Source organism: Lithobates pipiens, unplaced genomic scaffold (assembly GCF_037356315.1).
Source record: "Lithobates pipiens isolate NorthernLeopardFrog02 unplaced genomic scaffold, aLitPip1_a1.2 Scaffold_22, whole genome shotgun sequence".
Lineage (NCBI taxonomy): Eukaryota > Metazoa > Chordata > Amphibia > Anura > Ranidae > Lithobates > Lithobates pipiens.
In genome coordinates, this window is record NW_027507784.1 from 76,018,199 (window position 1) to 76,090,287 (window position 72,089).

The following is a 72,089-nucleotide window of genomic DNA, read 5'->3' on the forward strand; positions in this document are numbered from 1 at the left end:
GTGCATATCTGCATCTGCTGCTCCTCAGCACACCTGCCTCTGCTTACCTGCATCCGCAGCAATCAAGCCTGTTCCTGTCTCTGCCAGCAGACATCATCTTCAGCCAAGTGAACCCCGCAGGCTCTAATACCTCATTGCACTCCGACGATCACTGTCCCCATTCTAGTGATACCGGGAACCAGGGCTGTACAAGAGGTCTCCCTCTGCACATCAGGCTCACATCCAAGGTATGTGTCAAGAGGAGCCATACTGTTTGTTCCTACTAAGCAGGAAAAATGATATGGCTCCTCTCCTAGTCAATCCTATCCCCATACAGTTAGAACACACTGAGCGAACACATATTTAACCCCTTGATTGCCCCTAGTGTTAACCCCTTCCTTGCCAGTGACATTTACACAGTAATCAGTGCATTTTTATAGCACTGATCGCTGTATAAATGCAAATGGTCCCAAAAAAGTGTCAAAAGTCTCCAATCTGTCTGTTGCAATGTTTCAGTACTGCTAAAAATTGCAGATCACTGCCATTACTAGTATAAAAAAAAAAAAATTAAAATGCCATAAATCTTCCCCATAGTTTGCAGATGCTATAACTTTTACGTATTGCTATTTTTTTTTTCAAAAAATATGTATAAGAATATATATTGGCCTAAAATGATGAAGAAATTATATAAAAAAAACATGGGGATATTTATTATAGCAAAAAATTAAAAAATATAGTTTTTTTTTCAAAATTGTCGCTATTTTTTTGTTTATACAGTAGTGCAAAAAAGAAAAAAACCCAGAGGTGATCAAATACCACCAAAAGAAACTCTATTTGTGCAAAAAAAAGGACGTAAATTTCGTTTGGGTACAGCGTCAAACGACCGTACAATTGTCAGTTAAAGCAACACAGTGCCAAATTGTAAAAAGTGCTCTGGTCAGGAAGGGATTAAAAATCCTGGGGGCTGAAGCAGTTAATATCAATTTAACCAGTCGAAACACATCAGGGCTCTGGACCCATGCATGGGGATAATCACTTTTTACTTTGCTGTCAATCAACTTTCAGTATTCAAGTGATACAGTATGTCTTAAGGCCCATACACACGATCAGACTTTTTGACAACAAACGTGCAAATTAGCTGTTTTGGAGCAACATCCGACCGTGTGTACGCTCCATCGGACAAACTTTTAGGGTTTTCATCGGACTTTTGTTGGCTGTGTGAACGGACAAACTTTCTGGCAACAAAAGTCAGATGGAGCAAAGTCTGATCGTGTGTACAGAAAACCATAGGACTTTTGTACAAAGTACAAACACACCTGCTCAGAACCAATGCAAAAGATCAGACAAAAATACTGAAGTTGACCAAAGGTGGCGGTAAAGAGCAGAAAAACCACGTGATTTGGTGAAAGTTGGCTGAAAAAGTCCTGCCGTGTGTATGCAATACAAGTTCTCGGGCCAACACCCTTTGTACACAAATCCACAGGAAAGTTTGTACAAAGTCCAATCGTTTGTATGAGGCTTTAGTTTGCATATGTGTTACTACTTTGTACACTGTTTTCCTGTTCACAAGGGGTTATTTTAATGTCATCTCAATAAACATTGCATTATATCTTAACTTTTTATATATTTTTATATTCATTTGGTATTGTAAAGTCATCCCCCTCTCCCCCTTTCCGTCCTTTTTGTGGGTTATAGCATGCAACATAGGGGGCTAATACCGAGCTAGATTGGGATACAGGAACACGATTGCTGTACTGGGTCAGTAACAGTTATTACATATATTTTTTTCTGCAACCTGTTTAGCCGCTTGGTTGGAATTGCCCTTAAAATCCACTAAGGTAGAACATCATTAATTTCTTTCTGACAATCAAATCCATTTTGTTAAAACCGTAACTCCAGTAGTAAAAGGTTGAGCCACCAGTCACCTTATGCATACCATAGGGTTATTAAAAGAGCTTTCAGGAGGAAGAGTGCAGGTCGACCACAGCCTGGTATCGTGCTCAAGGCGTCTTAGAACAACATATAAGTGTTTAATTATCAACAATGAAACCACATCCATTTATTGTGTGCCCTAGAATATCCCTGGTGACTTTACAATGCCATGTGGCTGAGACCATTGTAATGAAAAAAGTAAGTGAGGCAGTGTTTTGTAAAACAAACTTTAATACAGAGCTCTGCAGGGAATGTCAAGGTGCGGGCTTACTGTTTGACCTTGGACCTCCATTAAAGTACCTTCAGCTTATTTCATATCACCAGATCAGTAGGAAAAAGGAGAGAAAGAACAATGGGACACCAAGAAATGCACACGCTAACCTCCTAATCTGTGAAACTCTGTTGGGAATGTTTTAACTGTGTCTTCAGGTGTGCAAATGAAGCAGATACTTAACAAGGAAACAAACAAAAAAAGTGCATATAAACACAAGGTTCCCGTGTTAATGATCTGAGTCACCCCTTGAGTGGATTCTCAGAAAAAGCTGAACTCCTGGAAAACAGCTAAATACATAGTTAAAATGCAACTGTGAAAAGATTTCTGTCCTCTACCGCTATTACTGCTGCTGGTAGGATTAAGCTAAATTTGGTCCAAACTCAGTTTGGCAAAGCCTGTGTAGCACTAACCTCCGAAGGAGCTGCTGGTTGGATTGGGCTTACCGTTACCTTCTTCTCCTCAATTTACGTCTAGGGGTTTCCCGTGGTAGATGGCCCAGTAACTTTAGAGCCTGATGACAGATCTGCTTAAAGGGATTTTTTTTTGCAAGAACCGTAGTTAACGAACAGTCTCTTAAAATAGGATCAGAGGGTTTGGAGGCAAGTTCAGACTAAGTCCGCCATACTATCCGCCGTACTTTTGAAATAAACGGACTCGCCCACACACGCGGAGGAAAGCCCGCTCATTTTGAGCGGGTCTCCAGGTAGGCGGGGCCCGTGAAGGAGACGTCGCTGGCCCCGCCACCTGGTATGGACTTAAAGGGGAACCCCAACGGCGAAAAAAAATTGCCGTGGGGGTACCCCACAGGTCCACATCAGACCCTTGTCCGAGCACGCTACCCGGCCGGCCAAGGAAAGGGGGGGACGAGCGAGCAGGCCACGTGCCCTCAACATGGGGGGCGCCTTGGGGAAGGGGGGCCGCGCGCCCCCCACCCCAAAGCACCTTGTCCCCATGTTGATTAGGACAAGGGCCTCTTTCCAACAACCCTGGCCGTTGGTTGTCGGGGTCTGCAGGCGGGGGGCTTATCGGAATCCGGGAGCCCCCTTTAATAAGGGGGCCCCCGGATACCGGCCCCCCACCCTATGTGAATGAGTATGGGGTACAATGTACCCCTACCCATTCACCTGTGAAAAAATGTACAAAAAAAAAAACACAACACAGGGTTAAAATAGTTTATTGCACAGCTCCGGGTGTCTTCCTTCTTCGGGGGTCTTCTCGCCGGACTCCTCCGCTATCTTCTGCTAGCTCTTTTACTAGCGGAGGAGCCCGGCTTTCTTCCTCGCCGCCGGCCTCTTCTTCCGACTTCGGGGGTCTTGTCCCCCTCTTCGGTTCTTCTGCCGGGCCACCGCACCTTCTTCTAGCTCTTTTGCAGGCGGTGTCCGGTCTTCTGTCGCCGCTGTCGTCGCTGGCTTCTGTTCTTCTGTTCTTCTCTTCAGATGTTGCCTCGTCTCATCCTCCGCTCACAATGGCACGGACCCGATGCGTGACAACTTATATAGGGACATCACCGGATGATGTCCCCGCCTATTATGATGTCACAGTCCCAGCATCCTCTGGGACTGTGACACCATAATGGGCGGGGACATCATCCAGCGATGTCCCTATATAAGTCGCCGCACGTCTCATCGGAGCCATTGTGAGCGGAGGACGCGACGAGGCAACATCTGAAGAAGAAGAGAAGAACAGAAGGTGGCGACGACAGCGGCGACAGAAGACCGGGCCACGGCCTGTAAAAGAGCTAGAAGAAGGCGCGGTGGCCCGGCAGAAGAACCGAAGAGGGGGACAAGACCCCCGAAGTCGTGCCCCTGCCATGTACAGAGACTGCTGACACTTGCAGTGCCCCACCATGTACAGGGACCGCTGACACTTGTAGTGCCCCTGCCATGTACAGGGACCGGTGACACTTGTAGTTTCCCCACCATGTACTACGGCGAGGAAGAAAGCCGGGCTCCTCCGCTAGTAAAAGAGCTAGCAGAAGATAGCGGAGGAGTCCGGCGAGAAGACCCCCGAAGACGGAAGACCCCCGGAGCTGTGCAATAAACTATTTTATCTTGTGTGTTGTGTTTTTTTTTTTACTTTATTTTACAGGTGAATGGGTAGGGGTACATTGTACCCCATACTCATTCACATAGGGTGGGGGCCGGTATCCGGGGGCCCCCTTATTAAAGGGGGCTCCCGGATTCCGATAAGCCCCCCGCCCGCAGACCCCGACAACCAATGGCCAGGGTCAGGGGCGTAACTAGAAATCACAGGGCCCCATAGCAAAATGTTGTATGGGCCCCCCCCCACCAAAAAAAAATGAACTAATGCCATTAAACAACAGACTACCACACCCATGTGGCACAGTACCCAGGCAACAGCTTATATTAATTTTGAACAACAAAGTATGCAGTATACTGTATGCAGCCCCTGAAGGGAACACATTGCAGACCTCCAGGCCTTTTAACCAATTTCTGTTCTGTTATATAAAACGAAATAGTTCAACTCACCATAATGCAAAATCAGTGGGATCCCTGAGCGTGTCACTTGCCATCATCGCCTGCCACCAGATGCAGATTGTAACTTGTCAAACATTGCGGAATGTCACCTACCACATGTTGCGGATTGTCCACTTGCCACATCCCAGATTGTCACTTGCCAAGTCACCTGCCACACATTATGGATTGTCACTTGCCACGTCCTGGATTGTCACTTGCCACACATTATGGATTGTCATTTGCCACGTCCTGGATTGTCACTTGCCACGTCACTTGCCACACATTATGGATTGTCACTTGCCACGTCCTGGATTGTCACTTGCCACACATTAAGGATTGTCACTTGTCACATCACCTGCTACACATTGTGGATTATCCACTTGCCACGTCGCCTGCCACCAGATGCAGATTGTCACTTGTCACACGTTGCAGAATGTCACCTGCCACATGTTGCGGATTGTCCACTTGCCACGTCCCGGATTGTCACTTGCCACGTTACCTGCCACACATTACGGATTGTCACTTGCCACGTCCTAGATTGTCACTTGCCACGTCTCGGGTTGTCACTTGCCACGTCACCTGCCACACATTACGGATTGTCACTTGCCACCTTACCTGCCACACATTACGGAATGTCACTTGCCACGTCACGGATTTTCACTTGCCACGTCCCCTGCCACATGTTACGGATTGTCACTTGCCACATCCAGGTTGTCACTTGCCACGTCACCTGCCACACATTACAGATTGTCACTTGTCACGTCCTAGATTGCCACACATTACAGATTGTCACTTGCCACATCCTAGATTGTCACTCGCCACACATTATGGATTGTCACTTGCCACGTCCTAGATTGCCACACATTACAGATTGTCACTTGCCACATCCTAGATTGTCACTCACCACACATTATGGATTGTCACTTGCATGTCCCGGGTTGTCACTTGCCACGTCACCTGCCACACATTACGGATTGTCACTTGTCACATCACGGATTTTCACTTGCCACATCACCTGCCACATGTTACGGATTGTCATTGCCACATCCAGGTTGTCACTTGCCACGTCACCTGCCACACATTACGGATTGTCACTTGCCACGTCCTAGATTGTCACACATTACAGATTGTCACTTGCCACATCCTAGATTGTCACTTGCCACACATTATGGATTGTCACTTGTATGTCCCGGGTTGTCACTTGCCACGTCACCTGCCACACATTACGGACTGTCACTTGTCACGTCACGGATTTTCACTTGCCACGTCACCTGCCACATGTTACGGATTGTCACTTGCCACGTCCCTAGTTGTCACTTGCCACATTGCCTGCCCTACATTACGGATTGTCATTTGCCACGTCATGGATTTTCACTTGCCACGTCACCTGCCACACGTTACGGATTGTCACTTGCCACGTCCCGGGTTGTCACTTGCCACGTCGCCTGCCACACATTATGGATTGTCACTTGCCACGTCCTAGATTGCCACACATTACAGATTGTCACTTGCCACATCCTAGATTGTCACTTGCCACACATTATGGATTGTCACTTGCATGTCCCGGGTTGTCACTTGCCACATCACCTGCCACACATTACGGATTGTCACTTGTCACGTCACGGATTTTCACTTGCCACGTCACCTGCCACATGTTACGGATTGTAACTTGCCACGTCCCTGGTTGTCACTTGCCACGTTGCCTGCCACACATTATGTATTGTTATTTGCCACGTCATGGATTTTCACTTGCCACGTCATCTGCCACACGTTACGGATTGTCACTTGCCACGTCCCGGGTTGTCACTTGCCACGTCGCCTGCCACACATTATGGATTGTCACTTGCTCTGCCACTTTCCTGCTGTGTCACAGAGTCAGGCAGCAGATTATCAGTCAGGCAGCAGAGAGATAATGGCATCTCTCTGCTTCCTGGCTGCCTGCACAGTGAGGGGGGAACTGCACTGCAGGGATGAGAGGTCGGCGAGAGATGATGTCATCTCTATGCTCCCCCGCCCGTCAGCTCCCTGATTGGCCAGCCCGCTCATGCCCACTCTCTCACCCACTCTCTCACCAGCGGACCGGCCACTCTCATCTGCCTCCCACTATCACCCGCAGAGCCGCTGACCGCCCGCTCTCACCCGCGGAGCTGCCCGCGGAGCCGCGGACTACCCGCGGACTGCCCGCTTTCGCCCGCGGACCACCCGCGGAGCCGCCCGCGGACCACCCGTGGAGCCGCCCGCTATCTCCCGCGGAGCTGCCCGCTATCTCCCGCGGAGCCACAGCGCCTATCCTCACCGGGCCCCACTTGACTGCGGGCCCCATAGCGCCCGCATGTGTTGCTATGGCGGTAGTTCCGCCACTGGCCAGGGTTGTCGGGAAGAGGCCCTTGTCCTCATCAACACTTTTCAAATGAACGGACTTTTCCCGCCCAGAGAAAAGTCCGCTCATTTTGAGCACGTCTCCAGGTAGGCGCGGCCCCCCTTCCCCAAGGCACCCCCCCATATTGAGGGCACGTGGCCTGGTATGGCTCAGGAGGGGGGGCGCTCGCTCGTCCCCCCCTTTCCTGGCCAGCCGGGTAGCATGCTCGGACAAGGGTCTGATGTGGACCTGGGGGGGACCCCACGCTGATTTTTTCGGCGTTGGGGTTCCCCTTCAAGTCCATACCAGGTGGCGGGGCCAGCGATGCATCCTTCGAGGGCCCCGCCTACCTGGAGACGTGCTCAAAATGAGCGGACTTTTCTCTGGGCGGGAAAAGTTCGTTCATTTGAAAAGTACGGCGGACTGGCATACGCACGGCCGGATTGTCCGCAAAAATGCAAGTCCGGCGGGAAGATTGGAGTGCAAAACTACTTTCTAAGTCCGCCGTACTTTCGGGTCAAAAAAGTCCGCCGGAGGCTATACACGGAGGGATTGTGCAGCGGACTTGAGTTTGCCGGACTTTTCCACCCTATTGTTTGATCGGCATTAGTGTCAAAGTCAATAATGAAGAACTCTCTTACTTTGACTAAATGCAGAGAATAGCCATTCACAGCTGGATGTTCACTCAAGTTGGATAGTCCCTCTCTCACAAGGCCTAGCAGCCAATAAGGTGCTTAAATCAGGAACAAGTCTCTGCCACAGACATTGTTGTAAAACATGTAGGAATAAGTCTCTGCCACAGACATTGTTGTAGAACATGTAGGAAACTAGGACTTGTAGAACACTCATGTAATACCTGGATTTTTCAGCCGGTTTAGCGATACCCAAGAGATAGGATTCACTTAGGTCCCTCAGCCTCACCAGGCTCTTGCTAAGAAGCCAACCCGTACGTGGCCTTCTTCTGAAGAGTCCTCCCCGCCTGGATAACTACGAAGTTGCTGGGCCTCTCCACAACCGGAGATGGCACCGGTCCACCCCGGAATCCTTCCTTTAGTTTCCTTGCCTCGGGCTAGCCAGCCCCGAGACATAGCCTTCCTGGGGGCTGGTCAGGACGACCAGGACCATGGAGTCAGAACATACTTTCTGGACCGGAACCCTGAACCACGTGACATCTGCATCTTAAGTACCCTCTCCCAGAAAGTACAGCAAGAGTGACACTCCCACTGGGCGGGCTCTGAGAGAAAGTAACTTTAAAGCACCCAACCAGACTGTGGTTCCATGCCTGTCAGAAGAGACAGTGCCCCCGGTGGCCAGGCTGAACACCCTATAGTCCAGTCAGACTGATGCTGAGGTCAAAATTTGGAACAACCACACCCAAACCAAACCTAACTGCAGTTCAGGTTTAACCTTAAATTTCAAAAACATAGCGCATGCTCTTCAGGAGCCGGCGCTACACCCGTATGAAACTGTCACACGATTAGCATCCCTGATGACCCGTGCATTCCCAGCCCCGGAGCTGCAAATACACAAAGGGATACAGATGCTTGTGATGTTATTGACCTAACTTGTCCATGTTTAATCCTAGTTATTAACCTAATTAGGCAATGTGGACACTAGGGATGAGCTCCGGCGTGTTTGCACACTCCACGTGCAGAGCCCACCAGGAAGTCGGTGCATCGCAGCTCTAAACACAGGCAGTGAGACATTTCCTGATCTCTGCAGCCATGCATCGGGAAATGTCTCACTGCCTGTGATTAGAGCAGCGCTGCACCGACTTCCTGGTGGGCTCTGCACGTGGAGTGTGCGAACACACCTGAGCCCATCCTTAGTGGACACATTAGGTCAATTATATCATAGGCATCCCTGCCCCTTTGCGTATGTGCAGCTGTGGGCTGGGGAATGCCCTAACCTGAGATGATTGGGCAGGTGGGAAAGTTCTGCCAAACATGCTATGTACTGAACCCAGCTCATCCCTAGCCGTGAGACAGTAAAGCCAAGCCCCTGAGTTCCAGTGCAGTTAAAGTGGTGGTAAAGGATTTTTTTTAAAATTAAAATAACAAACATCATACTTACCTCCACTGTGCAGCTTGTTTTGCACAGAGTGGCCCCCGAACATCCTCTTCTGTGGTCCCCCAGTGGCTCTCGCGGGTCCTACCCACATCAGATAACCTCCTAGTAGAAATGCTCTCCCGGGGGGAGGGTTACCCTGCGGGCAGGCTCCCAAGTCCAGCATTTGCATCCACAGACATGAATGGCCCCGCCCCCTAGCAGCAGCGGGTGCCAATGGCTGCGCTGCTATCAATCTATCCAATAAAGCACCGGGAGGCGGTGGAGAGAGGGACAGCGCGTCCCCGCCGAAGAGATGAAGGGGCTCAGGTAAGTAAAATGGGGGGGGGGGGGGGGGCTGGGGGACTGGTGAGTGGCAGTTGTGTTTTTTTCACCTTAATGCATAGGATGCATTAAGGTGAAAAAAACATGAGGGTTTACAACCCCTTTAAAGTGTTACTAAACCCAGGAGCCTGCATTCACTATATCTGGTCTCCTACAGTACACAGAACATGGAAATGCAATCATTTTAGTAAATGTAAACTGGTAAATATCTTTTATCATCAGCAGTATATAGCAGGCTTGTGACTTCGATCTGTGTCTAGTTAAAGCTTGTAGTAAGAGTTTCCATTGTCCCATGAATGTCCTATAAGGATGCAGGACTCCTGACCCTCTGTCTGGACAGTTCTGTTTGGCCCTGTACTAATTATGCCGCGTACACACGATCAAACAATCGGGTGGAAAAGTCCGGCAAACTCAAGTCCGCCGGACAATCCCCCTGTGTGTAGCCTCCGGCATACTTTTTTGACCCGAAAGTACGGCGGACTTAGAAAGTAGTTTTGCACTCCAATCTACCCGCCGGACTCGCATTTCGGCGGACAATCCGGCCGTGCGTATGCCAGTCCGCCGTTCTTTTGAAATGAACGGACTTTTCCCGCCCTGAGAAAAGTCTGCTCATTTCAAGCGGGTCTCCAGGTAGGCGGGGCCCGCAAAGGAGACGTCGATGGCCCCGTCACCTGGTATGGACTTAAAGGGGAACCCCAACGCCGAAAAAATCGGTGTGGGGGTTCCCCCCAGGTCCACATCAGACCCTTGTCCGAGCACGCTACCCGGCCGGCCGCGCGCCCCCCCACCCCAAAGCACCTTGTCCCCATGTTGATGAGGACAAGGGCCTCTTCCCGACAACCATGGCCATTGATTGTCGGGGTCTGCGGGTGGGGGGGCTTATCGGAATCCGGGAGCCCCCTTTAATGAGGGGGCCCCCAGATACCGGCCCCCCACCCTATGTGAATGAGTATGGGGTACAATGCACCCCTACCCATTCACCTGTGAAAAAAGTACAAAAAAAACACAACACAGGGTAAAAATAGTTTATTGCACAGCTCCGGGGGTCTTCCATCTTCGGGGGTCTTCTCGCCGGACTTCTCCGCTATCTTCTGCTAGCTCTTATGCTAGCGGAGGAGCCCGGCTTTCTTCCTCCCTGGCTGCCTCTTCTTACGACTTCAGGGGTCTTGTCCCCCTCTTCGGTTCTTCTGCCGGGCCACCACGCCTGTCGTCGCCGTCACCTTCTGTTCTTCTGTTCTTCTCTTCAGATGTTGGCTCGTTGCATCCTCCGCTCACAATAGCTCCGACGCGATGCACGGCGACTTATATAGGGACATCACCGGATGATGTCCCCGCTCATTATGGTGTCACAGTCCCAGAGGATACAGAGACCGCTGACACTTGTAGTGCCCCCGCCATGTACAGGGACCGCTGGCACTTGTAGTGCCCCTGCCATGTACAGAGACTGCTGACACTTGCAGTGCCCCACCATGTACAGGGACCGCTGACACTTGTAGTGCCCCTGCCATGTACAGGGACCGGTGACACTTGTAGTTTCCCCACCATGTACTACGGCGAGGAAGAAAGCCGGGCTCCTCCGCTAGCAAAAGAGCTAGCAGAAGATAGCGGAGGAGTCCGGCGAGAAGACCCCCGAAGACGGAAGACCCCCGGAGCTGTGCAATAAACTATTTTTACCCTGTGTTGTGTTTTTTTTTGTACTTTTTTTCACAGGTGAATGGGTAGTGGTACATTGTACCCCATACTCATTCCTATAGGGTGGGGGCCGGTATCCGGGGGCCCCCTTATTAAAGGGGGCTCCCAGATTCCGATAAGCCCGCTGCCCGCAGACCCCAACAACCAACGGCCAGGGTTGTCGGTAAGAGGCCCTTGTCCTCATCAACATGGGGATAAGGTGCTTTGGGGTGGGAGGGGCGCGCGCCCCCCCTTCCCCAAGGCACCCCCCATGTTAAGGGCTCGCGGCCTGGTACGGCTCAGGAGGGGGGGCGCTCGCTCGTCCCCCCCTTTCCTGGCCGGCCAGGTAGCGTGCTCGGACAAGGGTCTGATGTGGACCTGGGGGGAACCCCCACGCCGATTTTTTCGGCGTTGGGATTCCCCTTTAAGTCCATAACAGGTGGCGGGGCCAGCGACGTCTCCTTCGCGGGCCCTGCCTACCTGGAGACCCGCTCAAAATGAGTGGACTTTCCTCTGTGTGTGTGGGTGAGTCCGTTCATTTCAAAAGTAGGGCGGATAGTACGGCGGACTTAGTACGCAGTATTAGTCCGCTGAAAAAGTGCTGTGTGTGGGCAAGTAGCCCGTTCAGAAAGTCAGACGGACAGTCTGGCAGGAAGTCCGCCAGACTAAGTCCGTCGGATAGTCGGCTACATTACATGCACTCTCCCAAGAATAAAAAACAAACTCTCTAGCAATACACACCAAACTGAGCATGTGCAGACTGAATCCACTAACTCTGTCTTATCCAGAGATGTTTTGGAGACAATACGAGAAGGGGAGGATACAGGATCAAACTGTCTTTTTACACAATGCAGAGGATTAACCCCTTGGTTTTCACAGTGAGTATAACAAGCACGTGTTACTGCATATACACAGTGATTTTACTGTTGTGGGTTTAGTTTAGTTTAGTTGTGGGTTTTAGTTTAGTAGCTTTAAAGCACTGAGATATGCCCAGATAGCAAGGATAAATTGACACAAATTTGTGGCAGTGTTGAATTGTAAGTCTGTTAACTTGCTCCACGTTTTCACTGGCAAGTTGTACACTTGCAGAGCACTTGAAGCACAAGTTCCGGTTGACACTTTTCCAATTTGTAGCAAATTTGAATAGCAAGTCTCTAGCAAGAGCAAAGTTGCAGTGGTGAGTCTACAGCAGTGTGAGCGGCCCCTTTACATGGTGGGGGCACTACAAGTGTCAGTGGCCCCTGTACATGGTGGGGAAACTACAAGTGTCAGTGGTCCCTGTACATGGCAGGGGCACTACAAGTGTCAGCGGTCCCTGTACATGGTGGGGCACTACAAGTGTCAGTGGTCTCTGTACATGGCAGGGGCACTACAAGTGCCAGCGGTCCCTGTACATGGCGGGGGCACTACAAGTGTCAGCGGTATCTGTACATGTTGGGGGCACTACAAGTGTCAGCGGGCCCTGTACATGGCGGGGAAACTACAAGTGTCAGTGGTCCCTGTACATGGCAGGGGCACTACAAGTTTCAGCAGTCCCTTTACATGGTGGGGCACTACAAGTGTCAGCGGTCTCTGTACATGGCAGGGGCACTACAAGTGCCAGCGGTCCCTGTACATGGCGGGGGCACTACAAGTGTCAGCGGTCTCTGTACATGTTGGGGGCACTACAAGTGTCAGCGGTCCCTGTACATGGCGGGGGTACTACAAGTGTCAGCGGCCCATGTACATGGTGGAGGGCAATACAGGTGTAAGCGGTCCCTGTACATGCGGGGGCACTACAAGTGTCAGCGGCCCATGTACATGGTGGGGGCAATACAGGTGTCAGCGGTCTCTGTACATGGTGGGGGCACTACAAGTGTCAGCGGCCCCTTTACATGGTGGGGGCACTACAAGTTTCAGCAGTCCCTGTACATGGCGGGGGCACTACAAGTGTCAGCGGTCCCTGTACATGGTGGGGGCAATACAGGTGTCAGCGGCCCCTGTACATGGTGGGGTACTACAAGTGTCAGTGGCCCATGTACATTGTGGGTGGCACTACAAGTGTCAGCTGCCCCTGTACATGGAGGGGACACTACAAGTGTCCTCAGTTCCTGTACATAGAGGGGGCACTACAAGTGTCAGAGGCCCCTGTACATGGAGGGGGCACTACAAGTGTCAGTGGCCCCTGTACACGGCAGGGAAACTACAAGTGTAAGCGGTCCCTGTACATGGCAGGGCCCAGGGGCACTACAAGTGTCAGCGGTCCCTGTACATGGCAGGGGCACTACAAGTGTCAGCGGCCCCTGTACATGGTGGGGAAATACAGGTATCAGCGGTCCCTGTACATGGTGGGGGCACTACAAGTGTCAGCGGCCCCTGTACATGGTGGGGAAATACAGGTATCAGCGGTCCCTGTACATGGTGGGGGCACTACAAGTGTCAGTGCCCCCTGTACATGGTGGGGACAATACAGATGTCAGCGGTCTCTGTACATGGCGGGGGCACTACAAGTGTCATCAGTTTTTTTGGGGGGTGCTGGCAGCTGGTCTTGCCTAGGGCGCAAAATAGTTTAGCACCAGCATTGAATATAAGTGCTTACACTTACCTTTAGAACCAGATTGTTGCATTCATGTATATATCTGCCTTCAGAGAAATTCAAATGAGGACACAACATATAATTTCAAGTTGCATGCACATTGTATTTTTCATTTTGAATGTGAGCTACAGCGCCACCTGCCCTGCATTTGGCAAATCTCATCATGCTTTCCCTCCGACTAGGGGACTCAGTGTTCGATCAAGAATGACTACATTCGAGAAATACATGTTACTGTTTAAAATTAAACAGTTTTTAGACAGAGTGATGACAAAATATTAATACTTTTGAAAATGAATGCTGCACTAGTAAATCAACACTGCTGCATCTGCTTTACTTACCTTGTTCCTCTGCCCCTTCCAGCTGCCTCTGCACATCACATGTCTCTGTATTCCCGGCATATGGTAAATGCTGATGAAGTCCTGGCATTACATAGTTAAAATGCCATGATGCATGTATTTAGGAAATTTGCAATATTGTCTCTCTGCATAATAAGATAGAGGTAATACAAGGAACGCTACAGATATAATGACAACCCTAATATGTACTTCTAAGGCCGCGTACACACGGGCGGACTGTTCGCCCAACTTTGTTCGTCAAACAGTTTGACAAACAGTCCGCTCAAAATTAGCATGAGCGGACTTGACCACACACGACGAACGAACAGTCCGCTGAAAACTTGCGCGATGACGTGAACGGCACGTACGACGGGACTAGAAAAACAACGTCCTATACACTGCAATGCAACCTTCGGCGTGTAAATTCTTTCTGAGCATGCGCAAGACTTAGTTTGACGAACAAGCCTACACACGAGCGGACTGTCCGCTCAAACCAAGTTTCAGCGGACAGTTTTACGGGATTTCCGAAAAACTTTGTTCGTCAGACTGTCCGCTGAAACTGTCCGCTGAAGCCCACACATGAGCGGACTGTCCGCTGAAACACTGTTCAGCGGACAAAGTTGGGCGAACAGTCCGCCCGTGTGTACGCGGCCTAAGGCCGCGTACACACGGGCGGACTGTTCGCCCAACCTTGTCCGCTGAACAGTGTTTGGGCGGACAGTCCGCTCGTGTGTGGGCTTTCAGCGGACAGTTTCAGCGGACAGTTGGACGGACAAAGTCTTTCGGAAATTCCGAAAAACTGTCCGCTGAAACTGTGTTTGAGCGAACAGTCCGCCCGTGTGTGGGCCTGTCCGCTGTACTTTCGAAATGAGCAGACTGTTCCCGCTCGGAAAGTCCGCCCATTTCGAGCGCGTGTACAGGCAGGCGGGGCCCGCGAAGGAGACGTCGCGGGCTCCGCCGCCTGGAATGGGCTTAAAGGGGAACCCCAACGCCGAAAAAAATCGGCGTGGGGGTTCCCCCCAAGTCCACACCAGACCCTTGTCCGAGCACGCTACCCGGCCGGCCAGGAAAGGGGGGCGAGCGAGCGCGCCCCCCCTCCTGAGCCGTACCAGGCCGCGTGCCCTCAACATGGGGGGTGCCTTGGGGAAGGGGGGGCCGCGCGGCCCCCCCACCCCAAAGCACCTTGTCCCCATGTTGATGAGGACAAGGGCCTCTTCCCGACAACCCTGGCCGTTGGTTGTCGGGGTCTGCGGGCGGGGGGCTTATCGGAATCCGGGAGCCCCCTTTAAGGGGGCCCCCGGATACCGGCCCCCCACCCTATGTGAATGAGTATGGGGTACAATGTACCCCTACCCATTCACCTGTGAAATAAAGTACAAATAAAAACACAACACAGGGGGAAAAAATATTTTATTGCACAGCCGGGGGTCTTCCGTCTTCGGGGGTCTTCTCGCCGGACTCCTCCGCTATGTGTGTGTAGCTCTTTTGCCAGCGGAGGAGTCCGGCTTTCTTCCTCCCCGCCGCCGGCCTCTTCTCCCGACTTCGGGGGTCTTGTCCCCCTCTTCGGTTCTTCTGCCGGGCCACCGCGCCTGGTCCGGTGGCCCGGTCTTCTGTCGCCGTCTTCCGTTCTTCGGTCGCCGCCTTCGGTTCTTCTGCCGGGCCACCGCGCCTTCTTGTAGCTCTTTTACAGGCGGTGGCCCGGTCTTCTGTCGCCGCTGTCGCCGCTGGTGGCCCGGTCTTCCGTTCGTGTTCTTCTTCTTGTTCTTCTCCAGGAGATGTTGACACGTCGCTCCCTCCGGCCGGAATGCCAGAGCCGCCCTGCGCTGTGACTTTTATAGTGACAATGGGGCGGGGTCACATGGTATATGTCACATGGGTTGGTCACATGGGTTGATGTCACATGGGGACTATGACATCGTAAGGGGGCGGGGTCACCATGTGACATCAACCCATGTGACATATACCATGTGACCCCGCCCCATTGTCACTATATAAGTCACAGCGCAGGGCGGCTCTGGCATTCCGGCCGGAGGGAGCGACGTGTCAACATCGCCTGGAGAAGAACAAGAACAAGAAGAAGAACACGAACGGAAGGCGGCGACGGCGACAGAAGACCGGGCCACCGCCTGTAAAAGAGCTACAAGAAGGCGCGGTGGCCCGGCAGAAGAACCGAAGGCGGCGACAGAAGAACGGAAGACGGCGACAGAAGACCGGGCCACCGGACCAGGCGCGGTGGCCCGGCAGAAGAACCGAAGAGGGGGACAAGACCCCCGAAGTCGGGAGAAGAGGCCGGCGGCGGGGAGGAAGAAAGCCGGACTCCTCCGCTGGCAAAAGAGCTACACACACATAGCGGAGGAGTCCGGCGAGAAGACCCCCGAAGACGGAAGACCCCCGGCTGTGCAATAAAATATTTTTTCCCCCTGTGTTGTGTTTTTATTTGTACTTTATTTCACAGGTGAATGGGTAGGGGTACATTGTACCCCATACTCATTCACATAGGGTGGGGGGCCGGTATCCGGGGGCCCCCTTAAAGGGGGCTCCCGGATTCCGATAAGCCCCCCGCCCGCAGACCCCGACAACCAACGGCCAGGGTTGTCGGGAAGAGGCCCTTGTCCTCATCAACATGGGGACAAGGTGCTTTGGGGTGGGGGGGCCGCGCGGCCCCCCCTTCCCCAAGGCACCCCCCATGTTGAGGGCACGCGGCCTGGTACGGCTCAGGAGGGGGGGCGCGCTCGCTCGCCCCCCTTTCCTGGCCGGCCGGGTAGCGTGCTCGGACAAGGGTCTGGTGTGGACTTGGGGGGAACCCCCACGCCGATTTTTTTCGGCGTTGGGGTTCCCCTTTAAGCCCATTCCAGGCGGCGGAGCCCGCGACGTCTCCTTCGCGGGCCCCGCCTGCCTGTACACGCGCTCGAAATGGGCGGATTTGCCTCCTCCTTACGTGGGCGAGTCCGTTCATTTCAAAAGTTGAGCGAACTGTTTGCCCAACCTTGTTCGTCAAACAGTCCGCTCGTGTGTGGGCAAGTCCGCTCATGCAAATTTTGAGCGGACTGTTTGACAAACTGTTTGCCGAACAAGGTTGGGCGAACAGTCCGCGCGTGTGTACGCGGCCTAACTCTTTTTCTGTCTATGTTAAGGACACAATGCAGTCCGGTTGGACATTATATTATTCGCTTGTTTTTACTTTGGGGCCTGTGTACTGATATGAGATGACCTATTTGCTGCATCAGACATGATAAAGTTTTACTAAACCCACAACAGTAAAATCAGTCTGTATATGTAGTAAAGCATGCTTCTTATACTCACTGTGGAACCTAAGGGGTTAATCCTCTGCATTGTGTAAAAAAGGCTGCTTGATCCTGTCTTCTCTGATCTACCCCTCCTTCCACTGTCCCCTAATAATTTCCTGATAACACAGAGTCTATGGAGTCAGGCTGCACATGCTCAGTTTGGTGTTTATTGCTAGAGAGGTTATTTTTTGCTTTGGAGGGTACATGTGATCAGCACAGGGGCAATCAGCACTGTCCAGATAGAGGGTCAGGGGTCTTGCAGTCTCATAGCACAGTCAGAAAACTCCTTCTACAAGCTTTAACCAGTGCTTGGCCAGACAATACTAGAAGTCACAATACTGCTATATACTGCTGATGAGAAAAGGTATTTAGCAGTTTATATTCACTAAAATAATTGCACTTCCATGTTCTGTGCACTGTGGAAGACCAGATATAGAAAGTCCCGAAGCAAGGGAACCTTAGTGCAGGGGCACATGACTGGGGGACACTGGGGATAGATGCACCAGGAAATTAGGTGCAGGAAATGCCAGTGTTAGGAGGACACAGGGCGGTGCTAGCCAGCACGTCCTGTGTCTAGTAGTGGGGGTGGGGCGGAGCCAGCCATTCAGACATGTGCAGGATGAGAGGTAACCCACAAGCAGTTGTTTTCCCTCCCACCTTTCCATTAAGCAGCTCTATGGTATGCGTGTTTGTGTTTTTTGTTTTTTCTGTTTTGTTGTTTCAGGTACTGGTGGCAGGGGTCTTTGGTTTCTGTAGGTCGGAATGGTGGTTTGTGTGTGTATATATATATATATATATATATATATATATATATATATATAAAATATATGGAGTGGGTACGGGTTGGGACCTATCTCGGTATGGGTGCCTTCCCTATCTGGAAATATGGGCTATCGGTCATCGAGCTGTATGGTGCAAGAAGGTGATAATAATTTGTCCCTGTGCTGGTGGGTTCGTGGCTAGGGGCCAGGATGCTGTGGTAGTGGTGGTCAGCCGATGACATAGCATTACCTTCTTTCAGGAACCTCAGACGTAGCCGTCAGTTAATTGGTTTGGTTATATATGTTTATATATATATATATATATATATATATATATATATATATATACAGTATATATACAAAGGTTGCTGCACTTAAAAATCATTGTTTTATTTCATCAAATTCTTGAAAAGGGGTATCTAGACATCTTTTTTCAAGAATGTGATGAAATGAAACAATGACTTTTATTTTATTATAAAAAATAAAAAGGTTATTTTTATAAAGTTATTTTGGAATTAATTTAATACAGACGATGTTATATGTTTAATTCTAATAATTTAAGTTCAATGGTAAAGAGTGGGTTAAGGGTGGTTAGTAGGTCATCTAGCAAATCAGCATTACACCAGTCAAGTGAATGTAGGCTCCTGAGTTTAGTAACACTTTAAAGTCCAACTCAAGAGGTAACATTTTATTTTGTTTTGAACAGAACGAGGAATAAGGATAACTGAGCCCCATTGTGTAGGTCAAAACTCCTCTTTAATGCAGGAGACCTATGTGTCTGGACATTTTTGGGATACCCATAGAGGTGATGTGAAATCTGTCTCAATGCATGGCATTTGAAAAGTTGATGGCTCGCGATGTGACTGGAATTACTTGTCTCCTCTGCTGAGAGACATTTTACATTTCCAAATTACAGACCTGAATTCCATCAGTTCTAAATTATAGGTGGGACATTGACAGGTACATTTAGGCAATTGATAGATCCTCACCTTCGTTTTTGCTGCTGTGTTACTTAAAACTGGAAATAGCAAAAAGGATAAATGCCCAGAGGGATTGTATGAGTGGGGTTTAGACGTAAATCAGTCAAATAGAAAAAATTGTTAAGAAAAAATATATAACCAATTTTTATTCATAAATTACAATACAACATAGTAACGAGATACTAATACATGCAGTTACTCTTCCAGAGTGTGGGAAGGGAAACTCTAGAGTATAAGAGCACCATCGGATACACTCCAAATATCCAATATATTTGAATTACTATGTTGTATTGTCATTTATGAATAAAAATTGGTTATATATTTTTTCTTAACAATTTTTTCTATTTGACTGATTTACATCTAAACCCCACCCATACAATCCCTCGGGCCTTGTAGTTTCGCAACAGCTGGAGGTGCGCTAATTGCATATCCCTGACCTATGGGAACGAGTCAGGCACTACAATAAATTAATTGATAGGTTAAAAAATGAATTGATTTTATTGGTTTAAATTTAATAGTTTAAATATAAATGGCTTTAGCTCATGCAAGAGGGTATAAAAGGTACTGTATTAACTGAAAATTTGCAGAAAACGCTACTACAAAGAAGATCGTTACCGGTAAGGATGGATTCCATGCTGCGTCAGCTGATGGAGCGGGCAGGTTCAGTGGGCGGCGAGGAATGGATGCCACAATGCCTGGCTTTACCGTCGGTTCCTACCTTACTGCCTCCGGTTACTACACAAGCCATTGCCATAGCTCCTGTTACTAATGTACCGGCTCCCGCTCTGACTGAGACTCCGTTCGGCCCCTCTGACCTTCTTCCTCTTCCGAGACAAGCTTCTTTGTCAGATTGTACTGCGTAGACTCAGTCTCCAGCTGTCATTCAAGAGCCTTTCGGCAGAGGTCATAGATTTTCGCAGAGACTGGATTCGGGCGCATGTGCAGTTGCACAGTCTGTTCCCCATCGTTCTACAAAGAGGCGGCGGGGGTTCGAATCCTGGTCTCCACCTGAACTATTAAAAAATTCTGGAGCTAAGGAGAGAGCGCATAAGAGTTCTGCTCCAGTTAAGAAATCATTTAACCATAAAAAACCTGGTCCTACTCTGCCTAAGGCTCCAGCAGGGGATGTTATTATTCCTGTGGCGCCCCCTGTCATTTCTTACAATTCAAGTACTGTAACTAGTGAAAATGTTGTTACTAGTGTTCGTGCTGTTGCCTTGGATACTCAAGCTCTGCATATGGATGCAGTGGCGTTGCCTAACAGTTTACCTACTGATGCTGCTACGTCATATAGTGCTGCGGTGTCAGGTGAGTCTGCTGCTGTTACAGTGTTATGTGACTTGGCTAAACAATTGAATGCGATTATTGATAAGCTAAAATCACCTGTTAGTAATACTTCAGTTGCATCAGTGTGGCGTGTTGAGGCTTCTCCTTCCTCGCTGTCTCAACCTGTGAATTATATTGATATGTCTGCAACTGGTGTACGTCCGTCTTTGTCTATGTTGTCTGTGAATGACTGTTCTCCACAAGTGCCTGAAAGTTGTTTGAAAGAAGCATTGTCTTGCGAGATTTCACCTTTAGGTTTTCATCTTAGTGCTGCTTGTAAAGACAAGATCTGGAGAGGTGAATATGTAGATATATTTTCCTTACTGCCTTTACCTGCAGAACATCGTTTTCATAAAAAAAGATGAGAAACTGGATGTAGTAAGGAATTCATCTGTGCCACGATCATTCAATAATTGGTTGCAGTCTTTTTGTATTTTCGCCTAGTGTTCTTGGTGAAAAATTTTCTGATCGCTGTAGTGGGCTTTTCCGCCATGTAGAGATTATTTTGGAGGCCTATAAAAAATTTCATGGACAAGCTTGGTATTATGATGTGTCGTTTAGACAGAAATTGGCGGTCCATGATTCCCTTAAATGGGGGATGAAAGATGTGGGTCTATGGTTAAATTTATTATTGCCACAACGGCAGCATTTTTCTAAACCTATTGTTACAACCCCTGTTGGGTTTCGTAAGGGTTTATGCTTTAATTTTAATGATGGCCAATGTAAATGGCCTGCCACTTGTAAATACAAACACGAGTGTGCATTTTGTTCTGGTGCTCATCCTGCTGCTCGGTGTTTTAAGAAGATGAATGTTGCTGACAACATCCCTACTAAGGAGTCCTTTCTTAAAAGCGGCGACTCCCGTGAGGTTAGAAAAAATGCTGCCGTGGCTTATTCGTTAACAGAATGTCAGCGGAGTTTCTAGTTGATGGTTTTAAGGAAGGTTTTCCTTTACCTAAATTTTCAGGTTTTGGCTGCACCATTTATGAAAATTTGTCTTCGGTTAATATTTATGAGAATGTGGTTTATGACAAATTGCTGAAAGAAGTTGATGCATATCACATGGAAGGCCCTCTTTCAGAGCCTCCGTTTGTTAATTTTCGTATTTCCCCATTAGAAGTTGTTCCAAAAAAGGAAGCTAACTCTTTTAGACTGATTCACCATCTGTCATACCCGATTGGTATGTCTTTAAATGATGATATAGATCCTGAATTTTGTTCGGTATCTTATTCTACATTTGATGATGCCTTGGACATTATTAGGTCTGTAGGTGGCTCTCCTCTTTTAGCTAAGGCTGATATAAAATCGGCTTTTAGATTATTGCCGATTCATCCAACGGCATTCAATTCGTTGGGTATTTATTTTCAAGGTCGTTTCTATTTTGATAAGTGCCTACCTATGGGCTGTTCATTATCGTGTAGGTATTTTGAATTGTTTTCTACGTTTTTAGAGTGGGTAGTTAGTTCGCAATCAGGCTCTGTGCACTTATTAGATTATTTGGATGATTTTTTTATTTGTGGGGAAGGATAATTCTTTGGATTGTTTTTATCTGTTTACTGAATTTAAGATTGTTTGCAATAATTTTGGGGTCCCACTGGCGCCTGAAAAATTAGTACCTCCCTCACATTGTTTGGAATTTTTAGGAATTACTATAGACACTAAGTGTATGGAATTTCACCTCCCTTTAGCTAAGGTTCAGAAGCTTTGTTTTTTTATTAAACTTTGTCCTTTCTAAGCGTAAAGTACGTTTGCGGACGGTTCAGTCTTTATTGGGCCTTTTGGCATTTGCTTCCAAGGTTATACCTATGGGTAGGGTTTTTTCAAAACGTTTATATAGGGCAATTGCTGGAGTTGCTTCTCCGTGGCATTTTGTACGTTTAACGGTGTCCATTAAAGAGGATTTATCTATTTGGAAGCGTTTTTTTAGGTTTGTTTAATGGGCGCTCTGTTTGGCAAACCCCTTTTTGTTCATCTTCTGCTTTGGATTTATTTACTGATGCATCTGGGGAATTTGGTTATGGTGCTTATTGGCATGGTGGGTGGTTCGGCGGAATCTTGGCCTTTGGGATGGCATGCTAAAGGATTTACAGATGTTATAGTTCTCTTGGAATTATTCCCTGTTGTGGTGGCATTGGAATTGTGGGGTGAGTTTTTTCGTAATCGTCGCATTTTGCTTCATTCAGATAATAAAGGCGTAGTCCATGCAATTAATTGTTTGGCTTCAAAGTCTTTGCCTGTCATTGCTTTGTTGCATCACTTCGTTTTTAAGTGTTTGACATTAAATATATGGTTGAAGGCTGAATATATTCCCGGTACTTTTAATAATGTGGCTGATGCATTGTCATGTTTACAGTTGGATCGGTTTCGTGCTTTGGTGCCGGAGGCGGATGTGGATTGCCCGGAATTCTTATGGGACTTGATCTGAAGTTCGTAAATTCAACTGTTCATAATTCTGTTGCTAAGAGTACGTGGGCGGGTTATGAAGCTGCGTGGTCTCTATGGATTCGTTTTTTGACCAACTCTAATAATTTGAGTGCTTTATTTTCCGAAAATTTGGTGTTGACATTTTTGGATTATTTATTATCTTGTAATTATTCCTATTCCCATGTGTATAAGACATTGTGTGGTGTTTCGTTTTTCTTGAAGTTGAGAGGTTTTCCTTCTTGTCAGAGTTTTTTTTTGGTCCAACAGGTGTTGAAAGGATATATCGCAAACATGCAGTTGTCTTGGATAATAGGCTTCCTATTACCTCTACCCTTTTGGGTCGTCTTTGTTTGGCTACGGAGTCTATTTGTTATTCTGGCTATGAATCCCTGCTGTTTAAATCTGCATTTAGTCTTTGTTTTTTTGGTGCTTTCAGGATATCTGAATTGGTGCCTCGTTCTTCGTGATGCTTCGTGATTATTATTTGAGGATTTGTTGTGGGGTCAGGATGGTTTTAGTGTTTTTCTTTGCCGTAGTAAAACGGATCAATTGGGCAGGGGTCGTTGGATCAAGATTAGTAGGATTTTTAATCCAATTATATGTGCTGTTTCATTGATGCAGCAGTTTCTGTCACTTAGGGTTTGTTCGTCTAAGCATCTGTTCTTGCATCAGTCCTCTTTACCTTTGACTGTTTTTCAGTTTCAGTCCGTGCTAAAAAAAATGTTTACATTTTCTTCAGCTCGGCCACCTTTGTATCTCATCGCATTCGTTTAGGATCGGTGTTGCTACTGAGGCGGCCAAATTGGTTTCTCTAGTACTAACATAAAACGATTGGGTAGATGGAAATCGGATTGTTATTTATCCTAATGTTTCATTTTAATTCACAGGTTGAAAATTACATGTTTGGGTGGTTGGACATTCGTTCATACATTAGTCGCACCATCGAGCATGCAGGCGGATTTACGGATCTAATTTGGGTTTTCCTTTATCTGACATTCAAGTTTGGTGGTATGGTAAAAGGGGTATGAGATGGTCCGCTTTGAGAGAAACTTTGTCTTTTTTATGCTGTTCTTGGCCCTCTCCTGACATCATTGTTTTACATCTGTCTGGCAATGATGTTAGTCGTTTAAAGACATTGATCTTATTTCTCAAATTAAACTTAATTTCGTGCATTTTCATTACATTTTTCCTGCAACCGTCTTGGTCTTTTCTGATATTGTTCCTCGATTGAATTGGCTGCTTTCGGCGGAAGTCAAGTTTTGTGATAAAATTAGGAAACAAATTAATAGAGCAATTGCGAAATGTATTCCTTCCGTGAATGGCATGTCATTTAGACATGTTGATCTGGAAGGTGACGTTCCTGGATTTTATAGGTCAGATGGTACTCATCTGTCTGATATAGCTTTGGACATATTTAATTTGGATCTGCAGACTTGCATTGAATTAGCCGCATTAAAGGTGGGGAGGTGCCAGGATCATAATTGATCCTGGCGTATGGATTGATATTGTATTTTTATAACCTGAGCTTGGATAGCTAGGTTAATATTTACATGTAATATTTTATTCTTATGTATTGTAAGGTTTTACGAATTTGGATTATTTATATATAGTATATATTATTAAAATATATATAAGTTTTATTAAGCCTATAAATAAAACTGTGACCTTATTCAATCCAAGTCAACGTGTCTTTAGTAAATTATTTAATTTAATAGCTATAATTATACAGTCCTGACTTTGTTTCCATAAAGAAAAGGGTACCTATATCCTATCAAAATGGAAAGGTTTGTATTTGAGGCCAATAGACTTTAATGGTACTGTAACAATTGAGATACACAAATATATAAAACAAATATAATTTTATTGCATTACATAGTTACATAGTAGGTGAGGTTGGAAAAAGGCACAAGTCCATCAAGTCCAAACTATGTGTGTGATTATATGTCAGTATTACATTGTATATCCCTGTATGTTGCGGTCGTTCAGGTGCTTATCTAATAGTTTTTTTAAACTAACGATGCTCCCTGCTGAGACCACTGCCTGTGGAAGGGAATTCCACATCCTTGCCACTCTTGCAGTAAAGAACCCTCTACACAGTTTAAGGTTAAACCTATTTTCTTCTAATTTTAATGAGTGGCCACGTGTCTTGTTAAATTCCCTTCCACGAAAAAGTTGTATCCCTATTGTGGGGTCACCAGTACAGTATTTGTAAATTGAAATTATATCCACTCTCAAGGGTCTCTTCTACAGAGAGAATAAGTTCAGTGCTCGCAACCTTTCTTCATAACTAATATTCTCCAAACCCTTTATTAGCTTTGTTGCCCTTCTTTGTACTCGGGAAACATTGATTTTGACATAAAAAAAATATGCTTGGTGAGACTTAACGCAGCTGTATCCAGTGTTAAACCACGTTTAGCAGCTTCTACCAGTATCAGACATTTTTACTGCTCTCTTTAACGCCGGTCCTGGGGTTTTTTTGCAGCTCAAAAACGCCTATGCCACTTACAGCTCCTAAAAGCCTGTGTGTGCATTAAGGCCTAAGAATAACTTGCAGAGGCGTTTTTAGCCTAGGTTCACACTGATAGTGGGAATGAGATCATGCGAGTTCAGACGAAATCGTACAATCTCATTCCCATATGTCAGTCCCAACTTTGGGGGTGATTTGAGAGACATCGCCATCGTACAGAAACTACTTTTGGGAATCGATGCGGTGCCGCAAAGTCTGTATTGCACCGTTTCTGACGGTGCCTTTGCCGGCAATAGCCGTCAATCAATTTGGCATGCGATTTGACATGCAATGTGAACCAGGGCTTAAGCTGTAAAAAGAAAACGTCTGATGGTGCTAAAAGGGGCTGTAAAAATACCCTGTATGCATGAGGCCTAATACAGTAATCTGTGCTAAAAATATGCACTGTCACTGTACTAATGACACTGGCTGGGAAGGGGTTAAACATCAGGGGTGATCGAAGAGTTAACTGTTTGCCTAACATTTGTTTTTTTCTAAACTGCGGGAGGTGCTTTTTCTAGGAGAAGACATAGATCCTAGTCCCTGCTTTGCAGTGACACAGGATCCATGCCTTCCCTCCTGTCAGAAAGGCAATCTACCTTGTTTACTTGTTTACAGTGGCAGGGCACTGTTCTGTGTCATTTCCTCATGACTGGTGGGTGCCGGTCCCAGATCCCTGGTACCCACTGGTCAGCTCCCGTTGTGTGTAAGCGCGAATGCACGTCCCCAACCCGGAAGTGTTGGATCACGTATATATACTAAATGTGAAACTGCTATAGGGTGGACCTGAACTTGTTAACCTTTCAGTAAATACTGCTAATACAAAACTCACTTAATCCATCAATGTTGTTATAACTAAGGCCAAGTAAGACCAAGATTGGGTGAAACGCGTAAGTGTAGATGCTTGTGCCTATAGTAATTGATGAGATTTGGATCACATGCTGGCCTTTTGGATCTTCTATAAAGGGGTCAGAGATTTATTAGCTGTGTCTCTGTTGGGGACAGAAACAGGACAGGAAAAGATGGCATATCTTTCCAATGGGGCACATACAAGAAGCAAAACATGTTTTTAGTAGTGACCACCCATTTATCAAAAGTTTACAGTTTACACAAGGTAAGATGCACTCAATTCCACCCTCTACCAAAGGTCCATATAGTCCAATCCTCACCTGAGCATCACATGGGACATAATTAATATAAACTATGAAGAGACAATCAGCACCAAAATAAAAATAATCTAGATACCAGTGTAAATACAATATACATATCTCCACAATTTGCTGTAATACTCACAGTGATTCACCACACTTAATAAAAACAATAATTTCCTTATAGTGCAGCGCTGTGTGTCTTTGAATAATTACATAAAAAAATGATTATACAATCCCTATTTTCCATACAATGATAGATATAACAGTGCAATCAGTCTATGTGAAAAAATAAAAAATTAAAACACAAAATATAAAATTAAATAAAAATTACGAAAAAACTCCTATTCTTGGTGAAGAAACAGTTCATATATCTTAATGTGTGAAACACAATCACTGCTGTGTATATCCGTCCTCTCTGGGATCAATAACTTGTGCACACCATCATCAGCCAAACTGCCTGCTCACTTCACAGATGAGTTAAACACTCAGGAAAAATCTCTCTTTAATTCCACCACGATCTCTCTGATCTACTGATGAAGCCCAATGAGAGGGTGACACACATTTAGAGGGGAGGAGCTGAGCCAGTGACTTCACGCAGTCACCGTGAGTCAATGCCCATGGTGAACAAGCTGACTTTTTTTATATATTCTGTTTTAACCTTTGGATCTTGTAAGTGTGCCTTTTATTGAGGGATTTTTAATAAAAGTACAGAGAGCACTATGGTATCTGTGTTTGTTATTACATGTCAATAATCGTATTGAGAAAAGCTTAAATTAGAAATACCATTAATATTCGTAAAAAAAAAAAGAAAATGTGAAAAAAAAATGTTTTTACTTACCAGCAACCCCTGTTGCTAGGCAGTCTTCCTAATCTGCCTCTTCCTATTCCGCTGCGCTGTTTCTTCAGTTCCTCCTCTTCGGTGAGTGCCCCCGTTGCCTTCTGTGACATGTGTGTGTCCCAGAAAACAACAGGGCCATTCACAAAATGCTGCATGACTCTCGCATGCTCAGTAGGAAACGGCAGTGAAGCCGCGAGCTCACTGGACAGATCTTTAATCACAACTGGGGTTTTTATTTTTTGCTAAACAAACGAAAAAAGATGGAAATGTAAAAAAAAAAAATCATGTTTCATAGTTTGTTATAAAATTTTGCAAACAGTTCATTTTCTCCTTCATTGATATGTGCTGATGAGGAGGCACTGATAGGTGGCACTGATAGGTGGCACTGATAGGTGGCACTGATGGGCACTGGTAGGTGACACTGATGGGCAATGGTAGGTGATACTGATGGGCAGCACTGTATATGAGGCCCTGATTGGTGACACTGATGGGTGGCACTGTGGGCACAGATGAGCTGTCCTTGATCGGGGCTGATGTCCCTCTGAGAGCTGCTATCAGCGTGAGGAGAAAAATAGCTGATTACCGACTCTGTTTACATCACATGATCAGCTGTCATTGGCCGATAAGGGGTAAAACTCCAATCTGTGATCAGCCGAGTCTCATAGACTCACTGATCGTAGAGTGTGCCGTGCGCACCCTGCAGGGGGCGCACAGGCCACTCGGGCATGGGAGGACGTCTATTGCCGTACTCCCAGCAAAGTAGGTCCGTGCTGTAGCCGTCATTCAGCTATAGCGCGGATCTGAAGCAGTTAAGCTATATGAACTGTTTCTTCACCTAGAATAGGAGTTTTTCATAATTTTTATTTCATTTTTGATTTAATTGCTTTTACACAGACTGGTTGCACTGTGATATCTATCATTGTATGGGAAAAAGGGATTGTATAATCCATTCAGAGACACAGCGCTGCACTATAAGGAAATTATCACATGGGACAGCCAACACAGGCTTTTTATTGATATTCTTTGTCTCAGATCTGCAGTAGAAATAATCCTTTTTATAGTTTGAGCTTCCCCAAAAAATACAATGCAAGAGTTAAGCTGTAATATGCGGCACTCGTGTTCTTGAAAGTGGGTAAATTACATTTGATTCCAGTCCAGTGGTCCCCTGCATTCCGTGACTTTGCATTCACTCAGCCAGTTTGGACTTTATTATTCAAAACAGAAGCAGTAAGCAAAAAAATATATATATATTTTTTAGCAGAGACGTGAGGGATTTGAGGACTAAGCCTGGCCAATCTCCATTCGTGCATATCATTCAGCCTGCCGGCGTACCTTCAGAAGGTTTAAATGAGAGAATGATAAGCCACACCATGTTCTCAAAGATTATTATCAGCATTGATGGGTCATTAATAAACATAGTGCATTAGGTTTTCTGAATGTTATCAGATCCCATCATTCCTTGTGACTAATCTGAAATAAAAGCAAAGAAAGAGAAACATTTCTATGGAGTTTCTGATGCTCCTGCCCCTGACTGTTTATCTGCAAAGAAAAATAAAGGCATTTTTTGCTTTCTTCAAGCCAGGACCCCACACCGAAATTTACCCCTACCCAATCCCCCATTTATAACAAAAAAAATCTAAAAAACTCCAGGTCCCTACCTCGATACATGTGATGAACATCACCAATCTTGTCTCCAAATATCACCCAAATTGTCCCCCCCCCCGCTCTTCTCAAGACCTCCTACTCTCAAGCTCTCTTGTCTCCTCCTCCCATGCTCATTTCCTGGATTTCTCCAGAGCCTCTCCCATCCTCTGGAACTTACTACCTCCACTGGTCCGGCTATCCCCTACTCTTGCTACCTTCAGGCGATCCCGGAAAACGTATCTCTTCAGGGAAGCCTATCATGTCTCCAACTAATCTCCTACCACTTCCATCAGCTCATGTCCGGCAGTTATAACTTTTTGTACCACCTGCCCCACCCTATTAGATTGTAAGCTCTTCTGAGCAGGGCCCTCTTAATCCTCTTGTATTTTATTGTATTGTAACTGTATTGTCTCCTTTTTATATTGTAAAGCGTTGTGTAAATTGCTGGCGCTATATAAATCCTGAATAATAATAATAATAATAATAATGAACTAGGTCCTCCTGAGTCTTCTATATTCTTAACTCCAATGTGCGGGTCTCCTTCTTCAGGTTCTTCAAGTCACTGCCAGGGGGTATGGACACTTCCAATTGGCTTTCCATCGGCAGGATCACAGCAATGGCATGATGAGGATACCATGAATATGGATGGCAACAAGACCAGTGGATGGCACACAAAGACTGCAGCGGGAGATCACCAGTCCTTAGCCCTTGTACATACGGTCGGACATTCCGACGGAAAATGTCTGTTCGGACCGTGTTGTCGGATAATCCGACCGTGTCTGGGCTCCATCGGACTGTTTCCGTCGGAATATCCGACCGACAAAGTTTAAGAGCTGGGCTATAAAATTTTACGACAACATGACAAAGTCCGATCGTTTGTAGAGAACTCTGATCGGACAAAGTGCCACGCATGCTCAGATCAAATTCCTAGACCAAAGCTATTGGCTACTAGCCTTAACGTAGTCCCGTCCTAACGAAATAACGTCATCACGTTACGAATGATCGGATTTTCCGACAACTTTGTCCTACCGTGTGTATGCAACACCAGTTTCTGACAAAATCTGACAGAATGTCCGACCATGTGTACAAGGGCTAACTCTCAGAAGAAGGCCAGCAAGGGTCACATGTTGTTGGATTCAGGAGAGTGAAAAACTGCTTTCGAGGGACATTTTTTTTTTTTAAAGCAAAGGATGGGAGCAAGATTGGGGGGTTTAAGGGATTGGAGAAGGTTAAAGTGCTTCTAAAGGCAGAAGTTTTTTTTTTACCTTTATGCATCCTCTGCATGAAGGTAGAAAACCTCCTGCATGCAGCAGCCCATGCCCTGCCCCCCCCCCCCACCAAATTCCCCTAAATACTTACCTGAGCTTGCTCTTAAACCAGGGAGCAACAGAGTTCTCTGCTCTATCTCTCCTCATTGGACAGAGAGATAGAAGTGGAAGCCATTGGCTCCTGCTACTGTCAATTGCAACCAGTGAAGAGAGATAGGGGGGCAGGGCTGAGCAATGGTCAATGGACACACAGAGACAGCTCTGGTGCGAGTTTGTGTAAGTTCTTGATTTGGGGACACTCAGCAGGGGGAGGAGCCCATTGTGCCGGCAGGGGACCCAATACCCTGCCAATACTCTGCAATACCCTGCAATACTCTGCAATACCCTGCCAATACTCTGCAATACCCTGCCAATACTCTGCAATACCCAATACCCTGCCAATACTCTAAAATACCCTGCAATACTCTGCAATATCCAATACCCTGCCAATACTCTGCAATACCCAATACCCTGCCAATAATCTGCAATACTCAATACCCTGCCAATACTCTAAAATACCCTGCAATACTCTGCAATACCCAATACCCTGCCAATACTCTGCAATACCCAATACCCTGCCAATACTCTGCAACACCCAATACCCTGCCAATACTCTGCAATACCCAATACCTTGCCAATACTCTGCAATACCCAGCAATACTCTGCAATACCCGATACCCTGCCAATACTCTGCAATACCCTGCAATACCCAATACCCTGCCAATACTCTGCAATACTCTGCAATACCCAATACCCTGCCAATACTCTGCAATACCCTGCAATACTCAGCAATACCCTGCCAATACTCTGCAATACCCAATATCCTGCCAATACTCTGCAATACCCTGCAATACTCTGCAATACCCAATACCCTACCAATACTCTGCAATACCCTGCCAATACTCTGCAATACCCTGCCAATACTCTGCAATACTCTGCAATACTCTGCAATACTCTGCAATACCCTGCAATATCCAATACCCTGCCAATACTCTGCAATACCCTGCCAATACTCTGCAATACCCAGTACCCTGCCAATACTCTGCAATACCTTGCAATACCCTGCCAATACTCTGCAATACTCTGCCAATACTCTGCAATATCCTGCCAATACTCTGCAATACACTGCCAATACTCCGCAATACCCTGCCAATACTCTGCCATTCTTTTATTTTTTTTATTTCAGGCTTCCCAGCCTAGAGGTGAGATTCGGGGTCTTATTGACCCCATATCTCACTGTAAAAGGACCTGTCATGCCTATTCCTATTACAAGAGATGTTTACATTCCTTGTAATAGGAATAAAAGTGATCAAAAAATGTATTTTTGGGGGAAAAAAATGTCAAACTAAAATAAATAAAGTAAAATGAACAATAAAAAATAAAAATAAAGCTCCCCTGTCCCCATGTGCTTGCATGCAGAAGCAAACACATCCCGCCCACATATGAAAACGGTGTTCAAACCACACATGTGAGGTATCGCTGCAAACGTTAGAGAGAGAGCAAGTATTTTGGCCCTAGACCTCCTCTGTAACTCAAAACATGTAAAAAAACAGTAAAAAGATTAAAACGTTGCCTATGGGGATTTTTAATTAGCGACGTTTGGCGTCATTCCACACGCGTGTGCAATTTTTAAGGGTGACATGTTAGGTATCTATTTACTCAGCGTAACTTCATCTTTCACATTATGCAAAAACATTGGGCTAACTTTACTGTTTTTTTTTTTAAAGTACAAAACTGTTTTTTTTCCAAAAAAAGGCGTTTGAAAAATTGCTGCGCAAATACCGTGCGTGATAAAAAGTTGCAACGACCACCATTGTATTCTCTAGGGCCTTTGCTAAAAAATATATATAATGTTTTGGGGTTCTATGTAATTTTCTAACAAATAAATGATGATTTGTACATGTAGGAGAGAAATGTCAGAATTGTCCTGGGTGCTCCAGAACGCCTGATGGTGCTCCCTGCATGTTGGGCCTCTGTATGTGGCCACACTGTGTAAAAGTCTCACACATGTGGTATCGCCATACTCAGGAGTAATAGCAAAATGTGTTTTGGGGTGTAACTTGTGGTATGCATATGCTGTGTGTGAGAAATAACCTGATAATATGACAATTTAGTGGAAAAAAAAAAAAAGGAAAAAAAAATCTTGATTTTGCTAAGAATTGTAGAAAAAAATGACAACTTCAAAAAACTCATCATGCCTCTTACTAAATACCTTGGAATGTCTTCATTTGGGGGGTATTTGTACTTTTCTGGCATGTTAGGGTCTCAAGAAATGAGATAGGCCGTCAGTCCTTCAGGTGTGATACATTTTCAGATATTGGCACCATAGCTTGTGGACTCTATAACTTTCACAAAGACCAAATAATATCCACCAATTTGTACTTATTTTTACCAAAGATTTGTAGTGGTATAAATTTTGGCCAAAATGTATGAAGAAAAATTACTAATCTGCTAAATTTTATAACAGAAACAAAGAAAAATTCATTTTTTTACAGAATTTTTGGTCTTTTTTCTTTTATAGCACAAAAAATAAAAAAACCCAGTGGTGATTAAATACCACCAAAAGAAAGCTCTATTTGTGTGAAAAAAAGAAAAAAAATTTCATATGGGTACAGTGTTGCATGACTGAGTAATTGTCATTCAAAATGTGAGAGCTCCGAAAGCTGAAAATTGGTCTGGTTATTAAAGAGGAAGTAAACCCTGATGAGTTTATTTCCTCTTTCATTCGATGCAAAGGTAAAGCATAATGGACTACTATGCATCGCATAGTAGTCCATTATGTGTCACTTACCTGACACAGGAGCCATCAATGTCACCATTGTCCCCTGTAGTCCGGCGCATCCATCTTCTCGTTGGGTCTCGCCGCTCTGCCGCTGTCATTTGGCGAAGCCGCGATGACGTCACTCCCGCGCATGCGCACGGGAGCCGCCATGCGCGGCATATTCACCGTTGATGGTGCCGCGCTCAGTGCGCCTGTGCGCCGCTGTCTACGGCGCATGCGCCGTAGACAGCGGTGCCTGTCTTTCGGCAAATATCTCCTAAACCGTGTAGGTTTAGGAGATATTTCTTGGATCTACAGGTAAGCCTTAAAGTGGTTGTAAACCCTTACAAACCACTTTGACCTACAGGTAAGCCTAGTTAAGTAATATCTCCTAAACCTATATGGTTTAGGAGATATTTGCCCGAAAACGGGCACCGCTGTCTACGGCGCATGCGCCGTAGACAGCGGCGCGCAGGCGCACTGAGCGCGGCATTTCCAAGAATGGAGCTGCCGTGCGTGTGACGTCATCGCAGCTTTGACGAATGACAGCGGCGGAGCTGTGAGACACCACCAACAAGATGGATGCGGCGGACTACAGGGGACAGCGGCGACTTCGCTGTATAGTAGTCCATTATGCTTTGCCTTTGCAGGGAATGAAAGAGGAAGTAAACCCATCAGGGTTTACTTCCTCTTTAATCTAGGCTTACATGTAGGTCAAAGTGTGTTGTAAGGGTTTACAACCACTTTAAGGGTGTTTAAGTGCCCAGTGGTCAAGTGGTTAAATAAACTTGACTCCAGATAATACATTTTAAAGTTGAACTTAAGTCCCATATAATATATGTCTAGGAGTTAGAGTTCATGTAAAGTCTCTGCCTAAAAAAACATTCCTCTGTGCCCTTAGCATGCTCTTTTTTTGTCCCCTCCATTGTGAGGACATTACCTGCTATTGTATTATTGTGTTAAAGCAGTAATAAACACAAAAGAAAACATTTATTATATTGCAGCTTACTATTTCTTAGATGTGATGGTCGCATTTGTTTCCTTTTTTAGGCTTTCTCGCATTTATTTTCATCTGGTGATCCAGCCAACAAGTGTGTTGTGTTTCAAAAGCACAAGCTCTCCAGCAGCATATATCAGTTTACATGAATGAGACAAGTCACTTCACACTGGAAGGGGTGATTAAAATGATCAGATTTTATTTATTCGTTTAAAACCTTTATCCCAAAAAGAAAAAAAAGGTTTTCTGTAAGTAATCATTAAGTGTTTGCTGGAGTTTGGCTTTAGTTTGTTAGTTAGTGTATCTAAATTTGATAATACATCTAACTAACACATATCAAATATTAAAATTTCAAAAAAGTTGCCATGCCCCTTTCTAAATACCTTGAACTTTCCAAAATAGGTACTTTTGGGGATGTTTGTACTGTCCTGGTGTATTCGGGGCCTCAAGAAATGAGAGTAAAACAGGATTTATTGTTTTTCAGATATACGTATACGATAGTTTGTGGACTGTATAACTCTCCTACAGACTAAAGAACATACACATATTTTCACCAAAGAAATGTAACAGAATACAGTTTGGCCTCAATTTATGAAGAAAGATTATTTATTTGCAAAATTTCATTAAAGAAATGAAGAAAAACTATATTTTTTCCAAATTCTTGGTCTTTTATTTATTTTTTTTAAGCAAAAAACCCAGTGGTGAATAAAGAAAAGATGAACTGCAATCTGCTCACATAATTTCTAATATATATAATATATATATATATATATATATATATATATATATATATATATAAATATATAATAATTTGCCATTCTGCAGCTTCCCTCCAACCACTTTGCATATTATTTTATATATACTGTGATTCTGTACTTGCCAAATATGGTGCAGAAATCTTCCTCCTCTGTCTGGCTGCATCCATTTTAACTGTGGGGAGCTGAAGCTGCTGCCTGTTCACTTCCTGGATTTACACAGACAAACAGAAGCACACCTCCAGCTCTGCAGCTCTCATTGGCCCTCTTTTGTCTCATCCACCCCCGCCCCCCTCCCTTCCTGGAAAACTCTCTCACGAGAGTGAGAGTGAGAACTGTGCATGATGTCACAAGCCTAGGGCTAATGACCAGACAAGAAACAGGAAGTGGGCTATATAAGGTATTTAATGGAGAAAAAAAAATGTTTTACTATCCAAAGTTAAAACAACAAGGGCAGAAGATTAAAAATTACTGAAGGTCCACTTTAAATACCACCAAAAGAAAGCTCTATTTGTGTAAAAAAAAAATAAAAAAAGTTTCATTTGGGTACAGAGTTTCATGACTGCGCAATTGTCAGCACTGAAACCTGAAAATTGGCCTGGGCAGAAAAGGGGTGAAAGTGCCCGGTATTGAAGTGGCTAATACCACTTTGAAGTGGTTAGTACCATTTGAAATAACACTGGGGTCAGTGGCGGCTGGTGGGTTCTTCTTTGGGGGGGGCAAACAAACAACCCCGCCACCTCCTTAGCGGCGCAGCAGGAATGAAACAGAACCCTCCGCGGGCGGTCCAGCACTTACCTGCTCATGTGGCAGGCTTGTGGTGTCCTCTCCTGAAGTGTGGGCAATGGCTGTGGAGACTCAGGTGTCCGCTCCTCTACAGTAGCTTTGCGCTCCAAGCCGACTCTTTTTTAAAGCCTGTTACAGCCTCTACTTCACTATGGCGGTTGATATGGTGGTTATTATCTATTTTGTGTCTTTCACTGTTGCAGACTTTTACCCTAAGCCTCTATATATGCTGCCTGGCTATACTATGTGTCACCAGCATCTACTAAGCTCCATATGGATCGGATTGTGTCCTCTATTGCAGTGGTCATCAACCCTGTCCTCAGGGCTCACTAAGGCCGCGTACACACGCGGGGACTGTTCGCTCAACTTTGTCCGTCAAACAGTTTCAGCGGACAGTCCGCTCAAAATTAGCATGGACGGACTTGCCCACACACGACGAACGAACAGTCCGCTGAAACCGTGCGCGATGACGTGAACGGCACGTACGACGGGACTAGAAAACGACGTCCTATACACTGCAATGCAACCTTCGGCGTGTAAATTCTTTCTGAGCATGCGCGAGACTTAGTTTGACGAACAAGCCTACACACGGGCGGACTGTCCGCTCAAACCAAGTTTCAGCGGACAGTTTTTCGGAATTTCCGAAAAACTTTGTTCGTCAGACTGTCCGCTGAAACTGTCCGCTGAAAGCCCACACACGAGCGGACTGTCCGCCGAAACACTGTTCAGCGGACAAAGTTGAGCGAACAGTCCCCGCGTGTGTACGCAGCCTAACAGGCCAGGTTTGTAAGTTAACTGAAATACATCACAGGTGATATGATTTGCTTCTCAGTGATTGCAGTATTCTAGTCTGCATCTCCCCAAGGTAATACATAAAACTTGGCCTGTTAGTGGGCCTTGAGGACAGGGTTTATGATCACTAGTCTATTGGCTGTCCCTATTGATGGTAAAATAGTGAATGAGACTTCTTTACTGCCCCTGCGATAAGCAACTACAATTTTTTGTTTGGTAGGTATCTGGTTCATACAACCAACAGGCTTTATTATATACATATTTATATATATATATAATACACTCAAGTTAGATGGCATTTATTATTGGTCTTTGTATTTATTTTTCTGTTATGTTAGTGCTCATCAGAACGTGCCACTTGCTGTCTACTCCATCACAGCGTGGTTGACTGTCTCCATATATTTGGATTTGTCCATGTTGCTATGACATTTGTACCTGAGGCGCAGCCTAATTGAAAGTATTTTCAAATTTTGCTCTTCCATCGTTTTTAATTATGTTTGCCTCTCTGCTTTCTGGATAGACGAGCACATGCTTTTTAAATGTGACATACAATGTAAAGTATATGTATATATGTGTTGTTTTAAATTTTTAACTCTGATATATCTAATTTCAGATAGTGAGATTTATTTTTGCTCTCTTTTGCTACATCTTTGAATCCTTTTCCGTGTCCTGAGGAAGCCTTTACGGCTATACGCGTAGACGCAACGCACAAGGGCTCAATGTACAAATTTTATCATTTTATATGATTTTTATATTGTTTTGAACACTGTTATGACGTTGTATATTCTCTAATAATCTATTTTTGCTACTTTCTTATTTGCTTCCATGCCTTAAAAGTCTGACCTTTTGATATTTCGGTATCTTCCTTGTGTTCCCTTGATATATACGGATGTGGCACTGTGGGTGCTCCTTCCTTTTCCCCATTTCTCAGCCCCTGGCTCTAATCAGGTGCTTAAAAAAAAAACACCCGCCCCGCATTGGAATCCATGGCCCAGCACCACTATGTACATCAGGGGGGCAAACACATGGATAGGGGACAGGCGCCCGTGTGCCCTCTATGGACGGGCCACCACTGACTGGGGTAAACAACACAAACACTGGAGTATACAATACAAACACTGGAGTATACAACACAAACACAAGTATTATTGGGCCCTAAGACTTTTTTTTAATCAGAAAATGTCATATAATTTATGAATTAGATATCTGCAAAATGTATCTGTTTAGTGTTTTTAAATCCTACCATAGCATGAACCTTGCCCAAGTAATTTGCCTGCTGTAATCAAAATCTGTATTTAGATGTTTTATAACTCTAAAGCACTTGATCAGCCTGTCAATGGTGGGTATTACTCAGCTGAAATATTATTATGTACAAGCTATATGTCTGTCCGCAATCTAATCATACAGCAGATGCTTTAGCAAAGCACAACAGAACAGTATATGGATGGTGGGGTATAGCAGATGTGCAACTTACTGTCTAAAAAAAACAGCATCTGGCTTAATCTCACCATTTGTGGACACACAGCACTGCCTTCCTCTCCGTAATTAATCAACAGATGTCCGTGTATTATGATGACCGAGAAATAAATGTGTCAAATTTCCAAAATTATTTTCTCCATGTCCATAGGGAATAAAGTGATTTGTTTAACTTAATCACAACAACCCCATCTTTTTCAATTTACCCATAAGCAGCTATGAATGGGTACAGGTCATAGGTGTGCGCTTCCTAAAGCTCAAACACGTGTGTGCGTGTCTACATATATATGACCCCGTAACCTTGATCTCCCTGCCAGAAAAATTGATCTCCCTGCTAGCACAGTGAAAGAGAAGTGTGTAAAAACTTCTTTAATGGCAGAGCCGGTAAGAGGATGGCAGGGTAGAGCGGGTAAGAGGATGGCAGGGGCAGAGTGGGTAAGAGGATGGCAGAGGCGGACTGACAACTCATGGGACCCCCAGGCAATAGGAGATTATGGGGCCCCCGGGCAATAGAAGATTATGGGCCCCCAGGCAATAGGAGATTATGGGGCCCCCAGGCAATAGAAGATTATGGGGCCCCCAGGCAATAGGAGATTATGGGGCCCCCCAGGCAATAGGAGATTATGGGGCCCCCAGGAAATAGGAGATTATGGGGCCCCCAGGCAATAGATTATGGGGCCACACAGTATACACACCAACACACACATACAGTATACACACACAGACACACAATATACACAAACAGAATACACACACAGAATACACATAGACACACTGTAAAAGTACTGGAGAGGCGGGGCAGCTATAATTTGGGGATTTTTTTAAAAAACACAGATTTTTACATACTGTCCCTGGTTTTATTGAGGCTGGCAACCCTGATGGTGCCCCTTTAGTGGCATGGGGCCCTCGGGCAGTGCCCGAGTGCCCGAATGGTCAGTCTACCCCTGGAGGATGGTCGTTTCCATCCTCCTGCTAGCACGCAGAGTGATAATGTGAATGTCCATGGGGTGATTAGGGTGTGCCCAGGTACATCTGGCACACCCTGTGTGCGCACCTACGGTACAGGGTCTGAACCATTCCGACATTTTTATTGCATCCTCTGATAGCAACAATCATCTTCTTTTGCTCCCACTTTCTCTTCTGTGTACCCCCAGGTTATACTTTGCTTAAAGCAAAGCAAAGCAAAAAGGGAAAGTTGCTACACTACAAGCCACATGCCATTGATGATCTGGCTTTACAACCACTTTAACTCTTCAGTGAGATGCGGAAGTTAAAGTGATTATAAAGCCTAAACATTTTTTTTCAAGAAATGAAAAAGAAAAAAAGAAAATATTTTTTTTTTCAAGAAAGAAGCAACACGATTGCTTCTTCTTATAAATCTTTACTGGGCACTAACAGCAGTGGTACATCTGAAGCACTAACATCGTAGCACTTCAGATGTAGCACTGCTGTTAGTGCCCAATAAATATTTTTTAAGAAGAAGTGATTGTGTTGCCGGAATTTCTTGAAAATTTGATGTTTATGGGACACAACAAGCCTGAGCACCGATATTCAGCTCATTACTTTTCAATCATGCGGTAGAGCTTGGATGAGTTTTTGTCTACTCTAAAAAAATTTTACCTTTATGTATTGCTTTCATGAAAGCGGTAGTAAACTGTTCCTCTTTTGAAAGCCTGCAAGACAATGGCATAATGTGCTAATATGCATCGCATACTAGCACATTATGAAATACTTACCTTAGAACAAAGCTCTCCAGCGCAGCACTGTTGCTGCTGACAGAGCATCCAACTCTAGCCGGTCTTCCTTTGTGTTTGAGCGTTCCAGCCATCTGATTGGACCAGCCGTGATGGCGTCACTCCTGCACATGCACAGGAGTCACAGCCATGGAACGGAGCTCTGAAGGGACGGCACAGGTATGCCATCCCTTGGAGCACACAATATCACCGGCTGCATGCAGTGTGAATATATCCTAAACAGTGCAAATTTAGGAAATCTTCATTATACCTACAGGTAAGCTTTATTATAGGCTTACCTGTATGTACAAGTCAAAAAGAAGACTTTACAATCACGTTAAGGTAAAAATGTTTATGCATTAGTATCCCCCTTTTAGTTATCTGAGTCCCCATTCGATGCAGCGCTGTGCACATCAGAAGCTTTCCTCCCCCCCTTTCTGGTCTCACTGGCTTTGCTGAGGCAGCTGAAGCCATTGGCTCCTGCTGCTGTCAACCAAGGCCAGTGATGTGGGAGCAAGGGGGGTGGGGGGGTGGTGGGAGGGGCAAGTGTTGCTGTCTGTGTCAATAGACACAGATAGGGGGACTTGGGAGCCAGCCCACACGCTTTCTATGGGGCTTTGAGCAGACCAGAGGAGACAGGAGAGGAGGTTCAGCAGGGGGACTCTGTAAGTATAAACCTGTTTGTTATTTTTATTTTTTTTATTATTATTTTTACAACCACTTTAAATCCAACACAATTTTATGTCAGCTATTTGCAGTACAGAGATTTTTTTTTCAGAGGACAATGGGGTTGATTTACTAAAGGCAAATAGAATGTGCGCTTTCCTGACAGACTCCATGGCAGCCTACGTATGGGTTAATCCCGCCTCTCATACCTCATAGGACCCCACTCCCATAAATCTTTGCTCCTAATCAGAGACCATGTTTCTTTGTTGTCCTCCTTAAGGACCAAAGGGGTAGTCTATGGGGCTTTGAGCAGACCAGAGGAGACAGGAGAGGAGGTTCAGCAGGGGGACCCAGGTAAGTATAAACCTGTTTGTTATTTTTATTTTTTTATTATTATTTTTACAACCACTTTAAATCCAACACAATTTTATGTCAGCTATTTGCAGTACAGAGATTTTTTTTTCAGAGGACAATGGGGTTGATTTACTAAAGGCAAATAGAATGTGCGCTTTCCTGACAGACTCCATGGCAGCCTACGTATGGATTAATCCCACCTCTCATACCTCATAGGACCCCACTCCCATAAATCTTTGCTCCTAATCAGAGACCGTGTTCCTTTTTTGTCCTCCTCCTTAAGGACCAAGGGGGTAGTTCTTACCTGAAGGAGTCGTGAATCCGGTTCTGGTTCCTGTTCGCAGTTCGCAGTTCGCACGCATGATGGAAGGTGTCTGGAGTCCAGTATCCCAGCTACTAGCAGGGAGGACATGGGGATGAAGAGCTTACTATCCAGCCACTGGCTGGCAAGCGGCAGTATGGCCATTCGTCCTAGCTACTAGCGGGAGGCCTTTCCCTTTAAATGATCCCCAAGATCGTGCCTATGGATGGGAGCCAGGTCAGATGGTCGCCGTACTGGAGTGGTATTGTATGGCAGCCTGTGTGTGTGTGTATGTTTTTTCTCTGTGTTCTGTGCCGATCGTTTGGTGGGGGATGGCGGCTGGAGCGCATATGCATTTTAGCTCGCCGCTCTGTTCCTGTATTGCACAGCTGCAAGCCTTGGTTGAGACTGAGGCTTGGTTTTGCACTTGCGCAGTACGGCTGATGTGGCGGCGACTGCACATGCGCGCGAGCGCCATGGAGACGACTCTGCCGGCGTTATGACGTCATCCAGCGGCAGTTTTAAAAACCTGTCAGATTCAGACAGGTTTGCTGCTTCACCTTAGCAAAAAAAAAGAGGAAATTCACTACTTGCTCTGTGGAATTCGGGGGTTAGGCCGCGTACACACGGGCGGATTGTCTGGCCAACTAAGTTCGTCAGACAATCCGACAGACAGTCCGTCCTACTTTTGAATGAACGGACTTGACCACACACGATGAACAGACAGTCCGCTCGAAAGCTTGCGCGATGACGTGTACGGCACGTACGACGGGACTAGAAATTCGACGTCCAATACACTGCAATGCAACCTTCGGCCGTGTAAATCCTTTCTGAGCATGCGCCATACTTAGTCCGTCGAACTAGCCTACTCACGAGCGGATTGTCCGCTGAAACCAAGTTTGGACGGACAATATTATGGAAATTCCGAAAGACTTAGTCCGCCAGACTGTCCGCTGAAAAAGTCCGCTGAAGCCCACACACGAGCGGATTGTCCGCTGAAACACGTTTCAGCGGACTAAGTTGGACGGACAATCCTCTCGTGTGTACGCGGCCTAAGAGTTTTTATGCTTAATTCTTGCTGAATTAGCTCTGTATTGACTGATTGATTCTGAACACTAGATGGTTTTGTGCCATTCATTTATCTTTTTGCTATTGACTTAGTTGCAGCTTGTCCGAATCTATTACTATGGATGTCTCTTCGCCCCCTTGTGGCCAGCCCTTGCACCGCAGGTAGGATGGAATTTTATTGTTCCTTTCTACCTGTTTGTTGGGTTGGTTTGGGGTAGTAAAACAAAAAAAAATGTTTTCCTTATAATTTATTTTAGCCTTTCTGTTCCTGGATCTTCGTTCATCAGCATGCAAAGATAATGCTCAGTCTGGGTCACGTTGTGGCCATTCAAGATCAAATTCGGGACGTCATAAGTCCTCTTCCAGACACCGCTCTGACAAGTCAAGGTCCGAGTCTCGGCACTATTCCCACCACCATTCTGGTCGCTCGGAAGGAAAATCCTGTTGGGGTTGCAGAGCTAAAGTTCCGGAAGACAAATCACAATGCGATTTATGTTTTTCTCAAGCCGCAAAAGAAAGAGATGCTAAAGACCAGCAAGTGGAGGCTTTGGTCAGAAAGGTGGTTCAAGAATCTTTGAGTAAATCAGATTCCAGGCATGTGGCCGTTCCTCCCTCTGTGCCAAACTCAGTGGTTGAGATGGAAGACCTTGAGGTGCCGGGTCCCTCCTGTGACAGTTTTTCCTTCAGTGGTTCCTCTGACAGAGAAGTTGAAGTGGATGATCCTAATGCAGGGTTTGATTTTTCCCTGGTTCCTCATCTGATCAGAGCAGTCAAAGACGCACTAAGATGGGAGGAGCTGGTAGAAGCACCCGCTAAACAGAGGAAGTACTTTAAGCATCTTAAAAAAGAGCGCTCAAATTTTCCTTTTTTTGGGGAACTAGGTGAAACCCTCTCGGATGAATGGAGTAAGGTCAAGAGGAAGAATTCTTTCATCTCCAAAGTAGCAAGAATGTACCCATTTAAGGGTGAGGAGGTGAAGCATTTGAAGTCTGCTCCTCTTATTGATGCGGCTTTGATGAGGCTGGTGAGACATGCCACGCTCCCTCTGGAAGACACCGTCTCTTTTAAGGATGGTCTTGAAAGGAAAATCGATATAGAATTGAAGCGTATCTATATTACGGCTGGGATGGCCTGTAAGCCAGCATTGGCATTGGCAGCATTAGCTAAAGCTATGGAGTGCTGGACTGATGATATGGGTGCGACTTTGAGAAGCATTTCTGAGGATGCATTCAAAAATTCTCCAATACATGAGCTGAAGATGGCGTTTCTGGGTGGGGCATCTCTGGACATTATTCGCCTAGTAGCACGTGTCATGCTGTTTTCTGTTACAGCTAAACGGGGTTATGGTTACGCCCTTGGGTGGCGGATCCGGCCTCTAAACAGGCTTGGTGCAAAATTTCCTTTGAGGGCACCTCCCTTTTTGGGAATAAGCTTGATTCAGCCATCACACGTGCTACCGGGGGAAGTCTGGGTTCTTACCTCAGGATCGCCGGCTTCTAGGTCAGAAGAGGACCCAAGCCAGACAAGATCCAGAACGTGCTAGGGATGCACGCCGTTACAGGCCGGGTCGTGAATTTAGGAAGAACTGGAGGAGAAACCAGCCCTCTGGTCAGAAGCCTTCGAAAACAACATCTTCCGGGAGTCGAGAAGCTGTTAAATCTTTTTGATATAGGACCAGTCCAGGCAGAGCAGGTAGGGGCCCATCTACTCAGTTTCTGCCATGTCTGGGCAGCCTCGATACAGGACTTTTGGGTCATCAAAACAGTTTCCCTAGGGTATGCCTGGGTGTTCAGCAGTCCACCCATACATCGCTTTGTTCCCATGAGTCTTCCTCATTCAGAAGAAAAGAGGGAAGTTCTTCTGGCTTACACGGATTCCCTTATTGCTCAAGTTGCGGCCATTTTTGTCCCAACAGAGGAAAAATTTCAAGGGATCTATTCCCCTCTTTTTATGGTCCTCAAAAAGAGCAGGTCTTGGAGACCAGTCATCGACTTGACTTACCGTATATACTCGAGTATAAGCCGAGATTTTCAGCCTCTTTTTTGAGGCTGAAAGTGCCCCCCTCGGCTTATACTCGAGTCATCGCTGTCTGCCCGCTCGATCAGCGTGTCGAGCAGACAGACAGCGGCCATTCTATAATTCAAAAGCCGCGCCTCCGGCTCCGCCTTCGCCTGTGATAGGCGGAACACTGAATTTCCCAGCAGCCTGTGTTCCGCCTATCACGGACATCGTATCATCCTCGTACTACGGACGAGGATGATACGATGTCCGTGATAGGCGGAACACAGGCTGCTGGGAAATTCAGTGTTCCGCCTATCACAGGCGAAGGCGGAGGCGCGGCTTTTGAATTTTACAATGGCCGCCGATGCGCCGACGAAGAGGGCACGGGACGGAGGCAAGGCAAGGCACGGCACGGGACGGGACGGGACGGAGGCAAGGCAAGGCACGACACGGGACGGAGGCAAGGCACGGGACGGAGGCAAGGAGGCAAGGCACGGGACGGAGGCTCGGGACAAAGGCTCGGGACACAGGTAGGCTGGACACACACACACACACACACACACACACACACACACACACACACACACACACACACACACACACACACACACACACACGGATGGATGGAGACACACACACACACAGGGATGGATGGATACACACACACAGGGATGGATGGATGGATGGAGACACACACACACAGGGATGGATGGATGGATGGATGGAGACACACACACACAGGGATGGATGGATGGATGGACACACACACACACAGGGATGGATGGACGGACACACAGGGATGGACGGACACACAGGGATGGACGGACACACAGGGATGGACGGACACACACACAGGGATGGACAGGCATGTCTCACCCTCGGCTTATACACGAGTCAATAAGTTTGCCAGTTTTTTTGGGGGTAAATTGGGGGCCTCGGCTTATATTCGGGTCGGCCTATACTCGAGTATATACGGTACCTGAATTCTTTTATAAAAAAGGAGAAATTCAAGATGGAAACATTATTGACTATACGACAGACAATACAACCAGGCAATTGGTTAGTTTCGATCTGAAAGACGCATACTTTCACGTCCCAATCGAGAAGGACTTCCAGAAATATCTCAGATTTTCAGTGGACCAAAGACATCTCCAATTCATATGTCTCCCGTTCGGGCTTACATCGCTGCGGGTGTTTTCAAAGCTCTTACTGGTGGTGGTCGTCTTGATCAGAATCAAAGGTGTCCGATTACATCATTATTTGGACAACCTATTCCTGCTGTCACAGGACAAGGAGCAGTTGCTGTCGCACCGAGATCAAGTCATCTCTACCCTGATAGGGTTCGACTGGCTGTTGAACAGGGAGAAAAGTCACCTGGAGCCAACACAGTCTCTAGTGTTTCTCGGGGGACAGTTCGACACTGTGAAGAGCACGATCTCTCTCCCTCTGGAAAAGATCTCAGTAGTCCGAGACAGAATTCATCTGGCAATGTCAGCTCCCATTCTCAGGGCTTCTCAGTGCCTCAGGATAATAGGCACCATGGTAGCCACAGCTCCTATGGTGAAGTGGGCACAATGGAGGGTGCAACCTTTTCAGAAGGGTTTCCTTCAACAGTGGAATCCGGAGTTGCAAGATCCCCTGATTCGAATAACTCCTTCTATGCGGGAAAGTCTCCCCTGGTGGTTGCAGCGGAAGAATCTTCTCAACTGCCGTTCGATAGCTCCAGTGTCTTGGATAACAGTAACAACAGATGCCAGCAACAGGTGCTGGGGCGCTCTTTGTCTGTCGGAAGTAGCCCAGGGCAGGTGGGATTTTCCACCTTAGGGGGTGGTTTCGAATGTATTGGAGCTTCGAGCTGCCTTCCAGGCCCTTTGGGCTTTCCTCCATCTGACATCAGGGGCCTCAGTCCTCATGAGGTTGGACAATATGACAGCGGTATCGTATATAAAGAGACAAGGGGGCACTCGCAGTCTCTCCCTTCTGAAGGAGTCTAATCATGTCCTGGGCCCAGGCAAACTTGATGGACCTGATGGCAGTGTATCTTCCTGGAGTTCAAAATGTCCAGGCGGATTTTCTTTCAAGAACAGCCTTAGACAACAACAAGTGGTCTCTCCACACGGAAGTTTTTGACTGGATCCTGTCATTGGGAATGGTTCCGGGGGTGGATCTGTTCTCATCCCCCTGCAATGCCAAAATGAAGAGATATTATACGAGGGGTCGTTGTCCCCAAGCCATCGGAGTAGACGCTCTCACGGATCAGTGGAGATTCCACAAGGCATGTGCCTTTCCTACAGTCCCGGTCATTCTTCGGTTTCTTTCGAGGCTCAGACAGGAAGTAGCCGAAATAGTGGCAATCATCCCATATTGGCCCAACAGGCCATGGTTTCCTTTCCTGTTACAACTGAGTTACCGGGACCCAGTTCCTCTCCCTTCCAGACCGGATCTTCTTCTACAGGGAACATCTCTTCATCCATGCCCATCTCATCTCCATCTGATGGTCTGGTGGTTAAGAGGAAGAGGCTGGAGGCGTTAGGATGCCCAAGATCAGCATTGGCTACCTTGTTAAATGCCAGAAGACAGGGTACAAATAAAGTGTACCAGAGAATCTGGTCTAAATTTATGGACTATGTCTTATCTTCTGGTGGTTCTTGTAACAACCCAAAAATAAAGGATGTTTTAGGTTTTCTCCAATCGGGTTTGGATCTGCCATTGTCTGTAAGTTCTCTGCGGGTCCAGGTTTCCACAATCTCTGCCTTTACTGGTATCTCTTGGGCAAAACATCCCCTTACCAGGCAATTCTTTAGAGGTGCATCAAGACTTATGCCAAGGTTCTCCAAATGGGATCTTCCCCTTGTTTTGTATTTCCTCTCAAGAGAATCATTTCAACAAGTGGATCAGCTATATATGAAAGACATTTCCCTTAAAACAGCGTTTTTAGTGGCCATAACATCAGCTAAGAGAGTTTAGGAGATCAGTGACTTGGGTTCTAAGGAGCCCTTCCTTACCTTCTTCCTGGATCGAGTGGTCCTGATCCCAATGTTAGGATCAAATCCTAAAGTGACATTGGTATTCCACGAGAATCAAGAGATTGTTCTTCCAACTTTTCAGTCAGTTGATTCTTCAGTGGCCCATCCTCTGGATGTTGGGGAAGTTTTGAAGTAGTACTTGGAAGTTACAGCATCTTTCAGGAAGTCAGATCAAGGGCGTATAAGGCTAAGGGGCTGGCTCCTCTGGAGGCCGTGACTGCTCATTCTACCAGAGGTGTATCAACGTCATGGGCAGCTTCCCGACACATGTCAGCAGAAGTAATCTGCAAGGCAGCTTCTTGGTCATCGATAAATACTTTCATGAGTGCTATGTATTGAGCCAGCGGCTCTTTCTTCTGTTAATTTCGGTTTAAATGTTCTATCTGTTTGAACGGTGCTAATTAAACCTTCCTTTTGTTGAACCAGCAATTTGTGCCCACCGGGTGTGTATGGCTACTTATTTACCATACGTAGGCTGCCATGGAGTCTGTCAGGAAAACTGAAAATTTATATCAAATACTTACCGTAATTTTCCTTTCCTGATGGACTCCATGGCAGCAGGAGTTCCCTCCCATTTGCTGGAGTAGGCTAAGTTACGGAACGCGATCTCTGATTAGGAGCAAAGATTTATGGGAGTGGGGTCCTATGAGGTATGAGAGGCGGGATTAACCCATATCTAGGCTGCCATTGAGTCCAATCAGGAAAGGAAAATTACAAAAAGTATTTGATATAAATTTTCCGCTTTGCACAGTGCAGTTGCTCCAGAGCTTAGTAAATGAGATTAAATTTTACTTTGCAAAGAATGTTCAATCACATGCAAGAAAAAAAATAAAAACAGCATTTTTTGCTTGCATGTGTTCAGATGATGGAAGTCAGCAGAGCTTCTGCTCAATCTGGAATAACTGCACTTGCAGAGAGCAACTGCATTTGCCATTACTAAATCAATGTCAATGGCTCGTCTAAGTTTTATCTCTGAGAAGAAAATAGACTGTGCACTGTGCAAAGCGCAGTTGCTCCCTCCAGAGCTTAGTAAATGAGCAGATCTGCTGACTTTCATCATCCAATCATGTGCATGCAAAAGTGCTGTTTTTTTTATTTCCCTTGCATGCGATTGGGTATTCTTTACAAAGTGAAGCTTTACATCATTTACTAAGCTCTGGAGCAAGTGCACAGCCTATTTGCCTTTAGTAAATCAACCCCTAACGTAGTACTTTCCTCCAGAACTTTTCTCTCCCCTCACTTAGGCCCCTTTCACACTGGGGCGGTGCGGGCGTCGGCAGCAAAGCGGCGCTATTTTTAGCGCCGCTTTACCGTCGTTTTATTGGCACTATTCGGCCGATAGCGGGGTGGTTTTAACCCCTGCTAGCGGCTGACAAAGGGTTAAAACATTCAATGTTTTCAATGGGTAGGAGCGGTGAATACACCGCTCCAAAGATGCTGCTAGCAGGACTTTTTTTTACCATCCTGCCAGCGCACCGCTCCAGTGTGAAAGCCCTCAGAGCTTTCACACTGGAGTGAAATGAGACACTTTTTTCAGGCGCTATACAGGCACTATTTTTAGCGCTGTAGCGCTTGAAAAACACCTCAGTGTGAAAGGGGCCTTACTGGTCTCATTGGCTTTGCTGGGTAAGCAGGAACCATGGAGAAATAGAGGAACTAACAGAGGATACAAACTTGGTCTAGCTAGGACTGAACTAACTAGCACTAAACAGGAAGAAAGGAGGAGAAGTTGTGGTAGCCCAAAACTGCCACTAGATGTCAGCAGCCTACAGAACAATAGTAAAAACTCATGAAGTTCAATAAAACACAAAAAAAATACACACATTTGGGCAGAACACATAGGTTTCAGGTTTGAGATAGCCGTTTAATATTTATAAAAGGTTGGATGTGCTAGGGGCAGCAAAATGGCCTAACTCTTAAGGTAATACACCGTCTTATGTGAGTAAAAGTCAATAATAAAATTGGACATTCAATACTGTGTAGGCCTTCCCGCTGTGAAAACTTTTCACATTAGCTCTGTCATCTTTATTTGTTTTTTTCTTTTATATATTTTAATTGTTTTACTCCAAAATGACAGGAGTAATTTATTCAGACGCAATGAGTGATTTGTCTTTCCTCTTTGGTTTGCTTTGTAGTTAAATGAAAATGTAATTATTACAAGTAGATGATAAAGAGGCAATAAAGGAAAGAAATCCATGGCAAACGCAGAAAAGGGGAGAACACAGAAATAGAACAAGAGTAACAAAAGAAGGAAAAAGAAACTCAGCAGCAGACTGGAAGGCGAAATATAATTAAAAATATGAACAAATACAATTACTGTGGATGCAGGCCAGAAAACTGGCAAGCGGCTATGTGATGATGACGGAGAATTTTTCTCATGGAGAACATTTCACTCAGGTACAGTAAGGGAACAATAGGGATTACATATTTCAAGAGATCCATGGTGTAACGGAAATAGGAGCAGTGCACAGCAGGACCAGGCAAGGTTCTGACTTATATCAGCACTGCACAGGATAACCAGGGTGAAGGAAAAAGGAACCAATACATTCTCCGAAAATGTTTGAAGCATAGTAGAGTACCAGATGATTCCACTAATGAAAATGGAGAATGCGTTTGATGTTATGGGAGCATTATGAGCCCAATTTAAAGCATCATTAAACAATATTATTGAAATATCTCAATTACAACTCCATGGAAGGCCTCATTGGTGATATGCCTTGTACACACGGTCGGACATTCTGAACACAAAATCCATCGGATTTTTTCTGACGGATTTTGTCTGAAACTGGTGTTGCATACACAAAGTTGTCGGAAAATCCGATCGTTTGGAACGTGATGACGTTCGTTGCGTACGACGGGACTACGTAGAGGCTAGTAGCCAATAGATTTGGTCTAGGAATTTGATCTGAGCATGCCTGGCACTTTGTCCATTGGAATTCTCTACAAACGATCGGAAAAAGTCTGATCGGATTTTTTTGTCGGAAAATTTAAGATCCTGCTCTCAAATTTTTCCCGTCAGAATTTCCGACGGAAAAAGTCCGACATGCGATTGGATTTTCCGACAATATAATGCGATTGGAACTTTTCCGTCGGAATCTCCGACCATGTGTATAAGGCATTAGTCTTAAAAATCCTTTTAAGGCTCTGTTCTCTGTTTACACCCTCCTTCTTCCAGACAACTGCACTCTTTCCTTAACCACTTAAGGACCGCCGTATTGCCATTGTACGTCATCGCAATGACACAGGCAGGCACAAGCACGTACATGTACGTGCCTGCCTTCCGCTGGATACGGCGGTCCAGTTCGCTTCAGGAGTGATCCGTGATGAGGGGATGGCCGTTGGTTTCTGGCCACCCCCTCTGGATTGCTCCTGGCCAATGAGAAGCTTCCTCCCACTGTGTATTGTATACACAGAGGAAGTGATGTCATTCTCCTCGGGGCGGTCTTTTTGACCAGACTACGAGGAGAAGACAAAAAGTAAGTGCACCAAAACACTACTCTAACACATAGGTACACATAGGTACACAAACCCCCTCCCCCCCCGATCCCCCCCCTATATTTTTTTAGGTTCACCGCCAGGTCTTTATAGTGCTAGGTACCCCGATATACTACCCAATAATGGTTTTAACCCCCTGATTGCCCCTAGTTAACCCTTTCTCCCCCTTTTGCCAGTGTCACTAAGCGATCATTTTTCTGATCGCTGCATTAGTGTCGCTAGGTAGCTAGTTATTTTTTTAGGTTCACCGCCAAGTTTTTATAGCGCTAGGTACCCCGATATACTACCCAATAATGGTTTTAACCCCCTGATTGCCGCTAGTTAACCCTTTCACCCCCTTTTGCCAGTGTCACTAAGCGATCATTTTTCTGATCGCTGCATTAGTGTCGCTAGTGTCGCTAGTGTCGCTAGGTAGCTAGTTTTTTTTTTAGGTTCACCACCAGGTTTTTATAGCGCTAGGTACCCCAATATACTACCCAATAATGGTTTTAACCCCCTGATTGCCCCTAGTTAACCCTTTCACCCCCTTTTGCCAGTGTCACTAAGCGATTGTTTTTCTGATTTCTAAAAGCTGCATTAGTGTCACTAGTGCCGCTAGGTAGCTAGTTATTTTTTTAGGTTCACCGCCAGGTTTTTATAGCGCTAGGTACCCCGATATACTACCCAATAATGGTTTTAACCCCCTGATTGCCCCTAGTTAACCCTTTCACCCCCCTTTTGCCAGTGTCACTAAGCAATCGTTTTTCTGATCGCTGCATTAGTGTCACTAGTGTCGTTAGGTAGCTAGTTATTTTTTTAGGTTCACCGCCAGGTTTTTATAGCGTTAGGTACCCCCATATACTACCCAATAATGATTTTAACCCCCTGATTGCCCCTAGTTAACCCTTTCACCAGGGATCACAGTATAAGTGTCACTGGTGACGCTGGTTAGCCAGTTAGTTATTTAGGTTCCCCGTCAGGTTTTTATATAGCGCCAGGGACCCCCATATACTACCTAATAAAAATTTGAACCCCCTGATTGCCCCTAGTTAACCCTTTCACCACTGATCACCATATAAGTGTTACGGGTGACTCTGGTTAGTTTGCTTTTTATAGCATCAGGGCACCCACCATTTATTACCCAATAAATTAACCCCCTGATCACCCAGCGGGTGATATCAATTAGGTTTTAGGGTCAGGGTCTGCGTCGCCCCAGGCAGCGCTAGGTTAGTGCCAGTACCGCTAACACCCACACGCATAAACCTCCCTTAGTGGTATAGAATCTGAACAGATCAATATCTGATCTGATCAGATCTATACTAGTGTCCCCAGCAGTTTAGGGTTCCAAAAAAACGCATTGTTAGCGGGATCAGCCCAGATAACTGCTAGCACCTGCGTTTTGCCCCTCTGCCCAGCCCACCCAAGTGCAGTATCGATCGATCACTGTCACTTACAAAACACTAAACACATAACTGCAGCGATCGCAGAGTCAGGCCTGATCCCTGCGATCGCTAACAGTTTTTTTGGTAGCATTTTATATTTAAATCCGGAAGGCAGTGCTTGGTTTTCGGGGTCCCGTACGTGGCTAGGCTCCAAAAAAGTCCCCCACATGTGGTATCCCCGTACTCGGGAGAAGTAGCGGAATATATTTTGGGGTGCAATTCCACATATAACCATGGCATGTGTGAGCAATATATCATTTAGTGACAACTTTTTGTAAAAAAATAATTTATTTTTATTTTTTGTCATTATTCAATCCCTTGGGACAAAAAAAATAAATATTCAATGGTCTCAACATGCCCCTCAGCAAATAGCTTGGGGTGTCTACTTTCCAAAATGGGGTCATTTGGGGGAGTTTTGTGCCATCTTGGCATTTTATGGCCTTCAAAACTGTGATAGGTAGTGATAGGTAGTGAGGAGTAAAATAAAAAATGTATGCCCTTAGAAATCCTGAAGGCGGTGCTTGGATTTCGGGGTCCCGTACGCGGCTAGGCTCCCAAAAAGTCCCACACATGTGGTATCCCTGTACTCAGGAGAAGCAGCAGAATGTATTTTGGGGTGTCATTTCACATATGCCCATAGCATGTGTGAGCAATATATCATTTAGTGACATCTTGGTGCAAAAAAAAAGTTTGTAATATTCCCGCAACTTGTGGCAAAATATAAAATATTCCATGGACTCAACATGCCTCTCAGTAAATAGCTTGGGGCGTCTACTTTCCAAAATGGGGTCATTTTGGGGTGTTTTGTGCTATTTTGGCATTTTATGGCCTTCAAAACTGTGATAGGTAGTGAGGAGTGAAATCAAAAATTTGCACCCTTAGAAATCCTGAAGGTGGTGATTGGTTTTCGGGGTGCCGTGCGAGACTAGACTCCCACAAAGTCCCACACATGTGGTATCCCCATACTCGGGAGAAGTAGCGGAATATATTTGGGGGTGCAATTCCACATATAACCATGGCATGTGTGAACAATATATCATTTAGTGACAACTTTTTGTAAATTTTTATTTTTTTTTGTCATTATTCAATCCCTTAGGAAAAAAAAAAAAAATATTCAATGGGCTCAACATACCCATCAGCAATTTCCTTAGGGTGTCTACTTTCCAAAATGGGGTCATTTGGGGGGGGGGGTTTGTACTGCCCTGCCATTTTAGCACCTCAAGAAATGAGATAGGCAGTCATAAATTAAAAGCTGTGTAAATTCCAGAAAATGTACTCTAGTTTGTAGACGCTATAACTTTTGCACAAACCAAAAAATATACGCTTATTGACATTTTTTTTTACTAAAGACATGTGGCTGAATACATTTTGCCCTCAATGTATGACTAAAATTTAGTTTATTTGATTTTTCTTATAACAAAAAGAAGAAAATATCTTTTTTTTTCAAAATTTTCGCTCTTTTTCCATTTATATCGCAAAAAATAAAAATCGCAGAGGCAATCAAATACCATCAAAAGAAAGCTCTATTTGTGGGAAGAAAAGGACGCAAATTTCGTTTGGGTGCAATATTGCATGACCGCGCAATTACCAGTTAAAGCAGAGCAGTGCGAAATTGGAAAAAGACCCCTGGTCCTTAAGGTGTTTATTGGTCCGGGGCTGAAGTGGTTAAACCCTTTCTCCATTCCCCCCCCCCTCCTTTTTTTTTATATATATACTGGATCCTTCAAATATTACTCCTTCTATGCCACTGGGTTACACCCAACTGATAAATTCTTGCATACAATAGACCACAGACAGATACAATAACTATATCTATTTGGCAACAGTATTAATGATTCATGTTTAGTTATTCATTTAATATCTCCTATACCAGGAATATGCAATTAGCGGACCTCCAGCTGTTGCAGAACTACAAGTCCCATGAGGCATAGCAAGATTCTGACAGCCATTAGCATGACACCCAGAGGCAGAGGCATGACGGGACTTGTAGTTTTGCAACAGCTGGAGGTTCACTAATTGCATATCCTTGTCCTATACTGATTCTTTATACCATATCGAACAAATTACTGTTTTGCAGTGTTTGTAAACAAAAAATGTATTTTCAATAAAATTTGTTTGAAAAAAAAAAAAGAAAGATATCAATTACTTTATATTATTACTAATATAAAGGATTTTATTTTATTTTATTTTGCTTTTGTTTTCTTGTTCCTTTCTTTTATGTCTTTTTTTTCTGCAATCCATAGCAGATATTCTCTATGAATTAATTGGTTATACTATTAGATGAAGGTTAACTACTCATTCACGGCTTGGGCAGCATTTTTTAGAGGGGCAGCGCAGCCCCTGTATTAGTGCCCTCCCAGAACTGTGCCTGCTGCAGCGCACACCCGGAGCAATCTGTAATCACTGTGTCCTTCTGGCACAGCTGATGACAGATCGGGATAAAGAGCCAATCACATTGGCTCTTTATCACTCGATCAGCTGTGTCCAATCACAGCTGAACACGATGCAAATACACTTGCCGGTTATCGGCATTCATTTCCTCAGGCTGTCACAATGTGAGGAGAGAAGAGAGCCCATAACTGGCCAGTGTAAAAGGGGACATTTGCACTGATAATCAGGACACTGATTGTGTTCTGATTATCAGTGCAGCCCCATCAGTGCCAATAAGTGCTGCCAATCAATGCCCATCAGTGCTGCCAATAAGTGCCCATCAATGCTGCAAATTAGTGCCAATAAGTGTTTCCAATCAGTGCCCATCTGTTCTTCTTATTAGTGCCCATCAGTGCTGCCAGTCAATGCCCAATAATGCCACCTGTTGGTGCCCTTCAGTGCTGCCTATTATTGTCCATCAGTGCCGATTATCAGTGCCCTTCAGTGACTCCTATTAGTGCCCATCCATGCTTCCTATTATGCCTACCCCATATGTAGTAATGTAGTATAGTATTAAGCACACACACTTTCCGTTTTCTTCACTTGTCCCATTTTTATACATCCTTTATGATAATCTCTCACATCTACACACACTCTTTACTCCAGTTCCATTCATTTTTTTTTTTTTTTTCCTCTGTATTCTTTTCACTGTGCAGAATACACTTGTTCATGGCATATTATTTCCACTTATAGAGCTGATCTTTAGTGTCGCTCTGACCCTCCGTTTATTTATTTATTTTGCTTATTGTTATGCACTTATTGTCTGAATGACCAGAAGCCCATATATGCATGTGTATTATATTATTATATATATGTATATATGAGTTTATTTTGCTGCATCCTCTATTTTAAGTAACTGGGTGTTGCCATGTGAATTTGTTGTTTGACTGCTCACGTACACTATGGGCAGGTCATCTAATTCACCTTGAATTTCTGCCATAGGTGTGACCCAACCTCTGTCCGACCACCGTCTGTTTGTTGGGGGGGGGGGTCATTTTCAGTGTGACTTCTCATAAGGCATTTCGCTGGATTATCACCCCGGCTCATTTTTTTCTGACTGCGGGGTGCTCTGGGACCACCTGGGGAGAGGAAAAACGTTTTTAAAGGATCGCCATGTAGGAAGTCTTTTTCTTGTTGAACATACACTATTGGGTAACTATATTACATGTCTGCACTGAATGGTATTTATTGTTCTTCCATTGTGCGTATATAATTTTGACATATATACCTACACTATATATATTTTTTTCTTAGCAGATTGAAGAAGACCCTTGGTATATGGGTTGAAACGCATCAGGCTAATCTTTCATACTGTTGACATTTTATTATTAATGTTGCTATGAAACTCCTGTCTGCAAGTGTGTATTTGGTTTAGTTTTAATTTTTCTACTGGAGCTAATTTTTTAACCATCATGTTATGCCCTTTGGTACTACTAATAAAAAATGGGTTGAATGGAAAAACTGACAGCACAGGTCAGAGCCACTGTATCAACAATTCGATGTTAGTACAGCGATCTTCCCATGCTGAGCTATTGTGTTCTGACAGGGGAACGGCCCCCCACCAGAGAACTCTGGTGAGCGCTCTCATTCATTGAGCGCTGATTGGGAGCTGGTCATCAGACCTTTTTTGGTCATGAGCTTTTGACAGAAACTCATGAGCTTTTGACAGAAACTGGCTGAACGGTCGGCTTCTGTCGGACCGGCTGCTTTACACAGGGGCCGAATATTGGCCCGGATTCTATTGAACCGACAGATGTAGGCCGACATTCGACCCATGTGTACTAGGCTTTAAAGTGAATGTAAACGCTGGATATTTTTTTTTAAATTTAAACTAATATACGTTACACTTATCTGCTCTATGAAATGTTTTGGAAAGAGCAGCCCGAATCCTCCTCTTCTCAGGTCCAATGCTAACGCACCTGGCTTCTCCCCCCTGCCGAATGCCCCTATAGTAAGCCACCTGCTATGGGGGCACTCGTGTGTGCTCACTCACAATCCCTGCCCTGTATCCATAAGACACACAGAATGCAGCTTGGCCCCGCCTCCCCGCTCCATCCTTACTGGCTTTGAGTGGCAGCAGCAGGAGCCAATGGCTGTTGTATCTGAGCCAATGAGGAGGGAGAAAGCTGAAAGAGCCTCTGCTCTCGTGCATGGTTCTGGATCGAGATTGGGCTCAGATAGGTATAAGAGGGGCTGAGGGTGCAGCTGCATGCAGAAAGTTTTTTTACCTTAACCACTTAAGGACCGCCGTATTGCCAATGTACGTCAACACAATGGCACAGGCAGGCACAATCACGTAAATGTACGTGCCTGCCTTCCAGCGGGTGGGGGGTCCGATCGGACCCCCTCCCGTTGGATACGACGGTCCGGTTCGCTCCAGGAGCGCTCCGTGATGAGGGGATGGCCGTTGGTTTTCGGCCACCCCCTCTGGATCGCTCCTGGCCAATGAGAAGCTTCCTCCCACTGTGTATTGTTTACACAGGAAGGAGGAAGTGATGTCATTCTCCTCGGGGCGGTCTTTTTGACCGGACTACGAGGAGAAGACTAATAGTAAGTGTGCACCAACACTACACTGACATGTAGGTACACACAGGCACACAACCCCCCCCCCCCCCCCGATCCCCCCCCGATCGCCCCCCGCCCCCCCTCCCCCCCCAGTCACAGTGTCACTGATTGCATTGATCATTTCTTTACTGATCAATGCATTCAGTGTCAGTTGTGACAGTAAAAACTGTCAGGACAGTTAGTGTTAGGTCCAGGGTAGCCCCCTATCACCCCCCAATAAAGATTTAACCCCCTGATTGCCCCTAGAGTTAACCCTTTCACCCCCTTTTGCCAGTGTCACTAAGCGATCATTTTTCTGATCGCTGCATGTGTCGCTAGGTAGCTAGTTATTTTTTTAGGTTCACCGCCAGGATTTTATATCGCTAGGTACCCCGATATACTACCCAATAATGGTTTTAACCCCCTGATTTCCGCTAGTTAACCCTTTCACCCCCTTTTGCCAGTGTCACTAAGCGATCATTTTTCTGATCGCTGCATGTGTCGCTAGGTAGCTAGTTATTTTTTTAGGTTCACCGCCAGGTTTTTATAGCGCTAGGTACCCCGATATACTACCCAATAATGGTTTTAACCCCCTGATTGCCGCTAGTTAACCCTTTCACCCCCTTTTGCCAGTGTCACTAAGCGATTATTTTTCTGATCGCTGCATCAGTGTCGCTAGGTAGCTAGTTATTTTTTTAGGTTCACCGCCAGGTTTTTATATCGCTAGGTACCCCGATATACTACCCAATAATGGTTTTAACCCCCTGATTGCCGCTAGTTAACCCTTTCACCCCCTTTTGCCAGTGTCACTAAGCAATAATTTTTCTGATCGCTGCATCAGTGTCGCTAGTGTTGCTAGGTAGCTAGTTATTTTTTTAGGTTCACCGCCAGGTTTTTATAGCGCTAGGTACCCCGATATACTACCTAATAATGGTTTTAACCCCCTGATTGCTGCTAGTTAACCCTTTCACCCCCTTTCACCAGCGATCACAGTATAAGTGTCACTGGTGACGCTGGTTAGCCAGTTAGTTATTTAGGTTCCCCGTCAGGTTTTTATATAGCGCCAGGGACCCCCATATACTACCTAATAAAAATTTGAACCCCCTGATTGCCCCTAGTTAACCCTTTCACCACTGATCACCGTATAAGTGTTACGGGTGACTCTGGTTAGTTTGTTTTTTATAGCATCAGGGCACCCACCATTTATTACCCAATAAAGGTTTAACCCCCTGATTACCCGGCGGGTGATATCAATTAGGTTTTAGGGTCAGGGTCTGCGTCGCCCCAGGCAGCGCTAGGTTAGTGCCAGTACCGCTAACACCCACACGCAAAGCATACACCTCCCGTAGTGCTATAGAATCTGAACAGATCAATATCTGATCTGATCAGATCTATACTAGCGTCCCCAGCAGTTTAGGGTTCCAAAAAAACGCATTGTTAGCGGGATCAGCCCAGATACCTGCTAGCACCTGCGTTTTGCCCCTCTGCCCAGCCCACCCAAGTGCAGTATCGATCGATCACTGTCACTTACAAAACACTAAACACATAACTGCACCGATCGCAGAGTCAGGCCTGATCCCTGCCATCGCTAACAGGTTTTTTGGTAGCATTTTATATTTAAATCCGGAAGGCAGTGCTTGGTTTTCGGGTCCCGTACGTGGCTAGGCTCCCAAAAAGTCCCCCACATGTGGTATCCCCGTACTCGGGAGAAGCAGCAGAATTTATTTTGGGGTGTAATTTGACTTCTGCCCATAGCATGTGTGAGCAATATATCATTTAGTGACAACTTTGTGCAAAAAAAAAAAAAGTTTGTAATATTCCCGCAACTTTTGGCAAAATATAAAATATTCCATGGACTCAACATGCCTCTCAGTAAATAGCTTGGGGTGTCTACTTTCCAAAATGGGGTCATTTTGGGGGGTTTTGTGCTATTTTGGCATTTTATGGCCTTCGAAACTGTGATAGGTAGTGAGGAGTTAAATCAAAAATTTGCACCCTTAGAAATCCTGAAGGTGGTGATTGGTTTTCGGGGTGCCGTGCGCGACTAGACTCCCAAAAAGTCCCACACATATGGTATCCCCGTACTCAGGAGAAGCAGCAGAATGTATTTTGGGGTGTCATTTCACATATGCCCATAGCATGTGTGAGCAATATATCATTTAGTGACAACTTTGTGCAAAAAAAAAAAAGTTTGTAATATTCCCGCAACTTGTGGCAAAATATAAAATATTCCATGGACTCAACATGCCTCTCAGTAAATAGCTTGGGGTGTCTTCTTTCCAAAATGGGGTCATTTTGGGGGGTTTTGTGCGATTTTGGCATTTTATGGCCTTCGAAACTGTGATAGGTAGTGAGGAGTTAAATCAAAAATTTGCACCCTTAGAAATCCTGAAGGTGGTGATTGGTTTTCGGGGTGCCGTGCGCGACTAGACTCCCAAAAAGTCCCACACATGTGGTATCCCCATACTCGGGAGAAGTAGCGGAATATATTTTGGGGTGCAATTCCACATATAACCATGGCATGTGTGAGCAATATATCATTTAGTGACAACTTTTTGTAAAAAATTTTTTTTTTTTTTTTTTTTTGTCATTATTCAATCCCTTAGGACAAAAAAAATAAATATTCAATGGGCTCAACATACCCATCAGCAATTTCCTTGGGGTGTCTACTTTCCAAAATGGGGTCATTTGGGGGGGATTTGTACTGCCCTGCCATTTTAGCACCTCAAGAAATGAGATAGGCAGTCATAAATTAAAAGCTGTGTAAATTCCAGAAAATGTACTCTAGTTTGTAGACGCTATAACTTTTGCGCAAACCAAAAAATATACGCTTATTGACATTTTTTTTACTAAAGACATGTGGCTGAATAAATTTTGCCCTCAATGTATGACTAAAATTTAGTTTATTCGATTTTTCTTATAACAAAAAGAAGAAAATATCTTTTTTTTTCAAAATTTTCGCTCTTTTTCCATTTATATCGCAAAAAAAAAAATCGCAGAGGCAATCAAATAACATCAAAAGAAAGCTCTATTTGTGGGAAGAAAAGGACGCAAATTTCGTTTGGGTGCAATATTGCATGACCGCGCAATTACCAGTTAAAGCAGCGCAGTGCGAAATTGCAAAAAGACCTCTGGTCCTTAAGGTGTTTATTGGTCCGGAGCTGAAGTGGTTAATGCACAGAATGCATTAAGGTTACAAAAAACGTGCTGTCTTTACAATCACTTTAAAGCTGTGGTTCTCAACCTCAGTCCTCATGTACCCCCAACAGGCCATGTTTTGGGAATTTCTCTTAGATAAAATAGCTGTCCAAAATACTTGTCCAAAAGTATGATTTTGTAAGCTTACACACAGAGACTGCAAGAGCCGTGCATTGCACCCACGATCTGCTGATGGCTGGTGCAATGTACACATTTTTACTTGCAAAAAGAAGCGTGTTTTTTTTTTAAAGGTGAACTTATTCTTTAACCACTTCAGCCCCGGAAGGATTAACCCCCTTATGACCAGGCTATTGTTTGCGATACGGCACAGCGTTGCTTTAACTGACAATTGCACAGTCGTGCGACGTTGCAAAGAATAAAAATTGAAGTCCTTTTTTTTTCACACAAATAGAGCTTTCTTTTGGTGGTATTTGATCACTTCTGCTGTTTTTATTTTTTGTGCTATAAACAAAAAAAAGACCAACAATTATGAAATATATATATATATATTTTTTACTTTTTTGCTATAATAAATAGCCAAAAAAAATGTCTTTATCAGTTTAGGCCAATATGTATTCTTCCACATATTGTTGATAAAAAAGAATCACAATAAGGTGTATATTGAGTGGTTTGCACAAAGGTTATAGTGTCTACAAAATAGGGAATATATTTATAGAATTTTTTTTATTATTATTTTTTTTTTCTTACTAGTATTGCCAGTGATCAGTGATTTTTAGCAGGATTCCGAAATTGCGGCAGACAGATTGGACACTTCTAACGCTTTTTGGGACCAGTGAAATCATTACAGTGATCAGAGCTGAAAATGGCCACTGATCACAGTATAAATAACATTGGCAGGGAAGGGATGGGGTGATCAAGGGGTTAAAGGAGAGTTCCAGGCGTTTTATGTTTATTGAAAGTCAGCAGCTACAAAAAGTCTAGTTGCCGACTTATAATTAACAGACACTTACCTGTTTCATGGTCCAGCAATGCGGCCGAACGTGGTGTCACTCCTCTCCCCCTCCTCTCCATTGCCACTCTGGGCACCTTTCAGCTTCACGGCTGGGCACGCACGGCGCATATGTGAGTCGCTCTGCACTCCCAGAGTGGACAGGCGATCTGTTTGTTTACATTGACAGATCCCCGTTCTGCCTCTCTGTGGAGTGATCGCGGGTGGCCGGCGGACATCGGTGCTGCCGGCCACACGCATCGGCTCTGGCGACGCACCTGCTATAGCCATTAAAGGGACCACTGTACCAGTAGGGCGATTTGTGCAGCCGAGCCAACCTGCCGCAGTGTAACAGTATAACTGCAGCGGCTGGTCGGCAAGCGATTAAGATAACAAACTATAAGCCCTTGTACACACGGTCGGACATTCTGACGGAAAATGTCTGATCGGACCGTGTTGTCGGATAATCCGACTGTGTGTGGGCTCCATCGGACTGTTTCCATCGGAATATCCGACAGACAATGTTTTAGAGCTGGGCTATAAAACTTTCCAACAACATGATCCGATCGGACTTTGTCCGATTGTGTGGAGAATTGCGATCGGACAAAGTGCCACGCATGCTCAGATCAAATTCCTAGACCAAAGCTATTGGCTACTAGCCTGAACGTAGTCCAGTCGTAACGAAATAACGCCATCACGTTACGTGCAGTCGGATTTTCCGACAACTTTGTCTGACCGTGTGTATGCAACACAAGTTTCGGACAAAATCCGTTGGACAAAATCCGACGGATTTTGTTGTCGCAATGTCCGTCCGTGTGTACAAGGGCTAAGACTTTGCACACATTTTGTTTTGATGCAGCAGGAATGTATTTAGTTGTTTCAAAATGTAAGATCTCTTGGGATTTAAACTGAGCTAAGTAAAAACTATTTCTAAGTAGAATCCACTACAGGGTTCCTGTAGCAATAACAAGCTGCTTGGCTGAAAACGCAGAAGGAGAAATTATTTTTTGTTTCTCCTTCTGCGTTTTCAGCCAAGCAGCTTGTTATTTCTACACAAACTAAAGCTTGTTCTTTTGTACTGTTTTGCTACAAAAGAAGAAGAAAAAAAAAACTCATCAAAGTTTTTACTTTGGCAGGAAAAAAACAGTTAGGGAAAGAATATTTTCTCTGTTATACCCAGACTAAATATGCAAACAAAATAATAAAAAGTAATATTTCTCCATTTACAAAGATGATGCCACATGCAGCCTGAAAGACGCGGTAATGGTGGTAATAATAATGTATTTTTCAGTTTTAGGTTTTACATTCCGCTATATGAATGGATGACTGTGGAAGGCGGCATAGCAATGTCTAGGAAACAAAAAAGTAATTTTCTCGGAGAGATTCAGCTACGAGGAACGGGGCATAAATATAATGAAGTGATCAATGCAGCTTTTCCCAAACATGCGCTATTTACTAGCTCGTGAAACCAATGTTATGACAAATCTGACTGCAAGATTTGCTATTGTAACTCATTCTCATTTGGCAATAAATGGAGCAGGTTTTTCTAGAGCTCCTATTTTCCCAAATATTTCACATCAATTACAGTGTATGCACTGAAAAAAGATGAATGCTCTGATCACATTGAATTTCACCGACATAAAAGTAATCAGAAGAATCTGAGTTTCTTTATCTGCACTAGAAATAGATGTATTGGTTCCATATACAAAATACATTCCTCTGTTTACTGAAAGCAGGAGGTTTGTGTGCATACATGTACAGGCCAATAGTCAGTGAGTGATATTTTTATCTCAACCTTAAAGTGGTTCTATGCATGAAGGAAAAAAAAAAACTTCTGTGTGCAGCAGCCCCCCAGTCCCCTCCCCTAATACTTACCTGAGCCCCATCGCGATCCAGTGATGTGCACAAAAGCTTCAGCTCTCTGGGGACTCTCTCTCCTCAGTGGCTAAGACAGTAGGAGGAGCCACTGGCTCTCACTGCTGTTAATCACAGCCAATGACCCAATGAGAAGATAGATGGGGCGGGGCCAAGCCATGGCCCTGTGTGTCAATAGACACGCAGAGTAGTGGCTCAGGAGCAAGCCTGCTTGGGTGCACTTGGCAAGAGGGAGGGGCAAGGAGCGCCAGGAACTCAAGAAGAAAAGGATCTGGGCTGCTCTATGTAAGACCATTACACAGAGCAGGTAAGTATAACATGTTTGTTATTTAAAAAAACTTGCCTTTAATATCATTTATATTTAAAGCTCCCTTGAAGCATACCCTACCTGTAACTCTACCCCTAACACAAATTCTAACCTGCCCTGTAACCTCTATTCTAACACTAACCCAGACACTAACACTTCCTGTAACCCCAACTCTAAACATGTTCTTCCTGTAATGGCGCGTACACACGACCGGACTTTCCGGCATACTAGGTCCGACAAGATCAGTCAGTCGGACAATCCGATCGTGTGTGGGCTAGTCCGACCATTTTTTATAAAAAAAAATCAGACGGACGTAGAAATAGAACATGTTTCAAATCTATCTGACAGACTCAAGTCTGACGGACTAAAAATCGGGAAAACTGTTCGTCTGTGTGCTAGTCCAATGGACTGAATACGTCGCAAGGGCAGCTATTGGCTACTGGCTATTGAATTTCCTTATTTAGTCCCGTCTTACGTCAACGCGTTCAAAAGAACAGACTTAGTCCGTTCATGTGTGGCCAAGTCCGTTCGTTCAGAAAGTCTGTGGGACCTCCACTGAAAGTCTGTCGGGAAGTCCATCGGACCTGGTCCGTCGAAAAGTCCGGTCGTGTGTACGCGGCATAACACTATCCCTTCTTGTAACCCCACTCATGGCCTAAGGCTGGCCATACATGGTAGAATTTCAAAAGAATTTTCTTTTGAAAATCAGAAAATTTGTGCGTTTTGAAACTTCTCTCTACCCCTCAGATCACTCCTTCAGTCTTCTCACGTATCACTAATTTACTAACAGAAATCAGCCTGGATGTCATACTACTTCCTCAAACTCAATCTATTCAAAACCAAGCTCATAATTTTTCCTCCCCCACTTGCCTCTTTCACTGACTTTTCGCTCAAGATTGATAGCACTACTATCATTCCGTCCCCACATGCCAAGGTTCTAGGTTGAACTCTCCTTTTGGTCCCACATTAAATCACTGGACAAATCTTGCTGCTCAAACCTCTTCTGTTACATCTCCAGAATATGTCCCTTTCTAACCAATGACACCAACAGCATTACCTTTACATAGGCTACCCCCCCCCCCCCCCCCCCTTCAGTCCATCCTGAATTCTGCTGCCATTCATCATCCTTACAAACCACTCAGCGTCTGCTACTCCTCTCTGTCAATCCCTCCACTGGATTCTGCTCACCCAACTAATTAATTGCAAAATACTAACAGTAACTTACAAAGCCAACCGGAACTCGACCCCCAACTACATCACTAACCTAGTCTCAAAATACCAGCCAAATCGATCTCTACGTTCCTCCCAAGACCTCCTGCTCTCTAGTTTCCTTGTCACCTCCTCCCATGCTCGCACCCAGGACTTCTCCCGAGCCTCTCACATCCTCTGGAATGCCTACCTCAATCTGTCCAACTATCTCCTACTCTGCTTGCTTCTCTTCAGAGAAGCCTATTCTGCCTCCACCTAACAACTGTACATTTATTTTTTCCACCAGATCAGTTATTACCTTTTGTATCACTTGACCCTCCCTCCTAAATTGTAAGCTCCAACGAGCTGGCTCCTCTGACTCCTCCTGTATTGTATTGTATTGTAACTGTACTGTCTGCCCTCATGTTGTAAAGCCCTCTGCAAACTGTTGGCGCTATATAAATCCTGTACAATCATAGCATAGTAGTAATGATAATAATTGACTTACTGACTTTGATTGACAGCAGCGGGAGCCATTAGTGTCCCGCTGCTGTCACAGCCAATGAGGACGGAGAGTCCTGGACAGCCGAGACTCTCCTGTAACATCGCTGGATTGAGATGGGACTTAGGTAAGTATTAGGGGGGCTGAGGGGAGCTGATGCACACTGAAGGTTTATTTTAGCTTTTTTTATCTTAATGCATAGAACGCATTAGGATAAAACACCTTCTGACTTTAGAACCACTCTAAGCCCTGCAACTGTGCTTAATCAAAGGGTTCAGTCAATTTACCACTTTCTCCGATCTTCAATTTGTTCAAGCCCATCCCTTGTCAAAATAGGAACTGATTAAAAAGAGATTTAAAAAAAAATGTTAATTAATACTAAACGTGACGTTTAGTATTAATCATAATTCATAAAAAAAATAAACATTGCCTTTAAATATACAATGTCTTGGGTGTTTGCATGGCAGAATAATTCTTTATAGGGTCATTTTTATATTACAATATTTATTTATTTATTTATGTTTATAAATGTCTACATATACAAGTCAACTTTCATATTTACCTAATTGAAAAGGGTTTTAATATTTTTTTTTTTTTTATCATTAAGCAAAATAAATAAGGTGATGAAAAGAATAAACATCTTTAAGTATTGAACATCCTAGCCTTTTGTATGCCAGATTCATTCTGTGTGGTTGCCTTTCAACCCTCTGTTCACATGACTTGACTCTGTATACATAATTATTCCTCAATTCTTAAAGAAAAAAATGTTATCTGGCTTTGTAACCCATAATTCTTTCTCTAAACACATTTTATTTAACTAATGGGATCTTTCTTGTGTCAGTAGACATGCACAGCAAACAGGATTTCCAAATAATTTGAACAAGTAATCCCTTAGTTAATTAATCTAGACCAGTGGATAGGAAGAATCACAGGCCTGCATGCAATTCAAGTGCTTATCTGATTTGTAATAATGAAGCATTGCTATTCCTTTTAATGTATTAGTTCAGAAAAGTTAATAAAGTGCAAGCCCTATTGGGTCTTGATAAATGACAAACTCTGTTTCACAGATGGTAAGATGTGCTTTATTAATTCTTATGGCATAATCTTGGATCAAGACTCCTTGTGCTCAAAGAAAACCTGTGCAGACAATGCTTACCTTCCTTTGAAAATGCAAGTGCCCTGGCTAACTTTGGCTTTAACCACTTTCAGACCGGACCATTTTGCTGGCCAATGACCAGAGGTCTTTTTACAATTTGGCACTGCGCTGCTTTAACTGTTAATCGCGCGGTCGTGCAATGTTGTACCCAAACAAAATTTGCGTCCTTTTTTTCCCACAAATAGAGCTTTCTTTTAAAGGTATTTGACTGACTCTGCGATTTTTATTTTTTGCGATATAAACGTAAAAAGACCGCAAAGTTTGAAAAAAAATGATATTTTCTACTTTTTGTTATTAGAAAAATCCAATAAACTCAATTTTAGTCATACATTTAGGCCAAAATGTATTCAGCCACATGTCTTTGGTAAAAAAAAGTCAATAACTGTATATTTATTGGTTTGCGCAAAAGTTGTCACATCTACAAACTAAGGTACGTTTTCTGGAATTTACGCAGGTTTTAGTTTATGACTGCCTATCTCATTTCTTGAGGTGCTAAAATGGCAGGGCAGTACAAACCCCCCCCCAAATGACCCCATTTTGGAAAGTAGACACCCTAAGGAAATTGATAAGAGGCATGTTGAGCCCATTGAATATTTTATTTTTTTGCCTCAAGCGATTGAATAATGACAAAAAAATATATATATTTTTTTTTCACAAAGTTGTCACTAAATGATATATTGCTCACACATGCTATGGGCATATGTGAAATGACACCCCAAAATAAATTCTGCTGCTTCTCCTGAGTACGGGGATACCACATATGTGGGACTTTTTGGGAGCCTAGCCGCGTACGGGGCCCCGAAAACCAAGCACCGCCTTCAGGCTTTCTAAGGGCGTAAATTTTTGACTTCACTCCTCACTACCCATTACAGTTTTGAAGGCCATAAAATGCCAAGATGGCACAAAACCCCCACAAATGACCCCATTTTAGAAAGTAGACACCCCAAGCTATTTGCTGAGAGGCATGTTGAGTCCATGGAATATTTTATATTTTGCCACAAGTTGCGGGAAAATTACAAACTTTTTTTTTTTTTTTTTTTTTTCACAAAGTTGTCACTAAATGATATATTGCTCACACATGCTATGGGCATATGTGAAATGACACCCCAAAATAAATTCTGCTGCTTCTCCTGAGTACGGGGATACCACATATGTGGGACTTTTTGGGAGCCTAGCCGCGTACGGGGCCCCGAAAACCAAGCACCGCCTTCAGGCTTTCTAAGGGCGTAAATTTTTGACTTCACTCCTCACTACCTATTACAGTTTTGAAGGCCATAAAATGCCAAGATGGCACAAAACCCCCACAAATGACCCCATTTTAGAAAGTAGACACCCCAAGCTATTTGCTGAGAGACATGTTGAGTCCATGGAATATTTTATATTTTGCCACAAGTTGCGGGAATATTACAAACTTTTTTTTTTTTTTTTCCCCAAAGTTGTCACTAAATGATATATTGCTCACACATGCTATGGGTATATGTGAAATGACACCCCAAAATAAATTCTGCTGCTTCTCCTGAGTACGGGGATACCACATATGTGGGACTTTTTGGGAGCCTAGCCGCGTACGGGGCCCCGAAATCCAAGCACCACCTTCAGGCTTTCTAAGGGCGTAAATTTTTGACTTCACTCCTCACTACCTATTACAGTTTTGAAGGCCATAAAATGCCAAGATGGCACAAAACCCCCACAAATGACCCCATTTTAGAAAGTAGACACCCCAAGCTATTTGCTGAGAGACATGTTGAGTCCATGGAATATTTTATATTTTGCCACAAGTTGCGGGAATATTACAAACTTTTATTTATTTTTATTTTTTTTCCCCAAAGTTGTCACTAAATGATATATTGCTCACACATGCTATGGGTATATGTGAAATGACACCCCAAAATAAATTCTGCTGCTTCTCCTGAGTACGGAGATACCACATATGTGGGACTTTTTGGGAGCCTAGCCGCGTACGGGGCCCCGAAATCCAAGCACCACCTTCAGGCTTTCTAAGGGCGTAAATTTTTGACTTCACTCCTCACTACCTATTACAGTTTTGAAGGCCATAAAATGCCAAGATGGCAAAAAAAAACCACAAATGACCCCATTTTAGAAAGTAGACACCCCAAGCTATTTGCTGAGAGGCATGGTAAGTCCATGGAATATTTTATATTTTGTCACAAGTTGCGGGAATATTACAAACTTTTATTTATTTTATTAATTTTTTCCCAAAGTTGTCACTAAATGATATATTTCTCACACATGCCATGGGCATATGTGAAATGACACCCCAAAATAAATTCTGCTGCTTCTCCTGAGTACGGGGATACCACATATGTGGGACTTTTTGGGAGCCTAGCCGCGTACGGGGCCCCGAAAACCAAGCACCGCCTTCAGGCTTTCTAAGGGCGTACATTTTTGACTTCACTCCTCACTACCTATTACAGTTTTGAAGGCCATAAAATGCCAAGATGGCACAAACCCCCCCAAATGACCCCATTTTGGAAAGTAGACACCCCTAAATTTAGGGGTACACTAGTGAGACTCACAGGTAAAAAAGCACCTAGGCTGTCAGCGACTGTATCAAAACGCTACAAAAAAAACTGTTAGCGATCGCAGGGATCAGGCCTGACTCTGCGAACGCTGCAGTTATGTGTGTTGTGTTTTGTAAGTGACAGTGATCGATCGATCGATCGATACTGCACTTGGGTGGGCTGGGCTGGGCTTGGCGGAGGGGCTAAACGCAGGTACTAGCAGGTATCTGGGCTGATCCCGCTAACAATGCGTTTTGGGAAACCTAAACTGCTGGCGACGCTAATATAGATCTGATCAGATACTATATTACTAAGGGAGGTGTATGCTTTGCGCGTGGGTGTTAGCGGTACTGGCACTAACCTGACGCTGCCTGGGGCGACGCAGACCTTATCTGACCCTCAAACTTATATCACCCGCCGGGTGATCAGGGGGTTAAACCTTTATTAGGTAATAAATGGCGGGTGCCCTGATGCTATAAAAAAATAACTAACCAACCAGCGTCACCTGTAACAGTTATATGGTGATCACTGGTGAAAGGGTTAACTAGGGGGCAATTAGGGGGCTTTATGCGGTAGTATATGGGGGTCCCTGGCGCTATAAAAAGCTGCGGCGAACCTAAATACCTACCTGCCTAACTAGCGTCACCTGTGACACTAATACAGCGATCAGAAAAACGATCGCTTATTAGGCTGGGTTCACACTGGAGCGATGCGGGAACGCCACGAATCCGCGGCGGGTTCCCGCATCACACTGCCCTATGCGAACTGCTGGGAGTGTCAGTGAAATGTTAATGACACCTCCAGATCAGTTTGCATATCGCAGTGCGATCTGCAAACTCGGACAGGAATCGGATCGCATGGTGTGAACACCCATGCGATCCGATTCTGCTGCGGACCAAAAAAAGGGTCCCGTGCGAGTTTGCGGCGGGTGCGGCGGGTGCGATGCAAATTCAGCCATACTATCTGTATGGCTGAACTCGAATCGCACAGAGATCGGATGTGATTTGCACTGCAGTGCGGTGCAAAATCACATCCGTTCTCATAAACCGCTGCAATGTGAACCCAGCATTAGTGACACTGGCGACGGGGGGGTGATCACGGGGTTAAACCTTTATTGGGGGGTTTAGGGGGGTACCCTAGAACTAAAGGGGGCTAACCCTAACTGCCCTAACAGTTATTACAGTCACAAATGACACCAATGCAAAAAAAATGCAATTGGTGTCACTGTGACTGGGGGTGCAGGGGTGATTGGGGGGGTGATCGGGGGGTGAAGGGGGGGTGAGAGTGTGCCTGGCATGTTCTACTGTATTGTGTAGTGTTGGTGCAACTCACCGATCCTCTCTCCTTGGTGCCGGAACGAAAAATACTGACACGGAGGAGAGATTACATCACTTCCTCTGCCTGTGTTTACATTACAGGAGAGGAAGTGATGTCACGCTTCACTTCCATTCGTCAGGAGCGATCGCGAGGGGGTGGCCATGAACGAATGGCCGCCCCCTCATCCCGGATCGCTCCTGAACGGATACTGACTGCCGCTGGCACCGGGGGGGGCCCGATCGGGCCCCCCACCCGCGGGAAGGCAGGGACGTACATGTACGCCCATATGCCTGCCCGTGCCATTCTGTCGATGTACATCGTCGTGCGGCGGTCGGCAAGTGGTTAAAGGATATTTCTACTTCCGACATTGTACAATTTTCTTTTGCACTTGTCTACCACCATCTAAAATATCTATTCTGCCCTAAATGCATTCTTACCTGAAACGGAAGTGAGCATCCCATGGAAATCATGCCAAAATCTTTGCATCTACTGCCCACAAGGTCAATACTTTTTCAAACACGTACCTGGTACAGAAGACACATATCAGGAATATGAAATTTTGGGTTGAGGCATTCTTTAACCCATCACCAATAAAACAATCCAAAACAGATGCTCCTTCTTCTGAAGATTGCATTGATACCTCATATGTGTAGAGTACCCCCTGGGGAGCCACAGATGAACTGGATCTTCAGGGACATCTTCCTATATACGGACTATATCCTTTACTCTCCTCCTGCACACACTTTCATGCTCCAGCTGAATCACTGTTAGTTGATCTGACATTCTCTCAGAATTAGCAATGGTCCTTTACAGGCAGGAAATTGCAGCCCCTTCTTGTGTAGCAAAAAATACAGTAAACAGTTTGTACTTCTGTTCTGTGGCTACTGATCTCAGCACCACCTTTTAGGCACTGCCAACCCACCTGGTTGCAGCTGCCCTTTTCACTAGCCCTCCAGGATAACTTCTTTACACCAGTCCTCCAGACTGACTCTCACCAGCCTGCCGGCTGACTCTCAGGAGATCACCCAGGGATGGGTGAAGACTTAAGCACACCAATATCTTCAGGGAGACCTATTAGTCCCCAGCAGTGCTGATCTACTCACACTGTCCTCTCTTGCTCCCATATCTCTAGTAAGGCCCTGCGTGTGTTATGGCAGGATACTTCCAGCACCCTAGCCCCGGCCTGAGGTAGGACAACCCCCCCCCCCCAGGATAGAGGGTGCACCTCAAGGGGTGCAGCCTCCTCAACACTGCATGGTAAACTCTGTCCCCTGCAAGCCCACCTGGAGATAGACAAATTCCTTGCTACCTTTTTGACTGAAATGCTTTTTATTGCAAGGAAAACAATGGCACGGAACTTGATTCAGGCAATATTCCCTATGATCCAGGGTTGGAAAAGATAGGTGAACAACACCCTGCCTTATAAAAAAATGTATCTATATGAACAGAGGCTGCCCAATTAAAAATTCTAAGATATGGGACAGATAGTGAGACATGTACCTACCTAATGGACTGAGCTTTATTGTCACTATTAGAATCGGTATCTTACCTTACAAGTGACTATAACCAACTATAACTATCCTTTATACAGGCTGTTCTATGACATTTGCTATGTGAAAATGTGAAGAAATTGGTGCTGACCTTTTTTAACGGCAACCTTTATTCCTATGTTTCCTTTTGTGTTGTCTGATCATCGTACCTCACACCTTTTCCTAATAAAGTTGACTTTTCCCAATTAAGAAAAGAAAAAAGCTTTCAGCAATCATGTGGATCACCTTTCGAGCTCCAGCAAGAGACCCAGCACAGAGTGTTCCCAACACAAATCCAGGTACGCACATATGTGACCCCATGGAAAAAGACCCACTTCGGTGAACCTGCATATGTGTATATGTGTGTCATTAGGGATGAGCTGAACACCCCCCAGTTCGGTTCGTACCAGAACCTTTGAACGGACCTAAAATTCGTATGAACTTTAGAACCCTATTAAAGTCTATGGGACTCGAAAGTTCGAAATCAAAAGTGCTAATTTTAAAAGCTAATATGCAAGCTATGCAACAGACAACACCAACAATAAGGAGTATCTTCAGGTGTTTACTGTGCTGGAGGCACACAACACCCACTTTAATTCCTGCAGATGCCTGTATTAGAGAACGCCAGCAATAAAGGGTAGATACAGGTGTATACTGCGCTGGAGGCACACAACACCCACTAACTCCTGCAGATGGCTGTATTAGAGAACAACAGCAATAAAG